The following is a 72,089-nucleotide window of genomic DNA, read 5'->3' on the forward strand; positions in this document are numbered from 1 at the left end:
AGTTCGGCTTTACTAGATACTGCCAGCTTTCAAAAGTCATACTAATTTACTGTCTCATCCTTGGGTTCTTTTGACTCGTGTTTGTGGGAGATGCAGGAGAGAAGCATCAAAGGAAAAGGCTTCAAAAGGGAAGGGCTGGAGAGGGTGCAAGGCCTTAGGACATGTTTACACAGCTGAAAGCGGCTATGGCTGGTAAGGAACACCTTAGAGCCATTAACGTTCCTCCTTCACACCTGACCCTTCCTAGTGTTCTAGAAATCAATTAATTCGAAATTCAGCCTTGAAATGCTAAACCATTAGACTGATTAACACACTTGCTTAGCTGACTTTATGTAGATAGTCTTTAGCAATTATCCTAATAAAAAGAAGCTTCATTCTGGAGTCGGGGCCTCGGTTCGACTTGAGTATGAGGACCTTCACTTAACTGCACTTTGTCTGCAGACTCATCTTTTGCGACTCCGGCCATACTCCCTGCAACAGATGTTCCCGAAGGTGTAAAGGAAAAAGGGTAGTTGAACAAGTGGCTCTGATATTAAAGCTGAATTGTGGTAAGCTTTCATCGCTAAGGTTCTGATCTTTCCCTAACTCTTACTTAATGAAATCATAAAGGCCTATGGCTCTTTTGTTCGACTAAAGGTACAAATGTTTTGAGCTTCCGTTATAAGATAGGAGATGGTTTAAAATAATTTTTTAAATTGTCTATACTAAAGAAAAATGTAAATATATGAGTCTTTAAAAATTACTCCTCCCTGACTAGTATCAAAAAATGGCGAATGGAACCCATTTATTAAAAAAAATTTTGTGGTGTTTATTCAATTTGCTTCCAGCTTCCACTAAACTAAGAAAGACACATTGAAATGTGGAAATGTTGGAACCATCCTTTTTAAAGAAAAAAAAGGCTTTTCAGCAGGGGAAACAACAACTACGAAAATATATGGACATGTCAAAATGTTTCTAAAGGAACTAGAATGAATTTGTTATTTAAATTTTTCTAAATGTTTGTTTCTGAGAGAGACAGAGCATGAGTGGGGAGGGACAGAGAGAAAGGAAGACACAGAAGCTGAGCTGTCAGCACAGAGCCTGAAGTGGGGCTCGAACCCTCTAACTGCAAGATCGTGACCTGAGCTGAAGTTGGACACTTAACTGACTGAGCCACCCAGGCGCCTGTAAAAAATATTTCTAAAGGAACTAGAATGAATTTGAATACTACCGACAATAAGGACATTTACTGTAAAAAGAAAAAGACACCCACTAAGTTTTCTTTGGACAGCTTTCTTAGAGAGACTGGAGCACTCCAAATTACTCAACTGAATATTTCTAAATTCTTAGATAAACATTATTATTATGAATTAAGCAATTATAAACAATGTATAAATTAAAGCATTTCAGTGTTTGTTATAGTCTGCATATTAATTTTAGACAAAATATTATGGACTAGAGTGCTCATATGTGCTATATTTGCATCAGTCCCTGAGGTGATCTACAATTACAGTATTTGATCATATTTCATATTTGACCTGAAGGATAATTTTATTATATCCAGAAATCCTTAGGATATGTATTTTTAGCTTTATTTTCTCACCTATTACTATGGGCATGTAATTTATTTCATATAAGTTTCTTGGTTCAGAATGAAGTATGTAATTAAACATGGGTTCTTTGCAAAAATAAATCATATAGATTCCAGGAATGTATTGTATTATGAATGACAATACCCCATCGAGTGTGTATTGTGTGATATGACTCTGTGTACACACACACACACACACACACACACACACACACACACACACATATCAATCCTTGTGGTGTGAAGTAAGGAAAGTTTATTTTGTAAAAGCAATGCACTATAATATAGCTCAAAGGACCCCTGGGAACTCTGCTCAGATGTTTGGATTTTGTGCAACAAATAATGGTGAGCCAATTAAAGTTTTTCATCGAGGAATGAGATCAGAGTTGTTTTAAGAAGAATGATTCTGGGAGGAATTGGAAGCAAGAAGAAGATTTAGAAGCCCAAACTGGCTCACATGAGAGAACTCTTGAAAGTTGTAATCATCTTTGTAAAACATTATGAACAATTGTTCTATTAAGCTTAAGAATATCATTTCATGCTATAAATACCATCTCAAACCAAATTCTAGTATAGATGAGCTACAGATATGTCAACCTTTTAAGGAAAAGGTTTAGAACAAACACATTACACTGAGAAAAATGAATCTGTGAATTCTCCCCACTCCTGAAAGTCGTAAAACAAAGCCACCCAGATTGGATTTAAAAAGCTGTCTCTGTCCGTCTCTTGGAGCCTCAGTGTTCTACAGGAGTAAACCTTGAGAATGGTCCATTCTACTGTTTCTCTTGGCAACGAGGGTTTAAATGGAAAGGAGGCAACAAGAGCAAGAAAATAAGGGCTATTGGGAAGGAGCTGAGGAGTGGTTGGTGGTAAAGGATGGCAGGAGAGGAGCACTAAAATGTTAATAGCTATCATGTGGAAGTCCTTCTCAACAAAACCAAAGCTTCCATTCTGATTTCAGATTGGTGCTAGATGTTTCTTGTTTGATAATCTTCCTTTTAACATTCTTTTTTTTTAGGGGTGCCTGGGTGGTTCATTTGGTTGGGTGTCGGACTCTTGACTTTGGCTCAGGTCACGATCTCACAGTTCATGAGTTCGAGCCCTACATCAGGGTCTGTGCTGACAGTGCAGAGCCTGCTTGGGATTCTCCTTCTTCCTTTCTCTGCCCCTCCCCTGTTTATGCTCTCTCTCTCTCAAAATAAAAAAATAAAACTTAAAAAAATAAAATTTTTTATTTTTTTCAAGCAACTAAGTGTTTACAGACAGAAACAGAGAAAGTACTCTTAGAAATGATGTTTGTCTTATCTCTCAGTGTTCATGCTAGATTGCTAGTGTTCAGAATCATGGAAGCATATGAATTAGGCTTTTGGAAAAACCAACCTCCTCGCTTAAGACAAAATGTTCTGTAAAGTGTACACTCCACACTCCTGCATGACATTAATAAATAGGTCCTTAATTATGCTTATGTGCCTCTATTCTTGCGAGGCAACCAACTATATACAGCAGAGCTGGAAAATCCCAGGTGGCTTATGGTTAATGACAAAGGAGCATCAGCAGCACTGACTAATGAGGTATTGAAAGAATGATACAGCCTAATTTTTGTTAAGCCACTGCACAGATAAATGACTTGCTTGATAGTTACCCGTTGACCTTAATGATAATTGTGCACAAAACAAATAAAAAAAAACCCAACAGAAAGTTTTTGGCACAACCTTGGCCAGCATTCTTGAGCACAAAGCCAGCTTAAGAAAAGGGTGGAGCAGACGATCTTGTAGTGTCTGCAAAGTAGAAGAAAGTAGCACATAAGCTTTGACACAACACAGAAGTTGTAATTTTGTGCACAAGGTATACATTGGAAAAGGACAGAGGCAGTGTGTTTTGATGAGTGGGGAATCAGAGAGACTTTGGTCTGAGTCCTACCAAAGATTGACTCACCTGAGGCAAACCCTTGGTTTTGCTTTCCTCCAAAGTTAACCATGTCAACCATGTCATGGTTTGGAAGTTTTGGGTTTTTTTGAACTTTTTTTAATGTTTTTTTTAAAGTTATTTTTGAGAGAGAGAGACAGAGCACGAGTGGGAGAAGGGCAGAGAGGGAGGGAGACACAGAATCTGAAGTAGGCTCGAAACTCAGCTTTCAACACAGAGCCCAACATGCGGCTCGAACTCATGAACCTCTAGATCATGACTTGAGCCGAAGTCAAATGCTTAACTGACTGAGCCACCAGCTGCCCTGGTTTGGAAGTTATTGCAACACAGCTTTTGAATATAGCTATTAAAGTTTATCTCCCAACTTTTAAGGGGTTTGTATCTTAAATTCCTTTACCTGATCACGTAAACTTTTGTGGGCATAAGTAGGAGGCAAAAATGCATTGAAAACAAGAATGTTAAATATAACTGAAATATTATTGCTGGAAATGTTAAGTCATCTCTTGAAACATTGAGCATACCAAGAATTGGTTTTGGTCCACCTCAAAAAGCAGGAGGTTATAACCTTCAAAGGAAACTCTCCTAGGAGAGGTTAGGATAGAAAGGGCCAAGCTATGTGCATAATTATCAATGGGGGCCAGTTTGTTTTTTTAAAAAATTTTTTTTCAACGTTTATTTATTTTTGGGACAGAGAGAGACAGAGCATGAACGGGGGAGGGGCAGAGAGAGAGGGAGACACAGAATCGGAAACAGGCTCCAGGCTCTGAGCCATCAGCCCAGAGCCTGACACGGGGCTCGAACTCATGGACCGCGAGATCGTGACCTGGCTGAAGTCGGACGCTTAACCGACTGCGCCACCCAGGCGCCCCAGGGGGGCCAGTTTGTTTTATTGAAAGTCTTGCTCTGCAACTCCGAACTCGGTTCCCACACAGCCTGAAACTGCATAAATGATGGTGAAGGTAAAGGAAATAAATATACTCCTCCTTACTTGAGAAAAGTGAATTTAAAATCATATATATGGGGTACAATGGAAGAGTCAGGATGTGCCTCATAGTACGTAACTCTAAGGAAACCATATCTAGAGTTAACATTTTTAGCTTGACCCACAAAGACTTCATGAAAGGGATTGAGGAAAAATAACTTTTGATATATGTAAGACATAGAGATGAGATTTGAGGCAAGGTTAAAGGGCTTTTTATTACATATATGTGTGTCATATATATAACCACATATGTATATGTTTGTATATATAAAATATAACACATGCAAAGTTTTATACATAGGTAGGCATGTGTATATGTTTATATATGTGTGCATGTTTATATGGTATAATAAATACATCACAATGACAGTAATCATATTTGAAAGCAAAATGAGAAAACTGACAGAAATCTTGGGAGTGATTTTGAGGAACCAGTGACATTTTAAATATATTCATATAGACCTTCAAGTTTTCCTTGAAAACCAGAGTGATCTAAGCAAGACTTCAAGATATTTCCCTGTGTGAAATAAAGACAAGCAGTGGTGTCTTAGAAAAGACTTAGTGCACTCTTAACCTCACATTAAGCTTGTATTTTAGGACAATTTTTTGAAAGAATACATCAAAGCATGTGAAACTGGTGCCTAATTATATTGTCATTAGTATACAGTAGATAGTGTTATCATTCTGCATAAAGCACTATGAAATGAGTACGTTAAGAATATTTAATTATGTGGGTGAGCGAAATAATAAAGGAAAATTGCTAGTTAATTGCTTTTCTTAGAAATGCTGTTAGGGGTGGTAGTTGCCCAGCAACATGATTCATCCTAAAGAAATATGCTGTTGGGCTGCTTTCTGCAGAATTATTCTGGGGAAACTAGGAGGGAGAACTAGGACTTGTTGGTACAGATTTCATTCTTTATTCTCTGTAATGTGCCACTGCCTCTGGGAAGCCTTCCCAGACTTCAGCTGAAAGAACTTTCTATGTGCCGTGAATACTTTGCCTGTACCTCTATCTAGTATGCTTCTCAGCACGTGGTATTTTAATTATTATTCCATGTGTTTGTTTCTCCTTCCAAACTGGGAAATTATTAGACACATGACTGTGTATTATTCTTCCCAAGCCCTAGCTCAGGGTCTGGCACAGAATAGGTGCTTGATGCAGGTTGTGGGGTTGAAAAGTCTCTTCTCATAGAATCAAAGGCAGTGGCTGGGGAAAGTGGGTGTGAGCCAAAGGTTCTCCCATTTTGTCCTTTCGGGAGCATCTGAAACAGTCTCATTACCTTTAAAAAGAATCTCCTGAAGAAATTCAGTCTGTTGACAAACTTTGCTTCCTTCTTTTTCTTTTTCTTTTTTTTTCAATATATGAAGTTTGTTGTCAAATTGGTTTCCATACAACATCCAGTGCTCATCCCAAAAGGTGCCCTCCTCAATACCCATCACCCACTTTTCCCTCCCTCCCACCCCCCATCAACCCTCAGTTTGTTCTCAGTTTTTAGGAGTCTCTTATGCTTTGGCTCTCTTCCACTCTAACCCCTCCTTTTTTTCCTTCCCCTCCCCCATGGGTTTCTGTTAAGTTTCTCAGGATCCACCTACCCTATGACCCAGCAATAGCACTGCTAGGAATTTACCCAAGGGATACAGGAGTGCTGATGCATAGGGCACTTGTACCCCAATGTTTATAGCAGCACTCTCAACAATAGCCAAATTATGGAAAGAGCCTAAATGTCCATCAACTGATGAATGGATAAAAAATTGTGGTTTATATACACAATGGAGTACTACGTGGCTTCCTTCTTTTTCTAAATGAAGAAGAGAGAGAGAGAGGGAGGGAGGGAGGGTGGGGGGAAGAAATGCATTTTCTCCTCTTTACATTTCATCTCATTAGAAAAACATCACTTGGAGGGTATGACTATTTAGAACAATAGAACCATCTATAATTCAGGATCAGTTGTCTTTTATGGATGATTTACATTATCTTAAATACTCTAAACATGTCTTTTGATCTTCCCCATTTACTCTAATGTGTTATAGATTTGGGTGTGTGTGACAGGAGGAAAGGAAAGTGTAAGTGTTCTACAAAGTAGTTGAACCTATTGCCTTCTTAATATAAAGTCCTAGGATCCTAAGAAAAAGTATATAAAAACTTTCTCTCGAATTATTTTTCTTGTATGCATTGCAGACTTGCGCACCCATCTCTTCTCAAGGGTGCATATCTAATGGGGACATGCCTCATAAAAAAATCTAATTTGGAGTCAACAGGGAAGAGGTAGCCCACATAATATTTAAGAATGTGAATGTACACATAATGTTTAAGAATGAGAATAAGAGGGGCGTCTGGGTGGCTCAGTTGGTTAAGCGTCTGACTTCGGCTCAGGTCATGATCTCATAGGTGAGTTCGAGTCCCGTGTTGGGCTCTGTGCTGACGGCTCAGAGCCTGGAGTCTGCTTCAGATTCAGTGTTTTCTTGTCTCTCTCTGCCCCTCCCCCAGTCGTGCTCTCTCTCCTTCTCAAAAATAAATAAACATTTAAAACATTTTTGGAATGAGAAAATGAATTTTATTAAGGAACTCATGCCTTTTATCGGGAAAAAAGCAGAAAGTTGAAAAAAAAAGTCAAAAAAGTAGAACCATAGGTGGTTTATCATTAAAAATAGAGGAACATAAAAGTTTGATTCTGAAAGTATCTGTTAAGGATCAGTTGCAGATAATAAGAAGTGAAATAGTTGCTTAGAAAACACGTATCAGCTTTGAGAGGAGGAGGAAAGTGATATGTAAATTACCAACCAGAGCCATAAACCAGCCACAGTGTTCAGCTATGGTGGCACTAGAAGTGCGTAATTATATTGGGAATTATCTTCCCTCCCTCCCTGCCTGTCTCTTGCAGACTAAAATGAACACTTGGGGGTAACACTTAAGGAGGAAAGTAGGAAAATGAGAGCATATTGCTGACACACACATACATGTACACGTGACGAGGCTCTAACGGTAGAGAGGTAATTGTCGATGGATTGCTTTGGAGCTCACCTCTGTTAGTGTTGATCTGGATCCCAGCCTTCCTTCTCTCTCTCTCTCTCTTTTTTAAGTAATCTCGACACCCAGTGTGGGGCTCAAACCTACAACCCCTAGATCAAAAGTCACACATTCTACCGACTGAGCCAGCCAGGCACTCCCCTGGCCTTCCCTCTCTAAATCAGTGCCTGGCTCCTTAGCCCAGATGTGTGTGTGTGTGTGTGTGTGTGTGTGTGTGTGTGTGTGTGTGGTTGCATGTTAACAGAGACAAAAATTGAGATAAAGACAAAGCTAGAAAGTAACAGTGACATAGAAGATGGGAAGAGATATTTGTTCATTTTTTCCTACCATGTATCAATTATATCCTCGATATTATATTAAAAGGACAAGAAAATGAAATGCCAAATGGTTTAATGTATAAATTCCTAAGCATTTTTTTTAAATTTCAGAGATTTATTTTGAAAACCAGGCTTAATGTCAAAAATTTTCTAACCACATTTGGCTTTAGACTTGCACTGGGATTTCATGTCATTTTCACTTTTCAATTTCTTGAAATATACGAAATATCTATAATTTGTAGCTAACAGCTCCTATGGAATACTGTGATAGTCTGGATTAAAACCACTACATTGGAAAAAATAAATTGGCACAACAGTGTGTTAAACGAAGATCCTTCTCTGGGCTTTTCATTCCCCATATATTTGGTTTTTTTTCAAAATTTTTAATGTTTTATTTCATTTTGAGTGGGGGAGGGGCAGAGAGAGACACACACACACAGAATTTGAAGCAGCCTCCAGGCTCTGAGCTGTCAGCACAGAGACTGACACGGGCTCAAACCCACGAGCCGTGAGATCATGACCTGAGCTGAAGTCAGACACTTAACCACTGAACCACCCAGACACCCCTCCCATGTATTTGTTTTATTTAGTGACCCATATATTTAAGATGTTTCTAAAAAGAACGTAACTTGATATATCAGTATGATAATAAATGAGCATCCTTTGTTTAATTTGGCTTGTTTCCATTCCATCCCTGTAGCACAGACTTTATTTTTTATAATTTTATAGATAAGGAAACCAAGACCCATAAAGTTTAAGGAGCTTTCCTAAAGGCTCACTGCTGGCCACCTCAGTGAATGACCTGTCTCCTTCCACTACAAGGCACTGCTGAGTGTCAGTCCTAAGTCATTTGAAGCTTGGAGTCATGCAGTCCAGGACTTTTGCTAATTCAGCTGATGATGGGAATGGCAATCATGAACAGATACTATTGTTTCCACTTAAGCTGATTATGGCTTTAATTTCATATTTTGTTTTTTTCCCTCTTTAGTACATTCTGATTGCAAATCTGGAAAGTTCTTTCTTAATAAGCTAAATTGCCAGGCTTATGCTCCAAAGTAGTTTTTTAAAGTTTATTTATTTATTTTTGAGAGAGAGAAAGAAAGAGCACACAAGAGAGGATCAGAGAGAGAGGGAGAGAGAGAATCCCAAGCAGGCTCCAAGCTGTCAGCCCAGAGCTTGATGCGGGGCTCAAACTCACGAACCGTGAGATCATGACCTGAGCCAAAACCAAGAGTTGGATGCTCAACAGAGTGAGCCATGCAGGTGTCCCTAAAGCAGTTTTTGAATTATTTTGCAGTACATGTATAATTAGTAGGGGTCATTATTTAACCCACAAATTTGACCACTTACTTCTATTTTAAAAGAGACGTAATGTCACAAAGATGATTTATGGTGATGAGGGTAGTCGTTGTTCCTAAGCTCCTTCATCTTGGAGTTGAAGCAGTGTTCTGACCCTTCCTTCAAAGCTCCTATAGTTTTCCCAGCAGGGTTAGTAGAAGAAAATGTTATCTGGGTTTCTTGGCAAAACTTTTAGACCTAAGGCTTCATAGTTTTTTTTAGTTTCCATCTGCAGACATGCAGATGCTCTCCACTCCTTGTCTCTTTGTTTCCCCTCTCGTCCTTGCCGGATCCCAGCTGGGGATAGCAGACAGTGGCACTTGTTTCTTACTATTGACATTAGAGGCGGTGTCTGTCCATTCAGGAGAGGACCTGTGGACTTAGAGGTAATTCAGTGGGGATGATCCAGTGCCAAAGCCAATAAGCATATTTTCTCTTCAGCTTTGACTCTAATGTGCAAGACTCAGAATATCACCATTTACTTACCTGGTAGGATCTCCATTACGTGCTTGGCTTCAGAGGTGTCACACATGGGACGGACTCTATTGCTGGCTTACTTCCATGCCAGTGTACCCGGCTCCGGGTATAAATCACGTTTGGTGTAAAAGCACTTATGACAGTCTTGTTGCTCCTTGTCAGTGACTTGTTTGGATGAGCATATGAACCTGTTCTGGAAAATAATCTTTAGGTAATACACTAGGAAAATCCTATTGTTGTTGAAAACAGGGTGCTGTGATACTTAGACCTTGAGGAAAAATATTAAAAACATACTGAGGATGGTGGAGCAGAAAATTTGAAGGCGCCTGCATCCTGATGACATCACTGAGCCACTGATTCAATGTTGGGATGGCTTTTCTCTGGTCTTTTTGTTAAGTAATGTCCCTGTGGCTTAAGCCCACCAGTCAGGTTTTCTGTTACTTGCAGCTAAAACTACTCCTAAGTGCTAGAATATCCTAAAAGGGGATTGTATATTACATTTTGCTTTTCATAACTTAATTTCACGCTACAGAAGTTCTTACACTATAATTAAAAGTACAGTTTAGTTCTCGCCCGCCCCCCCCCCCCACCCCCTGCCCCCTTGCTGAGCCAGCCAGCCTGGCCTCTCCCCTGAGGCCAAACTTCTGCACTGTCCCCACTGCATGAGGAAGAGCCCTCAGTGAGACCTGGCTTTCTCCAGGTTCCCGCGGGATGCTTCCAGATGCCAGAAGTGGGTGGAGAATTGCAGGAGAGCAGACTTAGAAGATAAAACACCCGATCCACTAAATAGACATTACTGATTACGTGCCAAACACTTTGAGACCTCTATGATCTATAGAACTGTGCATTTTGCAGAGGCATCGGCAAACTCAAGAATGATTGGGTTATTTTATTTGTCAAAATTAATTGAAGCAGATACTTGTGAAGTCATTGGGAGAGGCCTTACAGGACAGTTCTTTGAGATAATGCGATATCAACAATATTTGATCTTACCAGTCATTTGACCAGTCATTTGATAGTCATTTGTGTCTATCATAGTAGACAGAGAAAATGAATGAAAGAATTGAGTGAAGACTCAATTGGGTCCTGAGACTCTGAAACAGAAAAAAATGGATGAAACTTCTGAACAGGAACAAAAACATAAAAAAAATAAACAACAGCAATGCTCAGAACCCCAGTGCAGAAGAAGGGGATAAGACCAGGATGAAGACATTTTACCTTTAACCCTTGAAGAGAAAGAAAACAAAGAGTACTTCAAACTGTATGTGAAATTTTGATTCTTGTAGGAAAACAAGACATACCTCTGGACAGACATGAAACTGATGAGCCCCCAGAGGGTCTCTTTACTCCTGGTAACTTTCAAGCACTGCTGGCATGCGGTGTAAATTCCGGAGAAGAGGTTCAAGAAAGCTCTTTGAGACAACAGCAGTTAACGCATTGTTCCTCTCGAAAACACAGCAGAGGCAGATGCTAGAGGTCTATGAGAGCTGCGTTCGGGAGGAAACCCTCAGGGAAGTGAGAGACTCCCACTTCTTTCCATCATCACTGATGATGTAGTGGACATAGCAGAGGAAGAACACTTGCCTGTGTTGGTGAGCTTGGTTGAGGAGTCTCATAACCTGAGAGAGGACTCTGTGGCCTTCGTGCCTCACGAAGCTGATCCAGAAAGTTTGGCTGTGAAATTTCATACCGCGGTAATTGAGAAGTGGGGACTGAACGTGGAATGTTGTCATGGCCAGGCTTAACGCTGTGTCCAATGGATTTTCTTCCAAAATGAAAGTTGTTGCTTCTGGACTTTAGAGAAATATCCCCAAGCTGTCTACACACTTTGCTCTGCCTGTCCCTTAAATACATGGTTGGCAAAATCCGTGCCTGTTGTGGGAGTATCTGTTGTATTAGGAACAATTGAGGAAGTCCGTTCTTCCTTCCATCGAACTCTACAACTGCTTTTAGAGCTTGACAGTCTCATTTCTGTCCTCTTTCAGAGCAGTGAGGAAAAAGGTAAAGAAATGAGGGAAATTTGCCATTCTTAGTGGACAGGCAGGCATAATGGTTTTGAAATTTTAAAAGACCTCCTACAAGCACTTGTTTTATGGTATAGTTTAGACGGTATAGTGATACAAACATTAGGTGGAATAACTGTTTAGCTGGTTGAGCATTTGTACTCTGTAGCACAGTAACAGATTTTGATTTCATTGTTATCATTGTTGTTCTTAAAAATGTTCTATCTTTTACAAGAGCCTTTGGGAAAAATCTCGAGGGCAAACTTCCAATGTCTTCTTTGCCACCGGTAGCTTGGTTGCAGTGCTGTATTCACTAAATGAAGTGATGGAAAATATTGAAGTCGATCATGAATTTTGGTCTGCCGAAGCCACAAATTTGGCAACTAAACTTGATATTCAGCTGAAATTCCCTGGGAAGTTCCGCAGAGCCCAGCAAGGTAATGTGGAATCGCAGCTAACCTCTGAGAGAGTTACTATAAAGTAACTCTACTTTACTATAAGAAACTCTACATGTCCCAACAGTGGAACACATTATTCAGGAACTGAAAGGTACATTCTCAGAACAGCACTTCAGAGCTCTTAAATGCTTATCTCTGGTACCCTCTGTCATGGGACAGCTCAAATTTAATACATTGGAGGGGCACCATGCTGGCATATACAGGAGTGACTTACCCAACCCCAACACGCTCTCAGCTGAGCTGCTTTGTTGGAGAATCAGGTGGAAACAGAGGGAAAGATATGGAGCTTCCATCCACCATTTATGGAGCCCTGCATCTGCAAGACATCGAGTTTTTTCCTAAAGTTTATGCATTGCCGAAAGTCCTATATATTCTTCCTGTGATGAAGGTTGAGAATGAATGCTATGAAAATGGGCAAAAGCATCTCAAAGCGTACCTGAGGAACATTTTGACAGGTCAAATATCAAGTATCTTGGCTTTGCTTAACATAAATTTTGATATAAAACATGACTTGGATTTAATGGTGGACACCTATATCAAACTCTATACAACTAAGTCAGAGCTTCCTACAGATAACTCAGACACCATTGAAAATACCTAGGAGACTTTTAAAGTAGGCTCTCTCTTATGTTTGATATTTGGAAAAATCTGTAAGAAATTTGAAAACGTCTTATGAAAAGCTGTCACATGTATGTAGGCCACTTAATCACTGAATATCTTGACCCGTCAACTTCTCATTGAGTCCATTAGTCATTGATGATCTGCCTACTTAAATGGCCCCTGTTGGAACTCTTATGCTTTGGAGACATAACTGTTCTTCCAGAAGATAGCATTGAAAGTGCCACATTACACGTGTGATCTCTGCTAATCGTGCTTTGGAATTGTTTTAGTGAGGTCATTTTAGACACAACATTTATTATCACTGGATCCAGTTGTCAGGTATTGAGTTATCAGTTCTTGGAAGAAATAGATTTTGAAGAGGTGTGGGAGAAAGGAATACATTGTATAAAATGTTACAATGAAGCTCACAAGTGACCTGGAGTGTGAAGTTTGTTAAAAATCTGTAATGGACAGTTAAGAGAGTTACCAGACAGCCAGAGAGAGATATATATAGAGAGAATGGAAAACAGGTGAGCTTGCCAAGCAAGGATTTCAGTGTAGATTTTGTCTTTATCAAATGAATCTAAAGGAACAAGTTACAGTTACAGTTTGAATGGGCGAGCCTGCCATTGTTGGTGCACATTAGGTTGTTGCTGTTTGTAGTCCTTTGTTGAGCCTACATCTTCATAAGCTTTTTATCAGGTGTTTGTTGAACACCTCTATTTCATGGTCAAGATCAGAGGCCATGGATACTGGCAACTGATTTGTCTGTTTTCCTCTATCTTTTTCACGACTATATCTACTGCCTCATCTTGATTTATAAGCAAAACCTGGAAAACCTACAAAAACAAGTGTTTTGTGGTGTATCTAGGAATAATACAGAAAATATTGCTGTTATTTTTGGTGAAGAAAATCAATTTTGTAGAGTTTATTTCAATAAAATGTGAATTTTACTTAAAAAAATAAAACTACAGTTCACACAACAAATGGCATAATCTCATAACACAAAATCAATAGACAGGGCACTTGAATATTATGTTAAGAAAGTAGGCAAGAAATTAATTTAGCAAATACATAATGCATAAATGTGCCTTATTGGTTCAATGCCAATTATCTTTAATTCATAAAATTATCCAAGCTTAATTATCATCCTCCTATATCATATTAACATCAGTATTTATAATAGCAAATTTTTATATGCCGACATTTGTAGGTCAGTTGAAATATTGATGCATACATAAAGCAAGGCCATAAGTTGAATGTATTTAAAATAATATGGCACCGGTGCAAGCAGATATGAGGGTTAATTCTGGAAAAGCAGGCCCCAAATTTAACAGATTACTTACAGTGCTAGTGTGGGTGACCCAGGGTATTTTTCCTTTCTCTGCCCAACTTTGCTCTGGTGAAGAGCCAGGGAATCAGAAAATACTTAGAGACCCTAGGATGATGAGCATTAGGAAAAAATGTGGGAGGTTTGAATATGCCATTAACTAGATACTGGTATGTAAGTATTTGAACCTCCACTATATGTATATTTTCTCAAGGTCAGCTCACATATTACTTAGGAATGCCTGGCATCGGTACAGTAAATAGAACATCTAGGTCCCTGATGTTCAAGTGCTGAAACAACAGTTGTTCTTAGGCCAGCACATTCTCATCGTGCACAAAAGCAAACCCAAGTCTTTAAGGGATTATTAGAGGAAGGATATTATTTTCTCAGTGACTCAAAGCCAGCTGTGAGGGCCTTTAGTGCAGTTTATGCGTCTTCTGCCTCCCTCTCTTCCACCTTTGGCATGTCTACAATTGGGTGAAGTGCTTTTCCTGCAATGGCAATCACTATTAAATCCATTAGCTGGAAACCAAAATGTTTCCCTAATTGTTTAAAGTCTCATTGCGAAAAGGAAGTTTCTATTGATTGCAGTATGAGGGGAAACAATCCCAAGTTCATCATTTTTTTTCCCCTTTTTATAAACACAGCCAGATGAGATGGACATATTCAAAATCATCAGATTTACTTCTCCAAAGATTCTCGTTCACCCCTAGAAGTTTCTAGTCTGGGTTTCTTTGTGCCCATTCTTTATTTTGTATTTGCTGACCACTTTCTCTCAGTTTTCTTTTTGGCCTTATCTTGTGTGCTGTACATCTTTGCCTTGTCTTCAGTTTTGTAATTAATTTACAATTATTTTTAATGGCAGTTCTTTTAAAAAAATTAGTTGGCTGGACCGTACTCCTGGAATACGGCACTTTTTCTCTTTTCTTCAACAGACATTTCAGCTACTCTCAAGCACTCACTTTTAGCCATTGCCCAACATTTGGAATCCTGATGATGCCTTTCTTTGGACGTGTCCCTTAGGTACGTATACCCAGTTCTTAGAACAGTGCCTGACACTTAAAGGGTGACGCTTAATTCCTTCTTAATGAATGCAGAAATTCAGGTGTGATTTATTTATTTATTTTTTAATCTCACCAAAAACTCACTTTGACCGAATGAATGGACCCAAATTAAAAGAAAAAAATAAAACAGTCAGCATGAGGACTTCTACTGTGGTCACATAGCATCTTGTTTGGTTTAGATTCTCAGCCTCTCTGACAAAGCTTTTCTTCTGTCCTCACTGAACCAGAGATGTTGGACAATTTCTGAGCAAAGAGAAAAAAATGTTGTTCACTTAGAAGTGCTTATAATCCGATTAACCTAAATCCCAATAAATGTGACATTACCAGCCAAAATGCTTTATAACTTTGATATTTGTAAATGGGAGCTACAGACAAATCTTACTAAACCTTTTTAGATTCTGGTTGTATAGATTCTGGCTGTATTATTCCCACTGAACGAAATTTCATCTTGCATATAGAAAACTTAAAAGGCTGCTAGTCCAGAACGTTTCCATAGGGGTAATGAAAATCATGGAATGGCTGAAGACTGGATTTAATTGTATACTTAGCAGGCTAGTATTTAATTTCTCCTGAGGTCATTAATTATATAGCTTATCACATTGAGAGAAATTGCCGTCTTTGATAATATAAAATTGAATTTCATTTGATAATCACGATGAAGTACAGACTATCAAGTATGCATTCCTTTTCCATGGTGTTGACATTCAGGTATCGTCAGTTTTCTTAGTGCTTTAAATTATATGGTGGAGTGGCTGCCAAAATACTTGAAAGGAGAATAAATAGATTTACTGATTCAAATTTGGCAGTAATTTTGCAGGAATGAGGATAGGCCGTTACAACATTCTAATCACAAAACTCCAAAGGGATTTCAGTGTAATCTTTATGTTTTAAGTACTGTTTAGTTGTTGGACTAAGATACCGTGTGCTCCTGTAATTGTCTTTGAGCTTTGTGCACTGGGTAATCCTTTAGCATGATCAATCCAGAGGGGTGAAGAGGGATGAATTAGCTATCTTTTTACCTATTTCCCAGAAACAGTCCCTAGAAACTAGAGGAAAAGTTTTCTAAAGGATTGGCGATAGGTAGTTTGGTCCCACCGAGTGGCTATAGTTCCAAAGTTGGTACCTTAAATGACACGTGTGTTCTATTTCCTTGGTGTTAGCTATGAGAATTGCTATACAGAGTTTTCAGACTTGGGACATTGGGAGCAAACAGAACAAAATGGAGAGCCACTTCCTTCGCTTTATTAGATCTGAGTTTTCTGAGGCTATAGAAATGTATCGTTTTGTTAAATTTGTTTAATTATGCTCTGTCTTTGTTTGTAGTGCCTACCCATTGCGTGGCAATTTCCTTAAGGTCAAAGACTGTCTCAATCCATATAACCCATAGCAGAAAACCAGTAGGCTTACCAGGTTCTTACCTGATGTTTTACTGGATAGGCTGTTATTTTAACTTTCAGTTTGGTAAGTCAAAAGTAAAAAACTAGATGGCAGTGGATTTTAAAGGTGGATTTTAAAATATTATCAATATTTTCTTCTCAGTGCTCCTAGGACAGAGACAGGATTTGGGGCTGACCATTTCTGTGTTCTGGGAGGGATTCTTTTGTGGGCACTCTGAGTCATGCAGGTGTGAATCAAGTCAAACTAAGTCGCATGTATTGATTTCTTATTATGTGCGGCACTTTTCTAAATGGTAGTAACTCATTTAAGCCTCATAACAACCTTGTGATATAGGTACTAAATACTAACTTCATTCTATGAATGAGGCAACTGAGGTACAAGTCATACAGTGTAAGGGGTAGACCTGGGATTTGAGACCAGGAAGTCAGGCTGCAGAGCATATATTTAGAGACAGTCACAACTACTTCCTTATATGTCTTGGAATGGTTCCCAACAGTGCCAAAGGAATCCAAAAGCACTTATTTCAGACAAGGATTTTGAATGTTATGTTTTCTAATGTAAAAAGCCATCCTATGGAAGAAGCCATATCTCTTCAGAACCTCTATGTATGTAATGTATGGATGTATGTATGTATCTATGTAGTCTACTTACTGTGGTCGGCAGAATAGTGCCCACCCAGAGATGTTTATGCCCTAATCTTGAAGGCTGTGGATATGTTATGTTACATGGCAAGGGTGAATTAAGGTTGCAGGTGGAATCAAGATTTCTAATGTGCTGACCTTAACATTCGGAGACTATCCTGAGTTATTTGGGAGGACCCAGTGTGAAAGTGGAATTGGGAGTCAGAAGGGCATTAGAATCATAAAATAGGAGAAAGATTTGACCAGCCATTGCAGTCTTTACAGATGGAAAGAACCACAAGCCTGGAATTGTGACTACCTTTTAGAAGCTGTAAAAGGCGAAGAAATGGATCCTTCTTCTATAACCTCAAGAAAGAATTGCAGCCCTGCTACATTTTGATTTTAGCTCTGTGAGACCCATGCCAGACTTCTGACCTCCAGGACTATAAGAAAAGAAATTTGTGTTGTTTTAAGACAGGAAGTTTGTGGTAATTTTTTATATTGGCAATAGGAAAGTAATATACTTACTTATTTACCATAAGTGAGGAATTGGTAATTTCTTTGGTGGGTGGGGAGATAGGGCTTGGGGGTTTTTGTTAATGATAGGAGACAAAAAAAAAATCTAAGAATCTCTAGGTCAACTAAGAGCTGGCCTCAGAATTTTTTATTCAAAAGTTAATTATAAATTTACTAAGATTAGGTCAGTGTTGTGCAATATTTATGATTTTTCTGAATTCTCAACACATGAACATCGTTCAAGATTGAAAAAGTGTAGAAGAACATAAAACGGTAAGCATGTATTTGCTTTTCAAAATTTGCTTCTTCAGGGTCCCAGGACAGAAACAGGATTTTACGTTGTTTTTGTCTCATCACCTAGGATTTTACCTTATCGCTAAGCTACCTACCTTCGCTCCTCAGAGGCATCACTAACATCAGTTTCTTCTAGAAATGTTTCATGTCTCTATGAGCATATGTTTATGTATAGTCTTTTCCTCTTAAATAACAGTAACATACAGGCCTTTGCATTTATTTCTATCTTAAATTCAGAAAAAAAATTTATGATAATTAAAAATAAGCAAAACAGAATGTTAACGAAGTTGGTGGGAGGGGAGCTGTGCATGATTTTCCACATTTATGTATTCCATGAATTGAAATATATCCAGGAGAGGCAATAGTGAAGGGTATACTATGGCTTATGTAAAACAGGTACTCAAAATGTTATATGATGAACTAATGAATACGTATGAGATGACTGGGTAGCCAAGCTAAGATTTCATTCGCAGGCTTCTTGCAGAAATTCCTGGGGAAGAGAACATGAATACCCAGGATATAAGTTCTGACCGAAACGTGACTCTTCTGTCTTAGGGTTTAGATCTTTGAAACCTGAATGGCAATGGTAGAAGGTGAGGGCAAAAGCAACCTGTCATTTCAAAGCTGCAGGTGTATCTGCATGAGCTGGAGACTCGAACACACCTTCAGCAGAAAGAGTTCTTTAGTTAGGGAAACCACAGGACTGGGGTAGTTGGTTTTATAATTACAGAGCTTTGCTCATAATTAGAAAAGTATATGTTTGACAGCCATAGCTCTCAGTAGCTAAACTGCTCTACGTCACATTGTTGGAAGGTGTTTATGTTCTAGTCAGAGCTGGATCTCTGAAGACACCATGCCCTTTAGGTAATTTCTAAATTTACTGATACAGAAATAGTTACTTACTCTCTTGTGAAAATATTTTGTGTGTACTCATTTTTTCCAAGTGAAGTTAGTAGCTGAGCTTTGGAAAGGTTGGAGATGGGAAGATGACACCCTACCCAGCATCTTGGATTGGCTTAGATGAATGATGGATTTTGTAGGGCTCTGGATATAGCATATTGCTTCCAGCTCCAAGTGATATTGTACAGCCTAAGAGTGGGTGGAGGGCTTTTCATCTCACCTATGGCACAGAGCCCAGGAGCTTTCTGGCATCAAAGGACTACAGACCGCATCTTTGGCATGGGCATTCGCATTCTCACGGTGGGCATCATCTGCAGTGGCAGCTAGGGAGTCCTTCAAGAAGCTTTGTAAGCATAGTTACACAAACTCATACACATCATCATACATATGTGTAGGATTCTTTATATTTTGTATAAACCAAAGTGTACTAGACATAACGTTTTGCTCACTTGTACATTGTTTATCTTAAAAGAAGGAATTGTCAGGGTGCCTGGGTGGCTCAGTCGGTTAAGCGTCCGACTTGATTTCAGCTCAGGTCATGATCTCACAGTTTGTGGGATCGAGCCCCACGTCAGGCTCTGCACTGACAGCATGGAGCCTGCTTGGGATTCTCTCTCCTCTCTCTTGGCCCCTCCCCCACTCACTCTCTTTCTCTCTCTCAAAATAAATTAAAAAACTTAAAAAAAAGAAGGAATTGTCAGCCAAAAAAAAAAAAAAAAACAACCAAGGATTTGAAAGTTGATAATGATTAAAAATGTCAGTAACTCAAATTGCTTGAACAATTACTTTGTGCCAGGTACTATGTGCTTTATGTGTCTTTGCTCATTAATCTGCATAGTTGCTCAGCAGAGGTTCATAGGTACCTCACAGAGTAAGGAGCTTCCTGGCTGTAGATGTTTTTAAGCAGATATTGGTGACCATTTGCTCCAAATGTAATAGAGAAGGTTCCTCCTTTGCGGGTAAGTCAGAAGAGGTGATTGCTAGACCCTTTCCAAGTGTCAGTGCTTAGGACTCCACCAGTTAATGATTGAATGCAGGGCGGGGTTATTTGGAGTGCTCAGTAATGTTTGCCAAGGACCAATGAAGACTTGAGTTTCTCTCTTGCCTCTGGGTAATGATTGGTGCAGGTTAGAGGTGATGAGGGCAGTCCCTGCATGCTACTCTCATTGAACTGAATCCAGTGCAGGGTGGCTCGCTCTGTCTTCTAGACTGAGTGCGTGACCTTGATTAAATCAGGTTATAGAGCAAATTGGAGGTCTGTAGAGAAGCTGTCTTATTTTTTCTACGACCTCTGAGGCTTCTTCAAGTAACAGATACGCATCCAGACTTTTATCCTTTACGTGAGCTTCATCGCTGAGCTACAAGGATGGCTTAAAATGGCAAGTTTAGGTCATCCGACTACTCAATTGGTGCTTTCTGAAAAACAGTTCTATCAGAGGAGCAGGCTGTTAATTGCTTCATTAATCCATCAGTGATTTCTTTGTCAGGAACCATTCTAAATGCTTGAAAGATAACTTCCTCTTTGGACGGATAATCACATAAAGAAACAGCTGGGTGCTATATTAGCACTGCAATGGAGATGGGGGCAGATGTGGTAACATCAAGGAGGAATGACGTTTAGTGACCGAGGTGTCACGGCGGCAGTCATGCCTCAGCTGGGATGTGAAGGATGAATAGGATTTCACCAGGCAAAGAAGAGAAAGAAGATAATTCTGTTCGGGGAGGTGATAGCTCTGAGGCTTGAAGCTCTGAGAGAGAAGGGCACGCTGCCGACGGGGGGATGGTCACAGCTTCAGCAACGTGGGGGTGGGGAAGGTGGGGTGTGTTCATGCTGGAACAGTGTGTGATACTGTGTGCTAGTAGAATAAGAGGTGAAGCTGTGTAACTGAAAAGCTGAACGTCGAGAAAGAAGGAGCCTACTTAAAAGCCAGGCAGAGAATTAAAACAAAACAAAACAAAACAAACAAAAAACCCCCACATGTTAAAAAAAAATACATCTTGACTCATAATTTTATTTTTTACTTTATAAGTTTTTATTTAAATTCCAGTAGCTCACATATGGTGAATATTAATTTCAGGTGTACAATTTAAGTGATTCAACACTTGCATACAACGCCCAGTGCTCATCACAACGAGTGCACTCTTTAATCGTCATCACTGGGGCCGCCTGGGTGGCTCAGTCAGTAAAGCGTCTGACTTTGGCTCAGGACATGATCTCAGGGTTCAGGAGTTTGAGCCCCGCATTGGACTCTGTGCTGGCTCAGAGCCTGGAACCTGCTTTGGATTCTGTGTCTCCCTCTGTCATTGCCCCTCCCCTACTCATGCCTTCTCTCTCTCTCTCTCTCTCTCTCTCTCAAAAATTCATTAAATTCTCTCTCATTCTTAAAAAAACATTAAAAAAAATTAATTGTCATCACCTATTTTACGCATATCCTCACCCACCTCCCCTCTGGCAACCATTAGTTTGTTCTCGATAGTTAACAGTCTGTTTCTTGAGGGGCGCCTGGGTGGCTCAGTTGGTTTCATCTGACTCTTGATTTTGGCCCAGGTCATGATCTCACAGTTGGTGGGTTCGAGCCCTACATCAGGCTCTGCACTGACAGTGCGGTGCAGAACCTACGTGGGGTTCTCTCTCCCTCTCTCTCTGTTCCTCCCTCCCCGACCCCCCCCCCGCCCTTGTGCTCTCTCTCTCTCAAAACAAATAAACTTTTTTTTTTAAAGAGTCTGTTTCTCAGTTTGACCCATAATTTTAAATGATAGACCATGGTTATTGACTTTAGACATTCCCAGGGGTAAGTAAAGATGGGCCGCAACAGTTGCCTAGAAAATTGATGTTTGAAAAAATCGTTTTAATGTTTATTTATTTTTGAGAGAGAGAGAGAGAGAGAGAGAGAGAGAGAGAGAGAGAGTGAGCTGGGGAGGGGCAGAGAGAGAGGGAGACACAGAATCCAAAGTAGGCTCCAAGCTCTGAGTTGTCAGCACAGAGCCCAATGCAGGGTTTGAACTCACGAACCATGAGACCACGACCTGAGCTAATTTCTGACACTTAACTGAGCCACCCAGGCACCCCAAAAATTGACAGTTTTGTGTGAACAAGTTAGGAGCCCAGCTCAGAATGTGAACTGGAACCCCCAGACATCTGAAACAGCAAGCAATTTTTGCACCTGCAAACCAAATTTCAGTCTTCACATACAGGCAATGAAAAGGAGATTTTTTTATATATTTATTTATTTATTTTTGTTAGCCACATCCACACACACAAGATAGTGATTTCCATCTGTGGTGTTACTTTAAATGAAAATGGAGCTTCCTGCTCAGAGCTCAGAGGTGTGCTTTTGGTGAGCGTCAAGTGCCATGCTCTGTGACATCTCACTCACAGAGACTAACCCAAGCTCTGTCAGTGTCTGTGAGTGGTCCAAGCATTTCATTCCCATGCCAGATGGTGAGCACCTTCAGGAGAAGGATCACGTCTTAGGGTTCTCTGTACCTTGAATACATTTGCCTTACATGTTAACTGAATAGCTGAATGAATTCTATTCACAGGCCATCCCGGAGAACCTATGAATAGTCTGATCTTCGGTTTTGCCACTGACCAGAACCACCCTCCTTGTCCAGGCTGACATTGACAGGCCTAATTTTGCCTCTGTGACCTGTTTTTTTTTAATGTTTATTTATTTTTGAGAGAGAGACAGAACACAAGCAGGGGAGGGACAGAGAGAGAGAGAGGGAGACACAGAATCCGAAGCAGGCTCCAAGCTCTGAGCTGTCAGCACAGAGCCCAATGCAGGGCTCAAACCCACAAACCACGAGATCATGACCTAAGCTGAAGTCAGATGCTTAACTGACTGAGCCACCTCTGTGGCCCATCAAAAAAAAAAATTCACCTAGAGACTAATGTTCAAAGTTCCCTTGTTTCAAGCCATGGAACAGTAGTCATTTGATTAAAAAGCCAGTGGTTAATTAAAGTGCTAAAGACTTTCTTTGGGAGGGCTCATCTCCTTTGTAGACCTCTGTAGGGTCCTCCTATCTCTTTCCTGAAGAGCACCCTTTACCTCACCCTTCTCTAGTAGAATCTGCAAACTTTGCATCCCATCTAATTTTACCCATCTCTTTGTCCATTCCCTTAGGGTCTTGCTCTCTGAAGTTGGCTAATGGCTAAAGTCATCTGTGCCCAGCGCTAGAGTCTGGAAGTTCAACTTGAATTTTGATAGGCACTTGGCGGAAACAGGGAATTGACTCAAAAGAAAGAGAGAACATTCTGGGACTTTTGACCTTTCTCAGATCAAGTACCCATCCGGACCTGGATTCAGAGGCAGCTCAGAGTAACTCAAACTCTCTTTAGGTGCCTCAAGTGAGAAGTAGCCAGATGGTGAGCAATTCTCTGAAACCAGACAGAAATTGAGAACAGTGAAATGATTCTTTCTCCTCCCACTACTGGCTGGGAGTTTATTTAAACACACACACACACACACACACACACACACACACACACACACACACGTAAGAGCAGGAGACTAATTGTGAATGAAATAAAGAACATCAAAAGAATCTTCCTAATTAGCTTAAATACTGATTGTTACCATTAGAAAATGAGTCAGCCTAAAAACACATGTAATTGCAGTCTTCCTGTGTTGTGGGAAGCCTAGAGACCGAAGAACTACATTATTAGCAGGAAAGGACAGGCCATGGTGACATCCATCATAAAGAAGAGATGGTTTTTCCAGCACTGACTGTGGCATGTGACATTTGCTTGACTGAATGCAAAGCATTTGATGCCCAGGAGGCTGGTAGTCGTCCCTACACAGCCAGTACATGAGTGGCAAGCACATATTACCACTCCTGCTTGGCAAATGGGAAACCGAGGAACTGGAAATTGTAATAACTAGAATTGAAGTGAATCATCAAAGTTTAGGGCAAAGTTGTGAGAGAGACTTTGGTGCCCTATTTCTCTTACTGTGCTCTTTTCCCTCCCTTCTCAATGCTTCTTTCTTATTGCACAGTTCTCCTATTTAAATTTTTCTTGGAGGTGAGCCTGGGTGGCTTAGTCTGTTAAGCATCCAATTCAGCGCAGGTCATGATCTCATGGTTCTTGAGTTCGAGCCTTGCGTTGAGCCCTGTGCTGACATTTCAGAGCCTGGAGCCTGCTTCAGATTCTGTGTCTCCCTCTCTCTCTCTCTACCCCTCCCCTGTTCTCTCTCTCTCTCTCTCTCTCTCTCTCTCTCTCTCTCTCTCTCAAATAAACATATATATTTTTTAATTTTCCTTGGAGAAACTGTGTGCTTTTTATACCTCTGTGTGAATGTTAATCATCATCCCCCTTGGAGAGGGCACTTGACTATTAACTCTTATCCCTAATAATGATATAAAACTTTTTCAAGAGGCCCTCCTAAACCCTAAATTCGTAAAGAAATTACAAGCATCCATAATTAGCATGAATCTGGTAGAGGAGGAAGGTAGAAGAAACAGACTCTTTCCTGGTGCCCCTGACATCCTATCGCAGACCTGCCCTGTGTAAGGTGAGATATCTAGGAACAGGTGGAGTAGCAGAGAACAATTGGATTTCTTCTGATGATGCAAGTGTGAATGGCTGACTTGCTAAGTTAACGAAAAGAGTTTGTATTATGAGAAATTACTTGAGAAGTATGTGATGCCCAGATTGGGGATTATTGATTAGTAGAATTGTCTTAGTTCAATCAAAATACAATAAACAAAACCAATTTGTATGTCATTGCTTCTTCAAATTTTTCTAATTATATGGCCCTGGGTAGGTATTTTAATCTTAGTAGTGCTGTGAACTTTTGGGCAGTCTTGTGAAGTCTATGGGCCCCTTTATAGAGTAGTACTTTTTTTTTTTTTTTGAGAGGGCGAGAGAGAGTGTGCACGTGTACCTGAGCAGAAGGGAGAAGGGCAGAGAGAAAGGGAGAGGGAGAGGATCTTAAGCAGGCTCCATGCCTAGTGTGGAGCTGGTTGCCAAACTCCATCTCATGATCGTGAGATATGACCTGAGCCAAAATCCAGAGATGGATGCTTAACTAACTGAGCCACCCAGGCACCCTGACAATAGCATTTTTAATACATAAAATCAAACACTTAAAAAACTTCAAAGAAAACCAATACTACTGGAAGACATTAATCAAAATTGTTGAAAATTTGTGATATATGCTTTAGTAATGAATTAAAAACAAGATCTAGTGCACAGACATAATGGTTTCATAACTTCATAGTAGTGATGAATACAAATAATATTTTAAGATACCTACAACAACTATACTGTGATATTAAAATATTTGAGGTTTCTTTGGAGGTGAAGTTACAAATACCTGAATACCTGTGGCTATTAGTGACTACTGGTCCATATTTATAATGGAATGAAATGCTATATTTAATTCAAGGTTGATAAAAGGTTTGCAGTAGACTTCTTTGGCTTAACAGTCTATCTACCTCTTTGAGCTGTGGGTGGTGTTGGAGGGAGAACATGGCCTTTGAATCTCAGCTCTGAGTTCAAGTCTCCATGAAGACTTTACTTCCAGCATGTCTCAGCTATTTTAGTTAACCTTTTGGAATTCAGTTTGCTTTGATTACAATGGGAAAATAGTGAATTCTGCATGAAGTTATTGAACAGACTAAATGATATAATGTATATTTAACATCTAGCACAATGCCTGTCATGAAGAGGGAGCTCAGCAAGTAACAACTCCGTCTGGACACCTTTTCCCCCACAGCCGAAGGAAAAGCGAAGTAGGTAAGATATTTGTAAAGATAAGTCTCTCACTAACATCCTAGTCCTGGATAATTCGCTGTCTGAGACAGGGTACATACAGTCTTTTAGTTTCAAGAGAATTTGGGAAGGAAGATACTCTGGAAAATATATTCCATTTTATGCATCTCTAAGCCAAGCCATAAATGTAGCTGTCTAAAATTTCAAGTCTGTAAAATTCAAACAAGTTTTCAGGAGTTAATTGTTAAAAGGTAATTAAAATTCCAGTGAAATAAGATACCATTTTAGGATTGGGAATGCTGGCTTCTCTGTTTTATGATGATATTAAGGTTTTGGTAGAGTCCTCATCTTGTCCCATGCAGAACCAAGAGAGGGCTGTCCTACCACTGAGTTCTGCAGGATCTATGTGGAAGAGGAGGACAAAACCCTGGTCTGCTCAGGAACCTGAGCTGCTCCCTCAAGCCATAGGTCAGACACAAAGCAGCTAATGGACGCAGTGGCCAATTTCAGGTGCTTTGTGGACATCCCTAAACTGAGTTGATCCACAAGGTATTTCCTGAGTAAAAACTTCTTGAATTTTAGCTTCTTAAGCTGTCAAGAAGTTATTGGATTTTTGGAATTTTTATTGTTACGTATTCCAGATATCTTAGAATCTAAAAAAATTTATTTGAATTTTAAATGTAAAAAAACAGAACTTATTGTGTGGTATATAAGGCATAAATATTCAATTTAATGAAACTTATTTAACTTTTTGTTTTCAGATTTGGGAAGCTACAATCAAGGTCATTTGGGAAGTAGGACCCAGTGTATTAGCATTACCTGTGGGTGTCCACATAGAGATTTATAGACACAGGAAAGGCTAGATCATGAGAGTGCCCCGTAAAGGCACCACGTTTCACCAGGGAGAAATGCATGCAAGTTACCTCACAAATGTTAAGAAATATGCCTAATTAATTGTATGGTGCATTTTCCATGGTATTTGCTTTATTCATTTCATGTGCATTTTGATTAAAAATTTTACATTTTATTATCTCTTATGTTTTTCAATAAATACAAACCAGGACTGATTTTTTTTCCCTCTTTTTTTCATTCTTCTCAGAGGTGTGGTGAGCATCGAGTAAGATAATAATTTTGCAATGCTTATGTCTTGTCCATTTGGGCTGCTGTAACAAAATGCCACACACTGAGTAGCTTATGGATAACAGAAACTTATCTCTCACAGTTCTAGAGGATGGCAGTCCGAAATCACGGTGCCAGCGTGTCGGGTGAGGGTTCGCTTTCAGGTTATAACTTCTTATATCCTCTAGTGGCAGAAGGGGCTCCTGGAGCCTTTGTTATAAGGCACTAATCACCTTCCAAAGGCTCCACCTCCTAATACCATCACCTTTGGGGGTAAGAATTCGACATATGAATTTTGGGAGGACACACTCTGTGATACTGTGATTTATGAGACATACCTAGTTGGCCGTTTAGATGCCCAAAATATACAGTAGTTCCTCCTTTCTGCAGTTTCGCTTTCTGCAGTTCGTTACCTGAGGTCAACCTCGGTCCAGAAGCAGGTGATCCCCCTTCTGACATTATCAGAAGGTCAACAGGAGCCTAAGGCTACATCACAATGCCTACATCCTTCACCTCACCTCATCATGTAGGCATTTTATCATCTCACATCATCCCAAGAATAAGGGTGAGTACAGTACAATAAGAAATTTTGAGAGAGAGAGAAACCACATTTATGTAACTTTTTATCACAGTATATTGTTATAATCTATTTTATTGTTGTTGCTAATCTCTTTGTGTGCCTATTGTATAAATTAAGCTTTATCATAGATATGTATATATAAGAAAAAACATAGTATATATAGGATTCTGTACTATCTGCAGTTTTAGGCATCCACTAGGGATCTTGGAATGTATCCCCTCGAATAAAAGAGGACTACTGTATCTCTCATATATATTTAGTCTTTCTCCGCAGTCCCTGGCTCACAGTTCCCCAAACCCTTGGAATTTCCTAAGTGTTGAGAATGACAAAGGTGTCTTATGTCATGTTAATGAGACGACCTCTGGAAAGCACCTAAGGCTGGGGGGTGCTTTCCAGGAGAACCAACCTTGTGATCCGGTTGGGACTTTCAAGCAACTCCCCAACCTCTGGGGAGGGGAGAAGCCCTGGAGGTTGAATTCATCATCAAAGGCCAACAATTTGATCAACCATGCCTATATAATGAAGCCTTCAGGAAAACCACAAGGACAGGGTTTGGAGAGCTTCTGGGTCAGTGAATGCATGGAAGTGCTGGAAGAATGGTGTCTTGGATAGAGCATGGGAGCTCGTTCCCCAAGCCTTGTCCCGTGCAGCTCTTCCGTCTGGTTGTTCTTCAGTTATATCTTCTTATGATAAACAGGAAATCTAGTAAGTAAAATGTTTTTCCGAGTCTGTGAGCTGCTCTAGCAAATTAATCCAACCCAAGGGAGTGAGACTTGGGAACCTGTAATTTACAGCTGGTTGGTCAGAAGTACAGATAACAGCCTCAGCTTGCAACTGGCATCTGAAGTTGAGGGTGGCACTCTTGAAGGACTGAACTCTTAACTTGTAGAACCTAATGCTGTCTCTGGCTAGATGGTGTCAGAGAACACCGATGGTGTCCGAGAATTGCTTGTTGGTATGAAGGGAATCCCCCTCACACATTGAAATTGAGTCCAAGAATCCCAAAAGACGCTCAGACATAGCAACTTAATAAACAGAATTATCTGATTGCTATTGACATTATGTTATAAATAGGTGTTCTCTCTTAAGAAGATGGTTTATTTAAAAAAAAAAGATGAATTATTTTATTACATGATTATCCAGCTATGGCATTCAAATTGGTGTTGCTTTGAATGATTTTATAAGATACTCTTTTTGCTTTTTTAAAAATAGATTTCTTATTTTAGAATAATTTTAGTTTTATAAAAATATTGGGAAGATAGTACAGGGAGTACCCATACACCCTACACTCAGTTTCCCATCTTGACATCTTACATTAATATAGTATATCTGTTATAATTAATGAACTAATATTGATGCATTGTTATTAATTAAAGTTCATAGTTTATTTAAATTTCCTTAGTTTTTATCTTACATCCTTTTTCTGTACCAGAATCTCATCGAGGATACCACATTGCATTTAGTTGTCATGTTTCCATAGGCAGTTCTTGGCTATGACAGCCTCAGCTTTCTTTGTTTTTGAACACCTTGCTAGTTTTTTGGAATACTGGTCAGGTATTTCATAGAATGCCATCTGTTGGATTTGTGTGATGTTTTTCTTGTGATTAGATTGGAGTTGTGGGTTTTGGGAGGAAGGTCACAGAGATAAAACCAATTTTTAAATCATATTATATCAAAGGTCCATACTATCAACATGATTTATCACTATTGATACTGACCTTGATCATCTGGCTGAGGTAATGTAGGTTAGGTTTCTCCACTGTAATTTTGGTGCTAGTTGTGCTTTTCATTACTGGTGTATTGTTGCTTTTAGGTCTTCTCTGCCAATGGAGTAAGGAAAGATATGCTTATGTGTGTGTGTGTTTGTGTGTGTGTGTGTGTTTATATATTATATATTGTGCATATTTATAACATCTGTGACTATTTCTATGTGTAACCATTATGTGTCTGTATTAAGCTAAACATGAGTGCATGCTGGTATCTCCAATTCTTTTTTTTCTTTTAATTAATTAATTTAAGAGAGAGAGAGAAAGAGAGAGAGAGCACGCACGCAAGTGGGGGAGGGGCAGAGAGAGGAGAAAGAATCCCAGGCAGGCTTCATGCTGTTAGCAGCAGAGCCTGACTCAGGGCTTGAACTCACCAATGGTGAGATCGTGACCTGAGCCAAGATCAAGAGTCGGATGCTTAACTGACTGAGCCACCCAGGTGCCTCTGGTATCTCCAGTTCTAACCAGTTATTAAATAGATCATTCTAGGCTTTTCCTCTTGCTCTTCCAAAACTTCCCACACCAACATTGGGAAACCTGGTTCCCACTATTCATCCATTTATTTATTGTTCCATTACAGTACACATGTATGGCAGTATCTGAATGATTATCCCTTACTCTTATACTCCTATGGGAAATAACTCTGTCACTTACAGTGCTTATAAGCCATTTGTTTTGCCTTTAGTCTTATAGACTCCACTCATTTCTATATTTACTTAAGTCAGCACTTCTTCCCCTTGACTCCCTTCCAGTGAGGTTGTTTCATACATTTGTAATACAGTTAGATTTTCTTGTCATGGTCTGATTCTTTCCTGATACCTCCAAATCTTCTAAATGATTTTTTAAAACTTCTATATACACTAAAGTTTATTCTTTGTTCTATAAAGTTCTATGGGTTTTGACAAACTCATAATGTCACGTATCTACCGTTACAGTGTTAGAATAGTTTTACTGCCTGACCAGATCCCCAGGTGCATCAATATTCAGTCCTTCTCTTCTCCCTCTGAATACCCTGGCAGCCATTAGCTTTTTACTATTTACTCACCAGAATGTCTCATAGTTGAAATCATATAGTATGACTCTCTCTACTTTTTAAAAATTAGTAAATAAAGGTCCCAAAGCCACACTTTTTTAAAACAGGAGAAAAGGATACATATTGATTTAATACAAGTTTTATATGGCACGGGAGCCTTCACAAGGAAATGAAGACCTGAAAAAACAGAGTTGAATATTGCTCTGGTGGTTTGATGAAGAATGGACAGTTGTAGAGAAATATGATAGGTTAAAGAGTATGAGGTAAGTGTCATACTCTGGGGGAAACTCAGCAAACCTATTTGGATTCCTTTCAGTGTCCCTTTGTCTTCAAAGATAAGGATGCTCCTTTCTTCCAAGTATAGGGAGGCACCTCTCACATGAGGGTTTTAGGACCTGAGTGACCTTCCTGCTTCTGCCATTTTTTTTCAAAATGTCTTCACCTTAAAATATTTAATATGCCAAGGTACCACATTTGGAGTAGCATGTCCTGAACCCCATCAGCTGCCGTAACAAAGTATCACAGCCTTGGTGGTTTAAACGACATAAATGTATTTCCTCACAGTTCTGGAGGCTACAAGTCTGAGATCAAGGTGTCGACAGTGTTGGTTTCTTCTAAAGCCTCTCTGCTTGGCTTGTACGTGGCTGTGTTCTTGCTGTGTCCTCGTATGACTTTTTCTCTGTGCATGTGCATTGTTGATGTCTCTTTGTGTGTCTTAATCTATCTACTCTTTTAGTTATGTACACCAATCAATCATATTGGATTAGAGTCCGGCCTAATGACCTCATTTAACTTAATCACCTCTTTAAGGACCCTATCTCCAGCAGGTGCCTGGGTGGTTCAGTCGGTTAAGCATTGGACCCTTGATTTTGGCTCAGGTTATGATCTTGCAGTCGTGGGATTGATCCCCTCCTCAGACTCTGTGCTGACAGAGTAGAGCCTACTTGGGATTCTCTCTCTCTCTCTCTCTCTCTCTCTCTCTCTCTCTCTCTTTCTCTCTCTCTCTCTCTCCCCTCCCCCCCACTCATGTGCAAGTTTTCTCACCAACGCCCCATAAATAAACTTAAAAAAAAAAGATTCCAAGACCCTATCTCCAAATACAGTCCCATTCTGAGGTATGGAGGGGTTAAGGCTTCAACATTTGAATTTTATTTATTTTTTTGGTGGGGAGAGGCACAATTCAGCCTGTAACATATGCCTTACCACCTGGTCAGAATTTCTTCATTAGAGATAATTTCTATTTCTCTTACCTTACTTTGAGCCCTGTCTCACCTTCTGTGGAGATGAAGACTAGAATAGTATTCCCCAAACAGTAACCTTTCATTGGTCTATGTGAGATGATTCAATCTCTTTCTCAGCAAACTGTTTTATTCCTTTCACTTAAAAATAATTTTATTTTATTTGACTGTAGTTGAAACACAATTTTATGTTAGCCTCAGGTACAACATAGTTTCAACGGTTAATATTATGCTGTACTCACAAGTATGGCTACCATGTAACTGGAAACCTGTATCTCCCACTCCCTTTCATGCATTTTGATCATCCTCCCACCTCTCCCCTAACTCTGGCAACCATCCAGTTTATTCTTTGTGCCAAACCCACGCTTTTAAAAATATACCTTCAGGGGCGCCTGGGTGGCTCAGTCAGTTAAGCATCCGACTCTTGATTTCAGCTCAGGTCGTGATCTCACAGTTTGTGAGATCCAGCCGTGTTGGGTTCTGTGCTTACAGCACAGAGCCTACTTGGGGTTCTCTGACTCTCTCTCTCTTCCACCCCCCCCATCCCTTCCCACGTGTGTGCACACACACGTGCTCCCTCCCTCTCAAAATAAATAAAGTAAAAAATATATATACCTTCAACTACAATTTTCTAAAGAGCATCTTGTCATTTAGAGACACTTGGTGTGAAGAAATGTAAAAAAATTAAAGCACATTTTATTATAAATTTTTATGAGTCAAGAGAAATAACTAGAATTATATTGCTGATTATTTTCCTTAAAACTGTTGAGATAGGGGCGCCTGGGTGGCTCGGTCGGTTGGGCGTCCAACTTTGCTCAGGTCATGATCTCACAGTAAGTGAGTTTGAGTCCCGCATCAGGCTCTGTGCTGACAGCTCAGATCCTGGAGCCTGCTTCGGATTCTGTGTCTCCTTCTCTCTCTGCCCCTACCCCACTTGTGCTCTGTCTGTCTCTCTCTCTCACACAAAAATAAATTAAAAAAAAACAAAAACAAAACAAAACTGGTGAGATAGCTTTTTAAGGTTAAATATGTATTTTCTCTAGTTTAGCTTTTCAAACTCTGTTCTCCTTCTCCCCACAGCCCCAAAGCACTGAGGCTTAAATGGAACTTAAAATTGTGAGTCGTAAAATTGATCCAAGAAAGGATTTCCAGGTTATTTCCAAGTTACCACCAAACACAACAGGAGGTATAATTTCTTGGCAGAGCACAAGCGAGGTGGTCTTGTGCTCTTGGAATGAAGTGGACAGTGACAAGCATCACTGTCCCTGGTGACACCCGTACTGCCAACTACAGCAGGCAGCTTTTTTCTTTTCATCCTCCCTGGTTTCTCAGCAGTGATTGATCAGATGAGCACTCCTCACCTCTGCAAAGCTTTTCCTCTCTTCCCTTCGAGTCCTTATATTGTCCTGTTGTCCTTCTTCTTCTTTTTTTTTTTTTTTAATTTTTTTTTAACGTTTATTTATTTTTGGGAGAGAGACAGAGCATGAACGGGGGAGGGGCAGAGAGAGAGGGAGACACAGAATCGGAAACAGGCTCCAGGCTCCGAGCCATCAGCCCAGAGCCCGATGCGGGGCTCGAACTCATGGACCGCGAGATCGTGACCTGGCTGAAGTCGGACGCTTAACCGACTGCGCCACCCAGGCGCCCCTGTCCTGTTGTCCTTCTATCTTCCTGCCGCTCCTTCGCTCCTTCGCAAGAGCGTCTTGAGGCCCTTAAAGTTCCATCCTAGGCCGCGTTCTCTTTTGTGGTTGCCCTCTCTCTCTCTTCCTTTTTTTAAGTTTATTAATTTTGAGAGAGAGAGAAAAGGAGCGAGCAGGGAAGGGGCAGAGAAAGGGAAAGAGAATCCCAAGCAGGCTCCGCACCATCAGTGCAGAGCCTAATGTGGGGCTCAAACTCCTGAACGGTGAGATCATGACCTGAGCTGAAATCAAGAGTCCGGACGCTTAAATGACCCAGCCACCCAGGTGCCCCTCTGGTTGTCCTCTCTCAGTGATGTTTTCATTCCCAGTCTTCAAGCTCTACATGCTTGTTACAAGACTCCAGTTTGACCTCTCAATCTTATGCTCTACATTTCTTAAAGCTTTAGATACTGAATTATTCTGAAAAGTAGAGAGGCCTTATTGCCAAGGGAAGGGGCAAATTTTAAAATCTGTTTTCTTGCAGTGGCCTTTCAAGTGAGTTCTTAGGCCTCAATTAACTTAGATATTTCCTCTGGGAAATATCTATACAATTGTAAGTTTTTGTCAGGAAGTTATTTCTACTTATCATTGTTTTTCAACTTCCTTTTTGGGCTATGAATTAGTTTATAAGCATGCTGAAAGGAATCATCTGCAGTTATGCTTCTGGCCAAAAATATTTGTTTTGACCACTTACAGGAACTCTATCAATAGGTATCAGAAATATTGGTTACTTTGTGTCTTGGACAGGTGGCCTTAAACTGCATATTAGTTCATGGCATTTAGGTAGCCTTCTGCTAGCACAGTATCTCCAACCTTGGCTAGACACTGTGATTACACAGAAAGCTTTTTTTAAAATTTTATTTATTTTTAACAATTTTTTTCAAGTTTTCTTAATAATCTCTACATCCAATGTGGGGCTCAAACTTACAACCCCAAGATCAAGAGTTGCATGCTCTACTGACTGAGCCAGCCAGACGAACCCCCCAACCCTTTTTTAACAAATTTTTAAGACGATTTTGATACAGGAAGCTTTTTATTTTTTTTTAATTATTTTTTTTAATGGTTATTTATTTTTGAGAGAGCCAGAGACAGAGCACAAGCTGGGAGGGGCAGAGAAAGAGGGAGACACAGAATCCGAAGCAGGCTCCAGGCTCTGAGCTGTCAGCACAGAGCCTGACATGGAGCTCAAACTCGTGAACTGTGAGATCATGACCTGAGCCAGTCAAACGCTTAACAAACTGAGCCACCCAGGCACCCTTAAAATGAGAAGCTTTTTAAAAGTATTCATGTATGGCTCCCTTTAAAAAGTACTTTTTAAAAGTACTCATGTAACAGATGTTCACCTGACCTTGCATGGTGCCCAAGCAAAGACCCTTTGGTGATAGCAGCATGAGGCTAAGTCTGAGAACCACTGACATCTGTACGGGAACGAACAATTGTTGCCTCAGTTGAATGTGGCATTCATTTCTGCCTCATAGGTCTCACCTGAGTGGGCATATTGCTTTCGTGTTCAGAGCCCAATTCCTCCTCTGTAACGTAGGGGAAATCATGTCAACACCACAAAAGCTTGTTCTGAAGAGTATAATTTAACCTGACGTGTCTAGCACTTTAAAGGATCTAATAGGGTTTTAAATCCATGTCTTATTTTTCTTCCCTGGTGACATTTTCTTTTAAAAAACCAATAGTGACATTTTCTTTTGTCCTCTTAAAATGTAGATCTATCTCCATAATAGCACTTTATATCCTGTTCTTGATGATAATAGCCTGGAAAAGGCAGCAGATCAAAAGTCAAAAAATGGGATCTTGGATCAGCTCTGCTCTTCTCACTTCGTTCTCAGTATCTCAGTATCAATTTATCAAAAAAATTGTGAAAAATCAATAGCTCTCAGTATTACCACGACAGTGCTGGTGGTGATGATATGATGAGGATGGTAACTGATATTGTTTCCAGGACACTTAACTACCATTACAGTATGAAAAGGAATTTGTTGTAGTTTAAGTGGGAGGACATGAGTTCAAAAAGCACTTTTCTTTACTGGCTGCAAGAAATTTTATGGATGTTTCCTCTTTTCGGTTGAATCAAGAACTAATGCTTAGAGCCAGGCTGAAATCCTTTTCTCAGCTATTTGCCACAGCTCATGAAATAGATACTTTTCCAATGAGATTGTTCTGAGTTCATGAAAATGTCCATGACAGGCTATTGACACCAAATTATTTTGAAAATGCCACATTAGCTTTCGTTTTCAGACCAGTTTTACCTGAAACAAAGAATACTTTTTATGTTTAAATTTTAATTGGCAACATTTCTAGGCTGTCATCAGTGTGGATATAATGCCATCTCACTACGTAAAAACTGAAATACTAGATGTCAAGTTCAAATTAATGGGGAGAAGAAAGATATAGTCAATATTTTACTCATATACTGGTGATTTATTTTGTTGTTATAGATAATGTACTGTTGAGAAGTATTTTAATCCATAAAGGGCCATCTTGAATCCATTTGTAAGGTGTTCAATTCAAAAGGACGTAGTAATTCAACAGTAATATATGCCCCCAAATCAAACATCATTAGAGAAAAATCAATAGCTCATCTTCCGCATAGAGAATGCAGCACCCTGCACTTTACTCAGCAAAACAGGATTCTTTTCTGAGAAAAGCTGCAGATTAAACACTTCAGTGACTGGTAGACTTTGAAACAACTAAATAATACCAGGGAAATGAAGGGAAAAGTGTTTCTTTAAAAAGACAGCCAAAGACCCAAAGATGGCCTCATTGACTGTTTTCCTGTTGTGATTTAGAAATGAGTAATGAGAAAATAGTGTGGGCATCCATATTAACACCAGGTTTCGTTTTGCAGGGAATTAAAAAGAGAAGTAGGTAAGGAGATCTTGGAGCAGATCGCCAAATTCCATGATATCCATAAAATCAGGATGGCTGTACACGATGTACCTGATAGTATCCCGGGCAAGATAAGCAGGCCTTGCTCAACTGGGGAGGCATTTATTACTTGAAGGAAGGATGCAGACAAATTGGGGAGACACCAACAAATTCATTCTGAACATAAAGGAAACATATGAACATATGAATATATAAATAATGCCAAAGTCTTATTTAGGACAAAGTTTCAACCTCCTTTTCCTATCAGTATTATTCCAGAGATTTTGGGGGAAACAAAAATGGTTTGCATTTTAGGGTATTTGGATAAGCTAAGTCAGTCTTGGCAATGAAACAATTTAAGACAGGTAGTTAGAAGGAAGCTGATAAAGTAAGAAGGGGCGATCATGTATGTGTATACTTTCTGATGACTCCATAAAAGCTTGATGTCAGAAAATTTGTTCACACCAGTGGGTCTCTATGAGAGCCAGGCTTACTTGGGAACCACTCCTCTAAATCTTCTTGTATAAAGTTCTGAATTGTTGAGTCCATTCAGAGAGAGTTATTTCCTCTGAATTTATTTGTAAACCTTTTTTTCTGCTTTGTATTAAAAATATAACTCACTTTGAGCAAGGTCAATATAATAAAATATGGATTTATACAAAAGCTTAATAATTTGGGGATGTCCTGTCTGGATTCTGAGAGGAGGATGAGAATGGTCAGGTGAAGTTCAGGATTGTAAGTCCAGGCAAACTGACATGAAATGAGTCTGAAGGAAGGTTCAGAACTGGATGCCAGGCCAACAGGGAGGAAGGACAGATCGCGTACATCTACCTTTGGTCCAAGTCAAGCACAAAATCTGGAGCAGGTGACTCATAGAGATTCAGAGGTCGGGCAGTTAACCCAGGTACAGTTGGAAGGCAGCCAGCAGGGAGCAGAGACCTAGCCTCCAAAAGATGAGGGTAAACGGAGGAATACCTGGACTTTGGAGGAACTAGAATATCAAGCAGAGACATGAAAAAGAAGTCAGTAACTAATACCAGGGACATGGAAAACTATAACCCAGTAGGTTGGGATCTGTGGTGCCGTGGACCATCAGTGAGAAGTGTACCACACTGACTCAGAGGGCGGTGGGTAACCAGGACACCTTAGAGTACTAGGCCTCAGGCCAGGACGATGCTTGCGTCAGAGCAGTTTAATCACTCGGCAACAGGTGTTTGAATGTCACACGGGTAGGGAGTCAGACATACGATTGCAGGGGTGATCTGTCTACCCTAACAAAGAAACTTAAATAATGTGGGATTTGGTTTTGTCAAAAGCAGTTCTGTTTAAATTTCTAGATTTGTTAGAGTTAAGTGTCATGTATTCTTTTCTCCTTTAATTTACTTTCTCAAAAAATTTATTCACTGTAGGTTATGACACATGTAACAAGCCATGCACCGGGGATATATGGATGCCTATGACATGATACTTGCCATCAGAAGCGAACGGATGGTGACTTGATACTTAAAATTTCCAGTAGTTAGTGCAGGGGAGATGCGCACAGGGTACTGTGGGGTCCAATTTGGGAAGAGGAAGCTATGTGAGGCTTCTTGCAGTTGGACACCTACAGTCTGAAGTGTAACGGGAGAGTAAAACTTATTCAGGTAGATAGGCAGGGGTGCAGGGTAGTGGAAAATGGGGAAAAGAGGTCATTCCAGCCGGGAGGTCTGTAAAGCCAGTGTAGGAGGGGGAAAGATAGTAAATAGTGAGGCCAGAACTGCCAAGGAGTGGCAGAAAATGAGGTTAGAAAGGTCAGCAGAGGTTGGATCCCAGAAAGCCTTGTGAAAGAGGGTAAGAAACGTGAGGGTCATCTTTTAGGTAATGAAGAGCCACTGAAGAATTTTAAGCAGGAGACAAGGTCAGATTTGCCATTGAGATAGCTTACTCTGGTGGCAGTGAGAGACTGACATAAGGAAGTTAGCACTGGAGGAAGCCTGTTGAAGTGAGAGATACTGAAGGCCTGAGCTAGAGCAGTGGTATTCATTTATAGAAAGAAGAGAATAGATCCACATGTAATGAAGCACCTGTTGGAGACAGGAGTTTGAATTTGAGAGAATTTCTCTTTAAAGTTTGCTGACAAGAAGGATATAAAGACATAAAATTGCCGGAAGCCTGGTTTTTAGCAAGGGAGAGGCTAACTACGTTTTGGAGCAAATTTAGTTTTTTCCAGCAAACTATTAGTACAGGACCTCTCCTACTTAGATTTCTCCAGAAAGCGGAGTCTGAGTACTTCTGGGCAGTACTTTACTGGGGAGTGTTGTTGCAGGGTATAGGAGTGAGGGAAAGGACAAGTGGAGCAAAGAAGGAAGGAGAGCCCAAACTAGGAAGTGTTAACCAAGTTGGAAACATGGAGAAACGGGTTGTTCAATCCCAAGGAAGCTTATGAGGAACAGCATGAAATGCACTTTAGGGGAAATGTTTTTCCATTAGCTCCCATCCCTATTGGCCAGAGGTTTGCCCCACAAGGAATAACTCTCCGGCACTTCTGAGTTAGGTTCCCGTAGCGTCTCTCGCTTTGTCATCAAAAGAGAAGTCCCAGTGTGAGAGGCAAGAGGCACAAATTCCACAAATGGAACCCTGGGGCTGATTGTGAGAAGAGCCAATCTCATTTCAACTCCTTGGTCCTGAGACTGATACATTGCAGCTGTTGAGGAGATAGCATCATTTTTTCAGCTGTTAGCTCAGTACATACATCACATCATGGAGGTCAGTATCTCAATCCTGCACAGTGTTTGCCTCAAGTTGGTGCCTTAGCAGAGTCTCTGACAAGCCCCCCACTCTTATTGGGTCTGCTATTTCTAGTTCAGTGTGTGGTAAGGGCCAAGGGATTCTGTGGTCTTGTGCCCACTGTCACACGTACTTTGCAATAAAACAGGCCCCTTGACCTAAGGCAGGGTTGTATGTGATACCAGGTGATAGATCAGGCATTCTGTCACTCTCAGATGGTACTGTTGCAAGAGGCACTTAGGACAGGAAAGACAAACTCTTCTGAAAGTAGATGTAAATTCTGGAAAGGACAAAATTCTGCTACTTCTCATCACATCAGTACTGGCTTGGACTGGCCTATCAGTACTGGCCTATCACATCAGTGCTGGCTTGACCGAGGAAAGAGGCCTGCTGATGTTTACTGAACAGGTCATCCTGAGTGCCTAGTTTGGGTTGCAATGGGTGGAGGAGGGTATTGTGAAACAAGGAAATCTGCCTGCCTTGGCCATCTCCCATGGGCCATCCACATACCTTTTTACGAGGGTTGTTTTTTTCTTTTTGGTTCCCCAATCTTTTAGTACAATTACTTCCTGACCTCTAATAACCATCCAAGCCATTCATCTGCTCATAAATCCATGTATGTTTGTATCTTGGACCACTTCTCTCTTCATACAAAATAAATCACCAAACAGACTACTTGCAGAAGTGCTTACTGGGAAGATTTATCATTTCCCACTAGGACCACTCCTGAGTAGGACTGTGTTACAACAGAAGTCCATTTTTTGCCAGCACCAACCTTGAACTGGTTTCTCTGTACACCAGGACTGTTTTTCCTCCTCTGCCATTTGGTCAGAAGGGACCACCTCTTCCTTCCCCATGGAACTGTATATGTAAGTTGAGGGATTGGTGTTAGTACGACCAAGGTCTGTGACATGGGAGTCTGGGCTGCCTTTTCATATAATTTGCTGGTGCAAATGGGATCTGACCCAGAATGTATTATTTCTATCATTCTGTCAGTAAATCAGCCAATTGCTGTGACTTGCTTTTAACAATTAAATGTCAGTAACTGATTCCTATTAATCTGGAGTATTCATCCCCTTGACAGTAGGGAACACAGTTATATGGTGCCATGTTCTACTGTCAATACTATATGTCAGAGGACATCCTTCACTGAGTTTCTTAGTGATATTTCTTAAAGATCTCTGTCATGCCCTACGTATGCATTCTGTATCCTCTGTGCCCTCATACGAAACATAGACATGAGTTGGATTCTTACATAATAATTCCACTTTAATATTCCAACCTCCCTGAGTCTTCTGATCCCTATCTTAGTATTACGCTAAGAAAGTTTTGGCATGGTCCACTTCATTTACAATGGACCCATCATGTCTAAGCTTCAAGAAAGCATCTTAGCAGCATATTAGCACTGGTTCCTTTTGTCAATAAATTCTCCCTGTCTGATTTTGTATCCTTAGACCAAATATGCAAATTACTTTACTGGGGAGTATATTTCCAAAGAACAGAATTTCAGGGCAGCAAAGAGAGAAAGAGGGAGAACCTCTACAAAGAAGTATTATCAGGATGGTCACCACTTCATGGGATTATCCTAGAAACCTTGTGAAATGCATCTCAGGACCATCTCTCCTGAGGAAAAGAGGGGGAAACACTTATCCATCAGCTCGCACCCCCTATTTGTCAAAGGTTCACCTCATGGTACAAATTATCTGCCCTTCTGGCTTGTATGAGGTTTAGCATGAAACAGGTTCCTGTAGCGTCTCACTCTGTGCTGTCAACAGAGAAGCCCGAGGGTGGAAGGCAAGGTGTGCTTGGCACAGGACTGACGCAAAGCGCCATCAGGTTAAGTATTGTGTTTGATAATATAGATTGAAAATACTGTGGAAACCGTATCATTATAGAATTAGAGAAATAGAGAATTATTAATCTGGCTCTGTGTTTCTGTGTCTTCTTTTTGATCAGTGTAGTATTTTCAGGAGACCCTAACATTGGAAACCAGCAGGAGGAACCTACAGGTCTGTTGTTTTCCCCACTCGTGTTAGGGGAATAGCCATGCAAAGGAATTAGCCTGGGTTTGGTGCTGAGCTATCTGGACTAGATTTCTGGGAAATTTAATGCAGGCTACCGAGGTGCCCCAGATGATGAATTTAGGGATGAACCAGAGCCTCAGAGCAAAAAGCATGTTAGCTAAGTTGGTACCAATGAGTGCTAGCTGGAGTACCTACCCATTAGCCTTCTATGGTCTACATAGAGGACTTCAAACTTTTGCTTGCACGTCCATTAAAATAATACTGAAAAATCTATGTATTTCTTCCACATTTATAGCTAAAATATTTTACTCGAAGTTGTTGAAAGTAGTGTAATTTCTGCCCAGTTGCCAATATTAACATCAAAACAAACGATTAAATCACCTTAAACATTTTCCACTGGAATCCTAACACAGTAACAATCACTAGCTATAATGTCTCACTTAAAAATATGTGAAGGTCATTTTAATAGTCAAATTTTATACCATTTCTTCTCCTTTTGAATTCATTTCCATCTAACCTCCCCCTGTATATTTTTAATCTAACGTAATCAATGTTTAAATGTTTATGTGTTTTTAAAAGAGAGAGAGAGACAGAGAGAGAGCAGGGGAGGGGCAGAGAGAGAGAGGGAGACAAAGAATCCCAAGCAGGCTCCAGGCTCTGAGCTGTCAGCACAGAGCCCCACACGGGCCTCTGAACCCATGAACCATGAGATCATGACTTGAGCCCAAGTCCAATAGTTAACCTACTAAGCCACCCACGCACCCCTCTACTGTAATTTTTTAATGCTTGAATGTCTTACACTGGTCCTGTATACTTTGCAAAAATTGTGCAAATAAATTGAAATGTGAAATTAGCATTTTTCTGTGATGTCTCGAAGTAATAAAAATTTTATTCTGAGTAAATTTAACTTTATTGCCATTATGACACAAAGTAGCTTACTTTACAGTTATATAATTATATATTCACAAACATAAAAGAAGACTTCATAGGAGAAAGGCTCGTGCGAACATAAACAGTCCCACGGGACCACAAGCGGAAGCCGGGCCCGCAGCTAGTGGAGAGGTGTCCTCCGTGCGCGGTCGCAAAACCTGGGGCTGCAGTGTCGTAAAAGCTCCCTTCTGGGAAGTACTGGCGCTGCCCTGGAGCTGGCAGAGGGAGAGCGAGCGTGACGATCGCGCCTGCCCGTCGCCCTCCGGAGCGCTCCCCTACAGGCCTCAAAATGTGTGTAAATCAGATGCCTTTCTCTCAGGCCAAAGCTCCAAGACCAGCAAGTGAGCCTCTTATGCACAAAAGCCTGACTCCCCTCCACGGGCGGCTTCTACGTGGAACCCAGGGCCGGGTGAGTCCTAGCGCGCCAGCCCTTTTAGTTGTCTAAGCTATATGCTTTGGGGACTCCTTTCAGGTGCAGATCTTAAAAGTCAGGGATGCCCGTGTGGGCTTCAAACTCTTCACTCCTCAAGGAGAAGCATCAGGTTTTGAGTTCCCTTCGGACTGGGTTGCCCCAAGTAGAATGGTATTTATGACAAGATTGTGACCCAGGCTTTCCTACCCACTTTGGTGTGGGTCTTGTCTCTTTGGCTCACTGCAGACAAGTCAGTTTTTAGGGTTTTTTTTCTCAGAGGACATTGTTCCTCGTGTAGCTGTAGATTTGGTGTATTAATAGGAGGAGGGCCATTCAGGATCCTCTTACATAGCCGTCTTGAACCGAACCCTCCTAAAGGCTCATAATGAGGTACATTAGCTCATTACCTGCATCTGAGTATTACTGATTATTGGAATGGGAGAGGATTCAGTGGGATTCAACAGCCAAAACTGTGGAGGATACTAAATGTATAAAAGGTATATTAATCACACCATATTCTCATTAATGTAAATCTACCAGGTATATGATAAGAATGAATGAGAAATCAGAGAAGTGGTTGATGAATGACAATTGTTAGAAGACTTGGTGCCCAAGTAAAATATGCATGTGGATTGTCATGGTTGTGGAAGGAAATGTTCAGCAAGATATCTCTGCTGTAGCTGTAGTCTAAGAGTGCAGCTGAGGATCTGGAAATTCATTGCTTGGCAATTACCCATGCTTGCCTACTCTGTTATGTAACTCAGGGCTACTTGAAACCCAGTTCAGAGACCCCTGATTATTTGCCATATTTTATAAATATCATTAATTATGTCATGAACCAATAGAGCAAAAGCAGTAAGAAAAATAGAGTGCCTGTACGTAGGGATGTGCATTGACACTAGAAATGAAAGTGGAAATTAAGGTAGAGCTAATTTTTTTTTAAAGAAGGAGAAAACGAATAAAATTTAGGGCTGTATGCAGTATAGGAATGATTTTGAAAGAAGAAAAGGCAAATCAAACAAATGTGGGAAGTGCTGATTGGATTCTATCAGCATATCAGAAACCCCCAAACCAAAAAACCAAAACAACAAAAAAGACCAAACCCCAGAAAACAACACAACCTTATAAGTATGTGGCTAGAGGTTACCATCACCACTGCAAGTCAGTTATGGTTATCATGAATTCAGGGAAGACACTCATGTGCTGGACAATTTAAAGCCTAAGCTTGGTGACGGTACTCTGAAGAACCCTTTCTCGATAGATTGCAGGCCTGGTATCCTCTGTACAAATAGCAAAGTGAAGGATGAGGCAGCCTGTGCAAGCACCTGCACACCCTTGGGGATCATCATAAAAGGTGTTACTGGCTACATTGGACTTTCAAAGTAGCTGTGAGTGGCCACCCCTACTAACAACAGTGTAGGTTCCTCTGGGACGTACTCATGCTACAGGGATGAGATCAGATTCATCTGTATATAAACATTTAGTGCATATCACCATGCTCTAGGACTTAGAACATACTCTGTTGACTGAATAAATGTATATGGCAACTGTTATATGATGCCATTTAAGGTGGGATTTTCTCAGGAGACTCAAAACTTTGACAGTGGATTCTGAGCTCCTCCATTGAGTTTGAAAGTGAAGAAAATTAAAAGAAAAAATTGGAGCTATAGTCTCATCAAACTGCCCCTTCATCCAAGGGGAAGAGAAAAATAGGTCTTATGTTCTATTTACTGCTTTGGTATAGAAAACCTTAACCTTAGGAAGTGGAATGTACAATCTTAGTGAACTCTTCTGGGCAAACAATAGTTAAAAATACATTTAACCAATGGATTTTCAAATAATTAGCTCATCTAAAATATTTTGAATTGATTCTCTTGGGTTTTACAGACAAAAAAACCCCCACACTACATGTAAATAATAGTAATGATTCTGTCTCTGCTGCTTTTAAATTTATAATTTATTTTATGTTATTAGTTTTGGTCAGACTACCAGAACAGTGATAAATAATTGTGCCTTCAGGCACACTTGTCAATGGAGAATTTTCTTATGTTTTGACAGTAAGCATGAAATTGTTGGTTGTTGGATTGGGAACATTTTTCTCTATTTTATTAATATTTCTTCAGATTACCAAGAATGAATGTTTAATTATTTACAAATGTTGTTCCAGCATCTGTTGAGATGGTTGCTTTATCTCCTGGTTTCCTGATCTGATAAATTGCAGTAAAGATTTTCTTTTATGTATTAAAGAAGCATCCACCTAGAATTCTTGGAATGTTTTCTACTGGCACTGACCATGGGGTCTTTTTTTCTTTTTTTTAATGTTTATATTACATTAAAAGGTTTGTTTTTGCTAATATTTATAAATCTTATATTAATATTTTTAAGTTAGATGGGCTTGTGGTTTCTTTTATCTGCTATGTCAGATTTCTGTATAAGGATTATTTCAGATTGACTAAATTAATTATGAGGCATCTCATCTTTTTTCTTTACTTTTTAACAACTTAACTAGAAAAGAAATTATTCGTTACTTGAACAGAAACATTACCCATCCATTTGCATGAATGTGGGCCATACACTATCTTTTGATGGATTTTCTTTTGGCAACTTTCCCCAATTTATCCTATGGTTATTTATTAAAAAAAATTTTTTTTAATGTTTATTTATTTTTGAGAGAGATAGAGTGTGAGTTGGGAAGGGGCAGAGAGAGAGGTAGACAGAATCTGAAGTAGGCTCCAGGCTCCCAATTGTCAGCACAGAGCCCAGTGCGGGGCTCAAATTCACAATCCGTGAGATCCTGACCTGAGCCAAAGTAGGAAGCTTAGCCATTTGAGCCATTCAGGCGCCCCATCCTATGATTATTAATCTTTTACTTTTTTCTCAAATTAAAATACTTTTCATTTTTTGTTTGATCTTTTTTCTTTTTCCTTTTCTTTTTAAAAATTTATTTATTGGGGTGCTGGGTGGCTCAGTCGGTTGGGCATCTGACTTTGGCTCAGGTCTTGATCTCAGGGTTTGTGGGTCTGAGCCCTGCCTCAGGCTCTGTGCTGACAGCTCAGAGCCTGGAGCCTGCTTCAGATTCTGTGTCTCCCTCTCTCTCTTCACCTCCCCCACTCACACTCTGTCTCTCTCAAAAATGAACATTAAAAATTAAAAAAAATGCTATTTATTTTTATTTATTTTATTATTTTATTTTTTTCAACGCTTATTTATTTTTGGGACAGAGAGAGATAGAGCATGAACGGGGGAGGGGCAGAGAGAGAGGGAGACACAGAATCGGAAACAGGCTCCAGGCTCTGAGCCATCAGCCCAGAGCCCGACGCGGGGCTTGAACTCACGGACCGCGAGATCATGACCTGGCTGAAGTCGGACGCTTAACCGACTGCGCCACCCAGGTGCCCCCTATTTTTAGGGAAAGTGTGTGTGCACAAGTGTGAGTGGGAGAGGGGCAGAGAGAGAGTGAGAGAGCATTCCAAGTGGGCTCCATGTGGGGCTTGATCCCACAAACTGTGAGATCGTGACCTGAGCTGAAATCCAGAGTCAGATGCTTAACTGACTAAGCCACCCAGGTGCCCCTGATCTTTTTCTGATATTAGATAATGCATCTGTGTTTTTTTTTTCCCCTTCACTTTTCTGTTTTTAAATTATATTTGACCAAACTGGTTTATTCTATTGTTCTTTAAAAATAATTAGCTTTTAAATTTATTTATAATTCTAATTTATCTCTATTTTACTATTTCTTAATTTATCGATTTGTATTTTATTAATTTCTGCTTGCTTTCCTAAGTTCTGTTTTACTCTTTCTAATGTGAGCTACTTTGCCCATTTATTTTATTTTTCAGAAATTAATAATAAAATATTTAAAGTAACTCTTTGGGGGCACCTGGGTGGCTCAGTCGGTTGAGCCTCCGACTTCGGCTCAGGTCATGATCTCACAGCTCATGGGTTTGAGCCCTGTGTCGGCCTCTGTGCTGACAGCTTGGAGCCTGGAGCCTGCTTCTGATTCTGTGTCTTCCTCTCTCTCTCTGCCCCTTCCCCGCTCATGCTCTGTCTCTCTCTCTCTCTCTGTCAAAAATAAATAAACATTAAAAAAATTTTTTTAAAGTAACTTTCTTTGACTATATAGCAGTATTTTCCAACTTTTTATATGTAGTATTCTCATTTTTGTTATTTTCCAAATGTTCTGTAGTTGTAATGGTTTTTTGTTTTATCCAAGTGTTATTTTTTATTTTTATTTTTATTTATTTATTTTTTTTTTGAGAGAGAGAGAGAGAGAGAGAGAGAGAGAGAATCTGAAGCAGGCTCCACACTCAGCATGGAGCCTGACAAGGGGCTGGATCCCATGACCTTGGGAACATGACCTGAGCTGAAATCAAGAGTTGGATATTTAACTGACTGAGCCACCAAGGTGCCCCTATATAAGGGTTATTTAAAAGTAACTTTCCTCTTTTAATTTCCAAATGGTACCTAATTAAAAAAAATAAGTATTATAATCTGCTTTGTGGTGAGAAAGTGTAACTTGAACAATTCTTGCTCTTTGAATTAAGGGAATTTTATTTTGTTTCGTTTGTTTTTCTTTTTGTTTTTGTAGCTGAATAGAATATCTTATTTTGGGGAGGGTAAATGGGTATAGTTACTCCTTCTTTACAGAATAGAATAGAGAAAGTGAAAAGTCACACTGACCTTGTTCTTCATTTGTAATACCTTGGGTCTTTTGAGTCTGGAAATATATGAAGAGAAATAAGAAAAAAACATTCCTACCTTCTTGTTGCTTGTGGTTCCTGTTTCATGGTATCAAATTGGAATGTGCTATGAGTAGAATCCTTTGTAGGTTGATTTTCATCTAGTTTCTTCTGTTGTGGGATAACCTAGTAGTCTTAACCTATCAGGTTGACTTATAAAAACTAATTTTTATTGTTTTTCTAATTGTATTTTAGTTTGATGTTTGTCTAATGTGTTGTGGATTACTATCCAGATGGCAGTATGACCCCAAACTTAATGTTTGTAATAACTTTGCTTTCTCAAAATTAGTGTTAATATGCTATTTTGTTAATCTTGAAACATACAGAAAAGCAAAAATAAGTAGGTTACTATCACCCATAATACAAACATCCTTAGATAACCAAACTGTTAATATTTTGCTGCATAGCTTTCCAATTTTGTCCTGTTATTTAAAACAAATGCTGTTGAGCATACATGAAGGCTTTTACTTCTTTGAACCGTTGAAGGAAAGTCACTTGAAGGAAAAATACAGTCTAGGATAAGTAGATCTAAATTTTCACCTACTTTCTACAGGAAGGCAAACCTATTTCTTCTTGACAGATGTCCACAGTATATCCTGAATCACCACAGAGATCAGTGAACACACGGGGGTAGGAGGGATCAGGAACAGTGAACATGTGAAGGCACAAAATCATCTGAATTAAAACTCAGTAATAAAACTAAGGGATAGCTGGTATCTGTATAGATTCTATTGCAGAGGAGATGAAGTTGGGGATTATCATGTTAGATCTCTACTGCTGATTACATAGTAAAGATTAATAAAATGCCTAATATTTAAAAAAGAATCCTAGTCATCCTCAACAGTTCATGTTAGTAAAGAAGAGACTTTTGGGGAAAAAAAGAATTTCGAGCAATTTGAAGAGAGAATAAAATAGCTTACTGAAAGAATAATTTGAATATGTTTTGCATGATTATCTTGGGAGAAGTTGAAATAAGAGGAGAAAGGGAGATGGCAGGAAGAAAATAAAATTTGGCTGGACTGATTGGAAGATAGTTATTTACAAAATGGACTCCTGTGTATGTGGGGAAGACTATAATGTAATTTAGAGAGGCTCACAGCATTGTCACCCTTAAAAAAATGTTCTATGAAGATGGATAGAATGGTAAGGATTAATGTCGGATGGAAAAGCAGGATTGTTCGTGAAGGCTCGTTACACTATTGCCCAAAGTTTAGCATGTTACACAACACCAATTTTGCATCAGTGCTCTGGCCAAATGCCAGGAAAACACCCATGTAAACAACTGGTTTCTGAAGAAACACATTATGAAGATATTTTGTATTCATAGACATTAGAAGTAGCCTCTGTGGTCGGCAGAGCACTTTAAACAGTAATGTGAAACCACTTGCATCTGCTAATTGTTTACTTATTCAATTGTCTTTTTTGACCTGTGCAGTCATAGCAGGGAATAAGGGGAAGCCAGTAATAATTGCATGATTGCAGATCTAACTGTGAGGCCCGAGTTGGAATCCTTGCTATGCCCCTAATTTACTTGTTGACCTTGACCATATTAGTTTACCTCTCTCTCTTAGCATCAGTTTCCATAGAAATAAAGTAAGATATTTGAATTGTTAGCTCTTCATGTTCCCTTTTAGTGTTGAAGTTCTAGAAATCTGTGATTTAAATTCCTGTCATTTCAGCTCTTTGGTGTTTTGATTGTTTTGATTTGTTTTTAGTGCAAGCCATATGTGTGTGTGTGTGTGTGTAGGTAGGTGTGTGTGTGTGCATGTATATATGTATATATTTCTTTTACCTCTAAGTAGAACTGTGTGTAAATCAGCCCTAAAATGTTATAATGATAACCAATATTTATAACAGGGTATGCATGCATACCCTTGACATTCATTCTCTAATGCAAGGAAGCAGTGCAGTACAAGTTGTGGAGTGAGACCTGTAGAGTTCAAACCCCCTCCACCTCTTATAATCAGGTGGTTTTAGTCATGTGCTTCTGAAAGTTTAATCATCTGTTGATCTTATTAGAAAGCAGGTTTTGATTTGGTAATCTGAGGTGGGGCTTGACATTCTGCGTTTTTTAACAAGTTCCCAAGTGATGCCGCTGCTGCTTGTCTCTGGAACACAATTCTGTGCCTCAGTTTCTTATTCCACAAAATAAGGACAATAGTAATATCTATCTACCTCTTATTTACTCTAGGGCTCATGTGAATTTATACTACTAAACTACTTTAATAGTGCCTGGCACATTGTAAACATTTAATAAGTGTTGGCTATTATTCTTATCGACATTCAAATCAGCCTCATGGGGCAGGTGCTATTATTATGCATTTTCCGGGGAAGAAAACTGAAGGTAGAGAAGCTAAGTAACTTGTTCAAGGTCACATAATTAGTCACATAGGGCAGAACTTTGACTTTAAGTGGTAGCTTTTCATGATTTCTTCAGGAGGCAACTGCACGAACTCCCTTGTTCATTAAATTTTTTGTCACAAATGACTCCAAGAAGCTAAGTTCCCAACACTGTGTTCCGATGTCCAGTAAAGGACACCACAAGTTTTGCTTAAAAGCTTTCTTCAGAATCTGTTTACTATCAGGAATTTCTTCCTGAAGTTAAAAAGTGTGCTTCATCTAACATGTTGAGTCATGTGTTCAGTAGACACAGATGATCCTCTACCATTTCCATCCTCTTGAACTGAAAGTCGCTGTTCTTTTTCAAGTCATTTGCTTCTTTTCAGCAGCTTTCTGTATCTTTCCATTTGCATTAGCTTTGTCATACTGCAGATGGAAAACCTAAGAAATGACTAGCTTTATTACCGAGGTGAGAGGGTTTTCAAAATAATCTATAAACTTCCTGTCAAGAGTGTATGTGTTATGAAATGATGTTCCAGCAGTGGTACATAGAACGTGCTTTCTACTCTCCAGTTGTCCTTGTGACCTGTGGGTACCTCTGTGGGAGGCCTTGTCAAGATGAACTGTCTCCTGACTGACTTGTCAGTGTGGGGAATGAATTTACAACCTGGGCCTCAGACAACATTTTATGAAAGTGTATTATTTATACACTTGTCATCTGGTAAGTTCTTTCTAAATTTGAAGGAACTTAAAAGGGATGTGGATGATGGTCAGTAAACCTAAGATGCTCATGGGTATGTGAGACAACCCAATATTTTGCTCCTTTGTTGAAAAAGCAATGACAGCCATTTTTGTAGGCAGTCATGTACTTTGTGTACAGGAGAAAAGTGAATTGATGTTTCTCACTCCTAAAAACATTGTTTACATTTTTAATTAAATTCGGGTTTGAAAAGCAAAAACAGTGTATTTGATTACAATATTAAGTTCAGGAAAACACCTTATTTATTCCACCCTCAGAATGTGTTCCCAAGAGATAATGTGATATGGCTCATTATCTTCCTGCTCTGGTACACCGAAGCTATTGCTCCTTTCATCTAGGAAGTTAGTTTAATTAGTCTTGTTCTCCAGGTTTTCACCTGAGCAGTTGCAAAGTCAATGGCTGGAAATCAGTATTTTACAGAAATTTAGGGATTTATTTTATTTGGAGAGCAAAGATTTAAAAATGCATCATGTCAGAAATTGTTTAAACTAGGTTAACAGAAATCAGACCTTCCAAAATGGCAACACTGGGCACGTTATGCCAGTAATTTAAGGGGAAGTGAGGACTGTTGCTATAAATCTCAGCATCTTTATTACAAGTTTCATTTCCTCATAAGTTTTTAAAAAGGCGTGTTAAGAATGAATGCTGTTGGTTGCATCTTTGAAGTGTAAGGGGTAGTTTTTTAATGATTTCTACTCCTGGCACAAAGCAGTTCCACACACTTGCTTGTTATTCATCCATTCATTCATTCTGTACACTATTCATTCATTCTATACACATTCATTCTATACTTCAAATCAGCCTTACTTATGTCTATATGACATTGTCATATAGTCTATTCATATAGACAGAATATTTAGCTAGGTGACTAGAATAGAGAACCTGGGGCATAGGGGTAGTCTTAGATAAGAAGGTCTGGAACTGAGCCCTGGTCACCCTGCCACAGTGGGGTTGAGAAGAGAAGGAGGATTCTGTGAAGTAGATAGCAAAGGAACAGTCTGTGTTAGCTGTGTTCAGCACTGTTGAAAGTTGGTATAGGCTGGGGACCAAACACTGATGGTTGGGTTTGGCAATGTGGGTAAGCTTAGTGAAATGATGAGTTAACATTCTGATCGTAGAGATTGAGAGCATAAAGACAAGTATCATAAGGTCTCTTTGGGGGGAGTTTTTCTATAAATGAGAGTTAAAAAATGGTCCAGGTGCTGGAGGGAGATTGTGGGATCGGGGGTATTTTTAAGACAGGAGATAGTACAGCATCATTGTATACTGATGAGAAAACTGTATTACAGATGAGAAAACTGGTGTTACAGATAGGAGAGGGGATAATTGTAGGAGCAAAGTCTTTGGGTTAGGGGTAAAGGGGTGGCATCCAGATAATTAAAGGAGAGGTTAGCTTTAGATAGGAGTAGGAACAGTTTCATCCTTGTGACAGGAGGGAAGATAGAGGGTATGGGTGCAGATGGAGGTAGGCTGGTAAACTTGGTGTAAGAAGGATATAGGAATATTTCCTAAGTGATTCTATTAGGAAAATAAGAGGCAAATCTTTTAGCTATGAGTAAATGTAGAGTTAGTGTGGAGGTTTGGGGATAGAAAAGATATGAAAAGGGGTGTCCTGCAGAGTGGAGAAATGAGACGAATATAGAAGATTGCTGTACAGTATTAGCCTTTTTGAGATTTGAGGCCATCCTTGAAAGACCAGTGAGCAGTGATTCAAATTTTTTTTTAGCCACGTTCAGCTGCTCAGTTGCAGATGTGTAGTGGGCATAGAGTTAGTTTTAGCAGGTTGTAGTTTTGTTGGACAAATCTAAAAGATGCAGAATAGATGAGGATGTAGGCAAAGAGTGATTAAAATCATGGGTCTTGGACCTAGATTTTGTGCAAGTGAAGGAGGGAATTGAGAAAAGTAGGTGGTAGGGCCAGTGGATTAGATGTCCCAGTAGGGCCAACAGAGTTTTGGAATAAGTGTGACAGAGAGTGTAAACTGGAAAGATAGAAGTTAGAGAATAGAGAATGGTATCTTTGAAATTGAAATTAGTGATCTCTGTCAGTAGTGACAAGATCTAGGGTAAAACCAATGAAGTGTGTACTTGAGGTAAGGTTGAGAGCAAGATCAATTCTAACCAATAGGTCAGGAAATTGATACGCCTCCTCCTCCTCCCTTCTATTCCACTGCCAGACTTTGAGGTGCAGAGAGGCAGAAGAAGAAGAGATCCTTCCTTCAAGAGGGCTCAAGGAGACTGTGTTACCAGACGGCAGCAGGGGAAGGGAGTGTTCAGAGAAGAATTATATTAGCTTGTTGGTACTGCATCACAAAGCACCATAAACTGGTGACTGAGAACAGCAGAATTTTGTTGTCTCACAGTTTTGAAGGCTAGATAGAAGTCTGAAATCAAGTTGTTGGCAAAGTCCTATTTCCTCTGAAGACACTAGGGAGGGGTCTGTTACAGGTCCTTACTAGCTTTTAGTAGTTCCTTGATTTATGACAGCACAACTCCAATATCATATCCTCCCTATGTGTATGCCTGTCTCTAAATATCCCCTTTTTATAAGGATATTAGTCCTATTGGATTAGGAGACCACCCTACTCTAGTACCGCCTTATTCTAAATTGAATAATTACATCTGCAATGACCCTGTTTCCAAATAAAATCACACTCTGAGGTACTTGGGGTTACGACTTCAATACATGAACTTGAGTAAAGAGGGGAACCCACTTGAACCCATAATAAGAGTGTTTGCTGATGACAGACAAGAAGACATAATGGAAGGGTTTTAGAGGGTAGAGGATGGTTGGGAAAGTGGGTCAGAGTACTAGATGTACACAATGCTTGGGATGATGGATGATATGGGAGTTCAGGTTTCTGACTGACAGGTAACAGGGATGTTGGGCATGATGGTATTAGACCTGGTGGCTAACCAGGGTGACATGGGCCCTTGGACAGGTGTTTTCTACTGCAGGATCATGGCTGAAGGAGTAGTGAAAGAGCCCTCGGTATGCTAGTATGCTGACCTTGGGAACAGAGGAACTCTGGAAACTTCTTTTCTTGAGTTCTGAGGTGGTGTGGCAGACTCAGGGAAGGCCAGTCTCACTTGGTACATGAGGCTGGGAACACCCGTCTTTTTGGGGGATTGTGTTGTGTTGGCTGAGACATGAGTTGTGAAGAAGTGTCTTTACCATCTGATAGCCTCATGTTGTGGAACTTATTAATCAGGTGACCTCTCAAAATTATAAGTATTTTGTTAGCTGTAGAATACAGTGTGGGGTATCGTATTAAGAACGTTTCTTAACATGTTTCAGCAATACAATTTAAAATTTGAGTAAAAATTCAAATTTCAAGGGGACATGTTTATTCTTTTAAAATTTTTTTTTAATGTTTATTTTTGAGAGAGAGAGACAGAGTGTGAGTGGGGGAGGGGCATAGAGAGAGGGAGACACAGAATCTGAAGCAGCCTCCAGGCTCTGAGCTGTCAGCCCAGAGCTTGACGTGGGGCTCAAACCCACGAACCGTGAGATCATGACCTGATCTGAAGTCAGATGCTTAACTGACTGAGCCACTTAGGCACCCCTATTCTTTTTTTTAATGTTTATTTTTGAGAGAGAGTGCAAGCGAGGAGGGGGACAGAGAGAGGGGGCAGAGGATCTGAAGCAGGTTCTGCACTGACAGCCCCCAGCCTGATGTGGGGCTTGAACCATTAACTCGAACTCACAGAACTGTGAGATCACAACCTGAGCAGAAGTCAGACACTCAACCGCTGAGCCACCCAGGTGCCCCAAGGGACATGTTTATTCTTAAAGGAAGAAACTTATGGATATGAGTACTTGGAATTATTTAATATATTCATTATTATATGCTGCTGCAAAGTGAGTTTTCTATGTTCATCAAGACAGGCATGGTGGGACCTCTATCAAAATGAGCTTCACAGATTTGTCAAATAGAAGAATTTTGGTTTGGGTGTCCATCTATTTTTCTCTTCTCTCTCTATATATTCCACTTGCTGATACTTGCTTTTCTTTCTGCTCTGTGGGGGTTCCTTACTTGCCTGCTTTATTCTTCTTGATTCTCCATTTTCTTCCTGAGCTGTCTCAGTTGTATTTTAGAAAAAATATATTTATAGAACTAAGTGATATTCCAAAAAAAAAAAAAAAAAGGTGAAGAGCAAAAGCTTGTTAGCTAAGGTGTTAGATGCTTTCACAGTCTTACCTTTTTCTTTTCTTTTTTTTTTTTAGAGACAAAGAGCATGTGCCGGGGAGAGGGGCAGAGTGAGAGGGGGAGAGAGAGAGAGACAGAGACAGAGACAGAGACAGAGAATCCTAAGCAGACTCCACACTCAGTGCAGAGCTTGACTTAAGACTTGATGTAGCGCTTGATCCCGTGACACTGGGATCATGACCTGAGCCAAAATCAAGAGTTGGATGTTTAATTGACCGAGCCACCAGGTGCCCTAATTGTTACCTCGTAATTTCAGTTACTCCTCATAGGGAGGGAATAGATGGTATTCTCTTTCATAGATGGGGAAACAGCCACAGAGAGATTAAGAGACTTGGCTCAAGGTTATACATTTAGTTAGAGAGATGCATTTTTGATTCAGATTCAGTCCAGTGGACTTGAAAATACTCTTTTCCCCATTACATCATTTATTCCCTAGTGTGACAAACATGTGGCCTCCTTCAAGTGTATTGCCTTTGAAAGAAGATGCTGCCTGATGTAATAAAGGCAGCTTCTTGATCTGGAGGTTCAACACCTGTTATCATAGCTGGTGTTATCATTTAGTAGCTTTGTGATCCCTTATCTTCAACTTTAAGGTAGGGCTAATATTATCTACCTCCAAGGTTATGATCATGATGAATAAATGATATGATAAAGAACTGGGAAAATCATTGCATTGGTTGTATTCTTTTCTGTGTGTTTTAATATCAGTTATTTCCTTCTCTTTTCCATTAGTTATTTAAATTCAGAACAAGAATGCTTGTTAAACCACAGGAAAAAAATCCCTAACAATTGGTAATGATGGACCAGGGCATAGGTGATTGGGAGATTTTACAGTGCATCTCAACCCATATCAAAGCCAAAAGCCTGGATCTAAAAATTGGCCTTAATTTGTGGTTAGAATATATTATTATTGCACAGGGGAAAAATATCTCTATTAAAAAGGTCCAGTGAATCTGACCCCTCCCAAATTAATGCAATCTCTCTTTTTAACAGGTCCAAATTAATCATGCATTACTATATTCAGCTCTTTAAGTGTGGCTGAGCTATTAGTAAGGATAATTCAGGAACATTGAGCAATTTCCTCTCAAACACAAGAGCCAAAGAAATTCCTTTAAGATGTGAACTTGAGTTCACTTAGTAACTCTTAGTAAATTTAACCCCATGTAAGTCTCTTAGTAAAATTTAACCCTGTGTGGGGCGCCTGGGTGGCTCAGTCGGGTGAGCATCTGACTTCGGCTCAGGTTATGATCTCATGGTTTGTGAGTTTGCGGAGCCTGGGCCTGCTTCAGATTCTGTGTCCGGTTCTCTCTCCGCCCCATCCCTGCTTGTGCTCTGTCTCTCTGTGTCTTTCAAAAATGAATAAACATAAAAAAAAAATTAAAAAAAAATTAACCCCATGTAACTGAGTCATTCTCTCACTTAGGCCTGCATTGGAATCTCCTGAAAGATAAAGAGGAGATGGCTCGTATGGCAGCAGTCTCAAACTTTAGTATTTTAGAATCTCTAGGGAACCTTGTGAAAAAACCCTTTGCTCAGAGATTCTACACTGCTAGATGTAAAGTGAGACCCAGGCCTCTGCATTTCTGCAAAGCTCTTGTGGTCATTCTGATGCCAAGGATCAATAGGCAATTTGAGAAACACCGACCAATTGATACAAGCCTATCATTTGAAAAATGCAGTCATTTTAAGTCAATGACCAGTTTCTTACTGTTGTCCTTTGTTCTTGTTGTGTTTGTTTATTTTGAGAGAGAGAGAGAGAGAGAGAGAGCATAGGTGGCAGAAAGAGGGAGATAGAATCCCAAGCAGGCTCTGCACCAGCAGTGCAGAGCCTGATGTGGGGCTCGAAGTCATGAACCATGAGATCATGACATGAGCTGAAGTTGGATGCCTGCCTAGCCAACTGAGCCATTCAGGCACCTCTATTGTCCTTTGTTCTTGACTTGCTGTACTTGGTATCTTGTGGTGCATGTGAATGGAGCTTAATATATTTTAGTAGGTGAAATAATCTTGGGAAAATTTACCTGTAAACTATTAGAATTTCAAGGAAAGAGTCAACCTTCAGCAGATGTCGGCCACATTTTTGTCCACCTGTTTCTCCTGGTTTCTTGCATCACAGTTATCCATTTTCTTCACAATAGAATGCTCAGTAAAGGAAGTTAAGTGCATCATTCCTGTGGCTGTATTTTCTACAAAATTCAATAATGCTGATCCCTTTAATTTCAGATCTCTCAGGGGCAAAGAGCCAAGAATCAGATTTATAAGGCTACAAAAACTCATCAAATGCTATCTAGTATGTTCCTTGCCTTTGGCAGGATCACATTTAAGTCAATCTATTGCAGTTGTACTTCCTAGGGGACCAGGAGTACCTGCACCTGCGCTGTGGGGGAGGGGGGGGAACACCTCCCTGCACACGTGTTCCCTCACCTCTGGTCCTAGATTACAAAAATCATTTCTCTGTGCATTGGCCATTTATTTGTAGAGGATTGTTAAGGCAGGAAAAGGTACCAGGTCTTTTTTGACGTGGTCAGCAGACATGGTCCTTATGAAAATTAAAGGATCATTGGAAGGAAGAAACATCAGCTGCTGTTCTTTAAGAAGAAGCACTGAGACCCAAAGTGTGGATTAGAAACCAGTAGCAAGTGTGTTCTCTTTCCTTGGGAAGTACTGTTGTACTGCCACAGGGGATGTTCTGTGATGGTACCAACCCCTCAAAACCAAGCCAGTGGGAGTAATGAGGGATTCAAAGAGCAAGAGTCAGTGATATCCAGGTGTAGTTTGTGATTTTCATATTAGCGAAGGATTCTTTCAAATTGCCTTGCTTTATCTAAAATTTTCCATATTACCTTCTTTGAGAGGTATTAGAACAGGGAGCAAAGCCATCAGGAATGGAGACAAGAAGGCTGTTAGTTGAATGAGCAACTAAAATTGGAATTAAAACAGTTTTATGTTCAGATGTAATTGCCATTCACTCTCCCCCAGCCGTGCCTGTGCAACCCCTAATAGGGTGCCCTGTGCATAGTAGGTATTCAATAAGTGCTTATAACCTGTTTATTCATTTTAGTGTATTTGTGAGACAAGAGTCCTTGGATTGAGATTCTTTCAGTTCTGAGATCAGAATCATGGGAATTTTCAGTGTTGTCTATAAGGGGTGGACAGGGTTTGGACTAAAGATGATGACACAGCCCATCACTTCCTTGGGGAGTAGGATGATATCCTGGGCCATGGCTGAATGGGGCTGAGTGGCTTGCAACACCTCACAGAAATGACCTGTAATGTAGCATAGAAACTTCCTCTATTGGGGCCTTCCAGGCATCAGGACCAGTCTCTTCTGAGACATAAGAATGAGTAGGTCTTGGGATTTCTGGTTGATGTGGGAATTGCATTTGCCACTACGGGTGGGTGCATTTGTGGCAGGCAACCTGTGTCTGGAATTTGCTTGAGTGGGACAAATTCTGCAGTACCGTGTCTCTGTGGTCCCATTCCCTGTGGGCAATTGGACTTAGAAGGTGGCCAAAGTGGTTAGGGTCAGTCATCTAGCCTGACTCTGTGTGTCCACCCTGGGCTGACAGTCCCAAGGACTTGGGGAGAATGTTTCACTGACAGAAAGTAAAATCACCCCAAGACTTTCTTTAGTGTCCTGTTTGAGTATTACGATAAATATTTATTATTTTGGTGAAAAGAATCTTCCTTGCATGTCATATTCCATCTTGTGGGAAGAAAATATTAAGACAAGAGGGCATTTATCATTCTAGAGTTTATTGGCTTGTATTGTTTATTTATTTCTGAAAGGAAAACAGTCCCCATATCAGGAAGTGGTAACATGACAGAGCCAAGCCTACAGATGCAGGGTGGAGAATGGGCTGGCAAAGTCTCAGGCTGTTCTAGCAGTGTCATTTTTCAGAAAATGATTCTGCTCTCATGTTGGTGGCACTGACACTCTGCTCTCCCTGATCTAGTTCATGGCCACCCCCTTTCCAGGCTTTAAGACCTCTCACCTCAGCATCAAGCCTCAGTTTCTCCATTTGCACATGAGAGATTGCAGATGTTACTTTAGATGTGTTTTTCATCTCTAATGGCTGTAGTTATTATCTTTCAAACATTTAAGGCTTTTTTGGTATACTGTATTAAGAGAGTGAAAATCCTTGGGGCGCCCTGGTGGCTCAGTCAGTTAAGTGTCCCACTCTTGGTTTTGGATCTGGTCATGATCTTATGGTTTCATGGTTTTGAGCCTGCTTGGGATTCTCTGTCTTCCTCTCTCTCTGCCCCTCCCCCACTCGCCCAGTCTCTACCTCTCTCACAATAAATAAATAAACTTAAATCCCATGAAACCTAGAAATCCTAAAAGTATAAAGTAAAATGTGTCAGCATTCCTTGTATGGTGGGTGACCAGACCAGAGGAAGGTTAAGTGTTGGTATGGATACTTCCCTGCAGGCATGGGAAGGGCAGTGATTTCATCTGGGAGGGCTGGCTTTCACTAATAAGAACCTCTGGAATGTAGTGCCCAGGAAATCAAGATTCTGTTCTTGGACTGGTGTGTAGAGAAACAAAATTACATCCCATTTGTGCTCTACGGAATCCCCTCCCCCCCATCTCATCTCCACTCCCTCCCCATCCTCCAGCTTTACCACTTTCTTTCTCTTCCTCTCTTGCTTCTCTGTAGGAATTTTTGTACCTCTGATTGCCTTCTCTCTCCGTTTCATTTTCCCCCCATGTTTCCCTCTTTTTGTTTGTCCCGGATCCTTTAGACCAAACATATTATAGCTCTTATTTTACTTTTAAAATTTTCTTTGATTTTTAAAACCTTCTTCTTAATTGTTAATGAACAGAGGCTTATTCTTTTTACACTAAATGAAAGTGGAGTTAAATTGATTTCCATGCACATGGCCCCTGATTTTCTTTTTTCCTGCATGAAAGTGATTTACAAAGCCAAAAACAAAACAACCAAAATGAAGAAACAAGTAAACAAAAAAAGTTCCACCACCTTACTGTTAACAAGATATGCGTGAACAGTGAAGTGTTGGTATAATACCCAAGATGGGGAAATGTAAATTATTTTACTACCTGTTGCTTTTTAGAGGCAAGTAACACTCAAGGTAGAAAGATTTTCATTTTCCAGAGAACCGTTGGGGTTGGGCTTTCAGATGAAGGATCTTAGCCTAAGTGAAATATCTGAGAAGCCTAAAGGTGGAGATTGTGGTAAGGGGGTGCTCAAGTAGGCACACATCCAACCTCCCTCATCGTATCCAAACCCTTACTTTAATATATTTTTTAAAACTTTAAAATTTTATTGAGGTGTAATTGACATATAATATTGTATTAGTTTCAGATGTACAACATAGTGATTTGATATGTGTACATATTGCATAATGATCACCACAATAAGTCTAGTTAATGTCCATCACCATACATAGTTACAAAGTTATTTCCCATGAAATGAGAATTTTTAGGGTTTACTCCCTTAGCAACTTTCAAGTATACAATACAGTATTATTGACTATAGTTATCATGCTGTAATTATATCCCCATGACTTACTTACTTAATAACTGGAAGTTTGTACCTTTTGACTCTCTTCACCCATTTTGCCCCCTCCACTCCTACCTGCCTTTGGCGACCACTAATCTGTTCTCTGTGACTAAGGCTCTATTTTGTTTTTGTTTTTAGGTTCTACATACAGTGAATCAAACTATGTCTTTTCTCTGTCTGACTTAGCTCACTTAGCATAATGCCCTCAAGCTTCATCCATATTGTTACAAATTCATTCCTCCCTCCCTCCCTCTGTATCTCTTCCTTTCTCCCATACCTTCTTCCTCCCTCCCTCCCTCCTCCCTCCCTCTTTCTTTTTTCTTTTCTTCTTTCTTTTCTCTTCTCTTCTCTTCTCTTCTCTTCTCTTCTCTTCTCTTCTCTTCTCTTCTCTTCTCTTCTCTTCTCTTCTCTTCTCTTCTCTTTTCTTTTCTTTCTTGTTAAGCTCTGCACCCAACATGGGGCTCGAACTCACAACCCCAGTGTCAATAGTTGCACCTCTACCAACTCAGCCAGTCAGGTGCCCCCAAGATTTTCTTTTTTATGGCTGAATGATATTCATTTGTGTGTGTGTGTGTGTGTCACATTTTCTTTATCCATTCATCCATTGATGAACGCTTAGGTTGTTTCTATGCCTTGGCTATTGTAAATAATGCTTCAGTGAGTATGGGGAGAGGTGCATGTATCTTTTCAAGTTAATGTTTTCATTTTCTTCAGATAAATACCAGAAGTAGAATGGCTGGATCATATGGTAGTTCTTTTTAAAATTAAAAAAAATCAAGGGACCTCCATACTGTTTTCTATAGTGGTTGCATCAATTTACGTTCTTACCAATAGTACACAAGGGTTTCCTTTTCTCCACACCCTTGCCTTTTCTTGTCTTTTTGATAATAGCTATTTTAACAGGTGTGAGATGGTATCTCATTGTGGTTTTGATTTGCATTTCCCTGATGATAGTGATGTTGTGCATCTTTTCAGGTACCCGTTGACCATATGTTGGCTATAGCTTGCCACTTATGTTTTCTTCTAGGAGTTTCGTGGTTTAAGTTCATGTTCAAGTCTTTAATCCATCCTGAGCTAGTTTTTGTGTACAGTGTTAGATAGTAGTTCAGTTTTATTCTTTTACCTGTAATGATCCAGTGTTTCCAGCACCATTTATTGAAGAGAATGTCCTTTTTCCAAATGTCTGTTTGCTCCTTTGTTGTAATTAATTGACCATATATGCACAGGTTTATTTCTGGGCTCTATTGTTTCATTGATCTGTGTGTCTGTTTGTATGCCAGTACCATACTGTTTTGACTACTAAAGCTTTGTAATCTAGTTTGAAATCTGGAAGTGTAATGCATTCAGCTTTGTTTTTTCTCAAGATTGTTTTGGCTGTTTGGGGTCTTCTGTAGTTCCAAACAAATTTTAGGATTGTTTATTCTAGTTTTGTGAAAAATGCCATTGAAATTTTAATAGAGATTGCATTGGGTCTCTAGATTACTTTGCATGCTCTCATTTTTAACAAGGACATTCCCTGCCTGGCTTTTTAGCATATTGGTCTTAACATGAGATTTTAATTGATGAAACATACCGCTGTTGATTTCATGCAACTTCTCCACTTTACAGATGAGGAAATTTCCTCTTTGAAAGAAAGTTCTCTTTAAGGAATGTATCCCTGACATGGTAAATAATAATAATAATACCATCAATACCACAATAATAGAAGCATACTGTTCATTTCAAGGTAGGGACTCCGTGCCAGTCGGGTATACTGCTGTCGTTGTGTTCTGCTCTAGGTATACAGAATGCAAAAGTCACTGTTGATTTAGAGGAGCGTGGCCAGGATGAAAAGAGGCTGAAAATCTAGTCACATAAGTACTAGTTCAAGGGGAAAGAGGTGTTTAATATGAAAAAGAGAAAACCAAAGCAGGGACATGATTGAAGTTTTTACAGACACAGGGCAGATGTGTAGAAGGAAGAGAAGATATTTTGTATCCTTGAGGGCAGAACCTGTTCTAGGGGATGGAAATCTATGAGAACAGATCCAGGCTCAGTCTTCAGAAGGGGTCGCCAGTGACTGGAATTGTTTCACAGTGGTGCAATTTTGTCTTGTGCTGTAGGTTGCTAGATGCAGACTGTTTGCTAGAGCAGCCCGGCAAGGGGGCTATAGGGATTTTCAGCGTCAGCTTGAAGGTTGCATCTGATGTCCACTAAGGTCCTTGATCTCTAAAATTCTAAGAGGGAATGGATTGGGAATCATATTATACTTACTTCAAGAATCACTTTATATTTCAAATTATAACTTTAAATTTACACAGCTTTAAGAGCTGGTGAATTCCCACAGATGCATTTCTGCCATACAATTCAAATTGCCTTTTACCAAATAAAAGGGTTGCAGGAAAATTCAATACACCCATAAACTCACTACAGTTTTTTCTTTTTTTATTTTTTTTTTCAACGTTTATTTATTTTTGGGACAGAGAGAGACAGAGCATGAACGGGGGAGGGGCAGAGAGAGAGGGAGACACAGAATGGGAAACAGGCTCCAGGCTCTGAGCCATCAGCCCAGAGCCTGACGCAGGGCTTGAACTCACGGACCGCGAGATCGTGACCTGGCTGAAGTCAGACGCTTAACCGACTGCGCCACCCAGGCGCCCCTCACTACAGTTTTTAGTACATGAAGAGGCTCTTATGAAACTACAATTTTGTGACATAAGTGAACATAAAGAGTATGTGAGCTGACATTTTTTAATACTCCAAAGCTTTTCAGTGGTATTAAAATTTAATACTCTTTTTATTTGGTGTCCAGTGTTATTTGGTTTACAATTTGGAGCAAATATATGACACTAAAGATTTTAAAAATTAAAACAAAATTTAAAAAATTTTAATGTTTATTTATTTTTAATGTTTTACTTTAGAGAGAGAAAGCAACACAGAAACTGAGCAGGGGAGGGGCAGAGAGAGAGAGGGAGACAGAGTCTGAAGCAGGTTCCAGGCTCCGAGCTGTCAGCACAGAGCCCGACACAGGGCTCAAACCCGTGAACTGTGAGATCATGACTGAGCCGAAGTCAGATGCTTAACTGACTGAGCCACCCAGGCACCCCCTATTGATTTTTGAGAGAGAGAGAGACAGAGAGACAGAGAGACAGAGAGAGACAGAGAGACAGAGAGACTGAGTGTGAGGAGGGGAGGAACAAAGAGAGAGGGAGACAGAATCTGAAGCAGGCTCCAGGCTCTGAACTGTCAGCACAAAGCCTGACATGGGGCTCCAACTCAAGAACTGTGATATCGTGGCCTGAGCTACAGTCAGAAGCTTAACTGACTGAGCCCACCCAGGCACCCCGAAAATTAAAGCAAAATTTAAGAGAGATAGCCTTTTCCACAGTTCCCTTTAATGTTCTTTGAACTCCCTCCCTGGTACCAGCAAGATACTGATTTGTTAGAGCATTTCCCCTTAATGTCCTTTAGGGATTCCTGAGTCCTATATAAAGTGACCTTTTTGTTTCCTCTGTTCCACAGGAATTTCTCAATTAGAAATGGAGATAAATATTTTAAGGGACATTCCAATATACCTGAAATAGCAATGTTTTCTGTTCTGGAATTTCAGTATGAAGCTATGAGCAGCTTGATTGCTTTTAGATTGAATACACACCCACTTGAATAACTTCAAATCTCTTAATGGCATAAATAAAGTCCCTTCTTCATTATCCATTTTATCTCTAATGTAGAGTGGCAAAACCAAAATGCTAAGTCTTAGTTATAGGTAGAGAGAGTCATGATTTTCTTTTCTAGTCCTTTAATTTGTATGTCTTGTTTTGAGCAAGATGGGAAGAAGGGATTTAAATTTGTACATGGCATTAGCTAGTGGGTCCTTTGTGTGACTGAGTGCCTAAGAAAGCTTATTGAGCTTGAAGTTCATCTTTTTTTTTCTTCTTCCTCCTCCTCCTCCTCCTCCTCCTTCTTCCCTCTTCCCCTCCCCCTCCTCCCTCCCTCCCCCTCCTCCCCCTCCCCCTCTTCCTTCCCCTCCTCCTTCTCCCCCCTCCTCCTCCTCCTTCTTTTTCTTTTTCCCCCTCTCCCTCCCCCCTCCTTCTCCCCCTCCCCCCCTCCTCCTTCTTCTTCTTCTTCTTCTTCTTCTTCTTCTTCTTCTTCTTCTTCTTTTTCTTCTTTTCCTCTGGTAGGGAAAGACTTCTCCCTTTACTTCTTCTTTCGAGAGCATTTTAAATTAGGAAGTACCCTCATTTAATGTCTGTCCATTCCAACTCCCACCCTTAGCTAATTTTAGTCTTTGCTAGAGTTTAAGGCAAACAATTCGGGGAATTCCGTATGATGCAAGATCCTAGCCTCAGAATTTTAGAGCTGCGTCAGATACGTTTTAGAGACTTAGTTCATGGCTCTGTCATTGATTAGAACACTGAAACCTTGAATTCAGTGATTTACCAAAGTGCATGCATCAAGATGAAAGGAATGGGGTCAAGAAGCCATATTTTCTAACTTCTTGTGCAGTAAGTTTTCTGTGTCCTATGCCATAAATGGATATGTGGAGAAACTTTTTTTCTTTTCATGAACATTCTTTATGAATGAATTTATTTGATTTTAAAAATTATCACACAGTAAAAGCGGCTCTTTCCTTATTATAAAATTCTATTAATTTCATTTAATTTTATTTTTTTAATGTTTGGGGGAGAGAGAGAGAATCTTTTAGTGTTTATTTTTGAGAGAGAGAGAGAGAGAGAGACTCCAAGTTGAGGAGGGGCAGAGAGAGGGAGACACAGAATTGAAGCAGGCTTCAGGCTCTGAGCTGTTAGCACAGAGCCTGATGTGGGGCTCGAACTCACAAACTGCGAGATCATGACCTGAGCCAAAATCGGACGCTTAACCGACTGAGCCACCCAGGCGCCCCTTAAGAACCTTAAGCAGGCTCCACACCCAGTGCAGAACTTGACTTGGGGTTTAAACCCACAAACTATGAGTTCATGACCTGAGCTGAAATCAAGAGTTAGATGCTCAGCCAACTGAGCCACCCAGGTACCCCCAAATTCTGTGAATTTTAGTGCATGTATAGATTTGTATAATCATCACCAGGAATGAGAATAATATTACCTTGAAAAACTTTCTCATGTCGTTTTATATTAATGTGTTTTCCTACTTCCTATCCCTTGACAACCACTGACATGTTAGCTACCACTATTTTTTTTTTAAGGATGTCTTTTAAATTGGTTTATGCAGCATGTAGTCTTTTGAAACTGGCTTCTTTCATTCAGCATAACGCCTTTGAGATTCATCTGAGTTGTTGCATGCATCAATAATTTGCTACTTTTTATTGCTGGTATTATTCTATTTTATGGATGTTCTATAGTTTGTTTAGCCATTAATCCATTGAGGGATAGTTAGATTGGTTTCAGAATATTGATAATTGAGAAATTTTCTTGGGCATTAGACAGATGGACAGACCTGAATCAGTGATAGGATGACCAATCCTATGATTGGCTCCCAATCATATGATGATCCCAATTTGCAGTGGCTGATTTTAGCATTGAAAATCTCATGTCCTGGTAACTCTTGAGGCCTGTTAGTCTCCAGTGACCAGAGCTGATCTTAGCTTGAAGTGTAAAGCAGTGAAAGTTTGTCTGCTTCCTTGTTTTCTCCACACAGAAATACTACTTTCCTCCTTTTCTCCTTTATCAAATCTAGCTTTCATTTTATCATTATCAAAATGATCTGACAGACTCATTCATATCAAGTGACCACATCTCAGGTAGAGATTGCCGAGTTACCTGGTAAAGGACAGTGAGAATGCTTAAGATAGAGGGATATAGCAATTTGGGAAGTTTTTGTGACCTTCTGATCACCTGTGAAGAGCTTATTCCCTTCAGAAGAATCAGAAGGTGAACAATCTTATTGGATCCTTGTTGCAAAGGAGCAACCGGGGGTAGCTCATCTTCTACCCATGAGTTCCCATGAGTTTAGCCATCCTTGTTGTACCCTAGTTCAAGTGCTAATAGAACTTATAGGCATCAAAACAGTCAGGGTGAAAGCAAGGCCTTTAGCAGCCCTTCCAGGAATCCCATTTCAGCTCCTGCTTTCATCTGTGTGGTGGGTAGTCTGAAGAACAGTCAGCTCTGTGCTCGATGGTTGGGTACCACATGGCTAGGAGTCCAAGATCAGAGGATTGTTTCCTATTTTGAGAATACCCACCTATGAATTGCCCTCTGAAGTAGCCTGTTTAGAGGTAATCACTGAAATGTTTCACATATGTGGTTGCTCCATGACATAGTGGTTTAGCTTCCTGACTCCAGAACTAAACTCTGTAGGTCTAAATCTAAATTCTAGATTTTCCACTGGTGTACCCTTGACAAGTTACTTGACATTCTAGGTTCTAGTTTTTTACCTGGTCAAATGAGACTATCAGTAGTACCTGCCTCATAGGAGTTTTATGAGATTTAGATGGAATAATACATAGAAAATGTTAATAAATGTTAGCTATTATATAATGGAATTAAGATAAAGGTTGTGAGGAAACTTGTAGTGTATCAGTGGATGCCTTTTCTGTTACTTGAAAGCCTTCTTAGCTTGGGTAGGAACTTAGACACATTATGTCCTATTCCTGATTTCTTCATGAGTAAAGGAGAGATTATAGAAGTTACATGCAGTATTTACCTGCAGGGTAACCCCAGGTAGTCATTATAGCCACAACTCATCATTTTGATGGCAGACTTCTCTTGTCTTTCCCTTGGAGAGATGTAAGCACATACTGAAATTCTGGACCTGTCCTTTTGCAGCCCTTTCTCTTTGTTTGTAGATACGGAAAAACGTATCTTTCTTTTCTATATATCTGAGCCTACACCCTCTAGAAACTTATATATAAAGACAATTTCTATATGCTGAAGCTCAACAACCACATTAGGAATGACAGCATGGTAGAGTTGATACTTTTAATTAACTTTGTTAATCAATACCTATAACTAAAGCTATAGGTGAAGAAGTGTACAAGTAATTTACAGTATCTGATATTTGCCCATTGCACTTAAAACGTTACTCTAATTGCAAATCTTTGAAATGTATGCATCATATTAAACACAGAGAGCCATCTGATTCAACTAGCTTGGGGTACTCTTCATAGAAAGAAACAAATATTATCTCATGCTAAATTTAATTAAAATAAATTGAAATCTAGTGGTTTTTCCCCCCAAATGAGAAATAATCCAGTCTCTTCATAAAGATCTAAATGGTAAATTCTTTTTTATTCAATATTTTTTCAGAAGCAAGATGAAAAATGAGTAGTATATGAATGAAATGCACAAAATAGGAGTAAAATCAGCAAGGTCGAGAGAGGCTTGACTTGAAGTTGGGTTAGATCATTGAATGCATTTGGTATCAAGAGATTAAGTCAAGTTTGCTTCAATTTTGGCCTTGGGTTTCATGAGATTTCCCTGACTAGTTAGGAATGGGCTTAGCAGCAAGAAAAATTAAAAAAAAAAACAAAAACCAACAAACCCTAAGTTATGGAGACTTAAATAAACTTTTACTTTGCCTTCAAAATAGGTAGTCTGGAGTTAGTTGGCTGAAGGCATGGATTCAGGGGCTCAGTGATGGCAGACTGGCATCTCTGTGGTTCTCTTTCTCATACATTAACCCCTCATAATTGCATGATGCATGCTGTAGCTCCAAACATCTTGTCATTGTTCAAGGAGGAAGGGATTGCACTAACTTTATCTGCCCTGTTTATCAGGAAAGGAAAACTTTCCCAGAAGCTTCCCTAGCAGACTTCCCCTTTTATCGTACTGGATAAAACTGGATCACATGGCTATCACATGGCTACTGCTAGCAGAAAAGGAAGTTGAGAAAGTGGGGGAAAGTATGCCTTGGCAATCATCTATTACCTAATGCTGGAATAAGGGAATGGGTAATTGGGTAGGTGAGGAACAGAGTCTACCTCGTATATCATAGCACTTCCCCCTGTTTTTGTTGCATTAGGTAGGCCCAGTGAGTTTCCGTTTCTGTTTCTTGAAGTCATGAAGGTATTAGTAGAATTCTTTTTTAATGATTTAGGATTGTGCTGAATGACCTATATAAGATGGAGGTGAATATTTTTGCAGATAATCTACGAAATTTAGTCTGTTAGCCTGTTTAATGAATGATTACATTAGAGTGATGTTCCTTTTTTTCCTTACAGTTGGTAATTTTGTAGTCCTCAAAGCACATGATGTTCTTTAGACATTGTGATAATATCAGTTGCTTGGACTCTGGGACTCCTGCCTAGACCATGAAGGGCTTTTGTGCCTCTGCCTCCCAGAGTAAAATGGAAGTGAAAGGCGTTTGAGGCAATGCTAAATCCCCTCATTTGCTACTACACATCCCAGGAATTTAGCCCAGAATAGGCAGAGCAAGGGTCCAAAGCCCAAGGTGGCTCATACTAAGGCCTCAGAAAAGCTGCAAACTCAGGGTATGTGCAACATATTCCAAACCTTGTTTCTGCTTCTTTCCATGTTAGATAGTTGTCTTATTACCCATGGTAGTACTCCTGTGACTCAGGGCCCATATATCCCCCTACAAAGACCTGTTTCCCATTTAAGTTCTCTTATGTCTAAACTTTAAGTTTTCATAAATGGATCAATCACCAAAAGACTCACTAGGTGTTAAGAAGAAACATCTTAATTGTTTGCTTAAATTGATTAAAAATAAACATGAAGGATTTCAGATTTAACCTTTTATCAGTATTTACATCAATATTTATGCATCCCTTGAGCTTTTACATTCCAATAAGTAAAATGTTGGAAGAGATAAGAAAGAGAGTAGGTCTGAATGGACGAGAGCCAAAACCTCTTGGTTCAAAATGAAGGCAAAAACTAAATTTGAGGGAATACCTCTATTTTATTTTTAGAACATGGAATAGAATTTAGTCCTAGAAGGGAAATTAGAGATTATGTAGGCCAAATATCTCACTTTTTCTATTTTTAAATTGAGATTTAATTGACATATAACATTAGTTTCAGTTGTACAAGATAAAGATTTAATATTTCTATATATTTCAAAATGATCACCACAATAGATGAATGTGGTTAACATTCATCACCACACATAGTTCACACTTTTTTTGTGTGATAGCTTTTGAGATCTAATCCTTTAGCAACTTTCAAATATACAATACAGTATTATTAATCATAGTCACCATGCTATACATACATCTCTAGGAGTTATTTGTTTGATAACTTGAAGTTGTGTGTTTTGACCACCTTCACCCATTTCAGATACCTCATTTTATAGATGAGAAAATCAAGTCCCTCATTGGTATACTAACACTCCCAGTACATATAACTTGGTGGCAGAAGAAAGAGATCAACATCTTTTGAATTCAGTGCTTTAAATGTGACCTGAGTTTTTTGAAAGCTCTGACTCACTGTCCATGTGACCCTGTGTTCATTTATACTTACATACATCCTTTTATAATTACCAACAGGTAAAAATAACAGTGTGGTTGATCACTTATGCATTTCTCTGGAGGTCAGGTCACTATTATCATCCTCCCTTTGGCAATGATTCTGTGGCTTTATATTAATGATTTCATTAGACATCAGTTTTTAGTGTACTTAAGACTGGGGGCTAGTTAAGAGAAGACTATAATGAAAACATATATAAAATGAAGTCATGTTGAGTCCAGGGAAGGGTTAGTAAGAAGAGATTCAGGGAATCCCCTGGGGCTTTGTGGAGGCATCAGAGCAGAAGTGAGAGTTGGGAGGGATGCCATAGATTTAGTGACACCACGTCAAAGCCCTGAGTTAGGAGTCAGGAGATCTGGGTTTACCTTTGGTGAGTAATTTCACCTTTCTGAACCTTGGTAGATCTTTCTGTATCTTGAGAGGGTTAGAGTAGGTGATTTCAGCCGTTTACTATGGATTTTATGACTAGAAGGAGCTTGGCTAGGAAAGGAGGCCACCTTTGAAGTGATCTCTGCCACCTGGAGCTGACGTAATATGTCTCTGTACCAGGTACACTGATCATTCACCCCCATTTGAGAAGCTGCACTATGATTTTTGAACTTGTCCTGTGGCTCTCAGCAGAATGTGTGCTCTCGGGTACTGGGGGTGAGGAGAAGTCTTTCTGGATGTGAATGAAAAGATGCTAGGGACTCCCACAGTTAGGAGGAAAAATTCTTTACTCATTCCAACCTACAATAGCTATAGCTGTTCAAAAAAAAAACACAATTTGAAAATAATGATATGCTAAGTTGGGACTCAGTCATAATGAGCATAATTTTCCATTAGATAGCCATCAGAGTGATATTATGGGATGCTCTGTTGGTTTTTAGTGATGGCACAGAAAGGGCAGTGACTTTAGTCAATATAAAGAAAATGGGGCTCCAAAGTAGCTAAAGCAAAAGGAATGAGGCCAGCCCCAAAATTATATTTTTCAGGAATATCTCTTAAATGGGGAGGGCAGTCAAAAAAAGGTATGATGACAGAAATGGTTGGCAGATGAAATTTTGTGACCTGAATTTTCAAGAATAATATGTTTGCATTTTAAATATTTCATCTCATTGTCAGTACAAATTTCCAGATTTTTTTTGGTTCAGAAAATATGATTGCTGAAAAGATAGGATTATTTGTCCATGAAATTGAGCATACTATGAATGAATAGGCCTAAAAGATACGGAGATGCACCTATAATAGTTGGCTTCTTTGTTTTCTTTTGCTTCACAAGGTGGTAAACTACATCCAGGGAGGCCAAACACATTTTTTCTCAAACTTGGTTTTACCTTGACCAGATTCTATGTAACCGTGTTTCTTCTATTACCTGGAGTAGTGCTCAGGAAAAGGCTTCTGATTTTAATTATAACTAAATTATATATATTATATAATAATATATAATGTATAATATATAATTAAATAACCTCACAAGTTATTTGCTGGGAAGATAAAAGAAAACAGAAGACCTCTGACAAAGAAGAAATAGTGTTATACCAGTGCCCATAAGCTGAAGTTCAGATATGAGTTCCCTATACTGGCTTGGTGACTTGGACAAGTCCCTGAGTTGCTCTGGGCCTCAAATCCTCATCTAGAAAATAACAGTTGGGATGAGTGCTCTTTAAGTCCCTTCTTCAGCCTCCTACATTTTATGTGTCTATGCATTTCAAAGTCCCTTGTTAGTGACATTTAATTAGCCCCTGGTACAGGTTAGTCACACTGATGTTGCTTCCATTATTGTTATTGATATGGCCAACACTGATTGCTTCCTTGCGGTCAGCTTCTTTCTAAAATCCATGTGCATATCTCAGTTATTTCTATAACAGTTGTATGTGACCGGTGTTATTATCTCTACTTCATAGATGATGAAATTGAGGCTAAGGATCAGGTAGTAAGTAGTAAAGCTGATATTCAAATCCAGGCTGTCCAACCCCAAGGCTCATACCTCAACTTAGATATGCTGTACAGTGCAAAGTTGACACCTTTATGAATTTTGAGGAACACCTTCTAGTGACAGAAGTTTAAGATACAGAATATAACTACAATGTAACTACACTAAACTGATTTCAACCTGGTCTTTTTTTTTTGTTCACTTAGATTGTTTCTGGTTAAGAGAGCAGGTGATTTATTATAGTTGTTAGTTTTTAAAGAGATCTATGTGGGTGAGACCATTTTTATCAGATTTGATAGTTTGTAAAAGCCCAGAGTATCTCAGTTTGGGTGTCAGAGCTCATTCTCCCCGGAAATTGCCACCTCTCCCACCCCAGTATGAGAAGCCCAAGTTCACAGGAAGTTTCTAGTGCTTAGTCAGAGACATTCACATAGCTTTGGTGAGAATTTAGAAGATAAAAACCGTGTAAAGCAACCATCCTCATCCCTATACACATGTCTAGTTATGAAAGCGTAGATGAGGTCTGAGTTGGCATAAAGGTTTATGTCAGTTCTCTGGGTTAGGATAGAAGTTACCATTTTTACTTTTGAGGAATTGGGTGAATTATTCTTTTTTCCCCAACTTTATTGGAGGATAATTGATAGATAGAAATAGTATATTTTAAGGTATATGACTTAATGTTTTGATATACATATACATTGTGAAGTGATCACAAGCTAGTTAACATATCCATCACCTTACATAGTTACCATCTTTTTGTTGATTCTTTCTATGCTAAGATCTACCTACCCTCTTGAAAAATTGCAAGTATACAGTATAGTATTGTTAACTGTCATCACCATGCTATTAATTAGCTCTTCTGAACCTGTTCATCTTGTACAACTATAATGTTGTACCACTTGACTGACATCTCCCCATTTCCTCAACTTCCCTACCCCTGGTCCACACCATTCTACTCTTTGCTTCTATAAGTTTGACACTTTGAGACTCTACATATAAGTGAGATAATTGTCTTTCTGTGTCTGGCTTATTTCACTTTGTATAACATCCTCCAGGTTTATCCATGTTGTTGCAAAAGGTGGGATTTTCTTATTTTTTTAAGGCTGAATAATATTCATATATATACAAACACCACTCTTCTATCCATCTGTCCGTGGACACTTAGATTGTTTCTATATCTTGGCTACTGTGAACAATGCTACAGTGAACATTCAGATA

At 39.7% G+C, this 72,089-nt stretch overlaps 1 long non-coding RNA gene and 1 pseudogene across 1 annotated transcript; both read left to right on the forward strand.

Moving 5' to 3' along the window:
• The first annotated feature begins 9,691 nt into the window (after positions 1–9,691).
• On the forward strand, positions 9,692–12,510 carry LOC123379585 (annotated as a pseudogene).
• Positions 12,511–15,058: 2,548 nt separating this feature from the next.
• LOC102899686 lies at positions 15,059–26,606 on the forward strand. Its single transcript, XR_002145474.3, has 3 exons — positions 15,059–17,900; positions 25,476–25,563; positions 26,301–26,606. It is a non-coding gene; the product is annotated as an uncharacterized LOC102899686 (long non-coding RNA).
• The last annotated feature ends 45,483 nt before the right edge of the window (positions 26,607–72,089 follow it).

This window comes from Felis catus, chromosome A1, assembly GCF_018350175.1.
Source record: "Felis catus isolate Fca126 chromosome A1, F.catus_Fca126_mat1.0, whole genome shotgun sequence".
Taxonomy (NCBI): Eukaryota; Metazoa; Chordata; class Mammalia; order Carnivora; family Felidae; genus Felis; species Felis catus.